Genomic DNA, 72,089 nt, shown 5'->3' on the forward strand with positions numbered 1-72,089 from the left:
GAGGGAGGCTGTCCCTCTTCCGTCACAGGTGGGGGTTCAGCAAATGGGCACAGAGCATCGTGTCCAAAGGGCTAGGTTGGAGTTGGATCAAAGGTCCAACTCCAGCCAAATCATTCCTTCAACTACCATCAAAGGAATTGGCAGATTATGCAGAGGAGCTCCTTCAGAAAGGAGTTGTGTCGAAAGTCAAGCATCTAAAGTTTCAAGGGCGCTTGTTTAGCGTGCCAAAGAAAGGCTCATTAAAAAGAAGAATAATCTTAGACTTGTCCCAGCTAAACTTATTCATTCGTTGCGACAAGTTCAAAATGCTGACCATCTCACAGGTAGGGACCTTGCTTCCCCGTGGGGCCGTCACCACCTCTATCGATCTTACAGACAAATACTATCATATCCCAATCGCGAGACACTTTCGCCCGTATTAAGGCTTCAAGCTAGGAGCCCAAGCGTTCTCATTCAAGGTGATGCCCTTCGGGTTAAATGTGGCCCCCAGGGTATTCACAAAAATAGCAGAAGTGGTAGTTCAACAACTGAGATCACAAGGGATAATGGTAGTAGCGTACCTCGACGATTGGCTGATTTGGGCTTCAACCGTCGAGGAATGCCTAAAAGCCACAGACAAAGTAATCAAACTTCTGGAACATCTGGGGTTCCAAATAATCAAAACGAAATCCAGACTCACTCCGGAGACTCGTTTTCAGTGGCTAGGCATCCAATGGGACTTATCCTCCCACAATCTGTCAATTCCAATGGTCAAAAGGAACGAAATAGCCAAATCAATGAGAATTCCTCAAATGCAAACGAACGTCAAGGAGAAACCAGGAAAGGATCCAGGGTTCTCTTCAATTTGCTTCAGTAACGGACGTTCTTCTGAAAGCAAGGCTGAAAGATATAAATCGAGTTTGGCGCTCAAGAGGAAATGTCAAATCTCGAGACAAGTTGTCAGTAATCCCGCAAATCCTTCGCAACCAACTTCGTCCATGGGCGGAGGTAAAGAATCTGTCCAAGTCAGTTCCTCTTCAATATCCTCCTCCGGCGTTAACTATCCACACAGACGCCTCACTAACCGGTTGGGGAGGATACTCTCAGTTCAAAAAAGTTCAAGGAACATGGTCACCTCAGTTCCGCCAGCTCCACATCAATGTTTTGGAGGCCATGACAGTATTTCTCACTCTGAAGAGGCTCCTTCCACCAAAGAATTCCCATATAAAACTGGTGTTGGACAGCGCAGTAGTAGTACACTGCATCAACAGGGGAGGATCCAAATCAAAACATGTGAACCATGTCATGATAGCCATTTTTTCTCTAGCAAGCAAGCACAAATGGCATCTATCCTCCACCCATTTGGCGGGAGTAAGGAACGTGATAGCAGACGCTCTGTCTCGGTCAGTCCCACTAGAATCGGAGTGGTCCCTGGACAACAAGTCGTTCCAGTGGATACGCCGGAGTGTCCCAGGTCTCCAAGTAGATCTTTTCGCCTCACAAGCGAACCACAAGCTCCCTTGCTATGTGGCCCCCAACCTGGACCCTCTGGCTTATGCCACGGACGCCATGTCCATAGATTGGAATCAGTGGAGGAAGATATACGTCTTTCCTCCAGTGAATCTCCTATTGAAAGTTCTGAACAAACTCAGGACTTTCAAGGGACAAGTAGCTCTAGTAGCTCCGAACTGGCCGAAGAGCAACTGGTACCCTCTGCTACTGGAATTGGGTCTTCGACCTCGACGGATTCCCAATCCCAAACTATCTCAGTCAGTACAAATGAGGACTGTGTTCGCTTCCTCAGGAATTCTCAAAACCCTAACTTTATGGACTTCATGAAGTTTGCAGCTGATAAAGATGCAGGTATTGATCCCCAGAATATCCTTTTCCTGGAATCAGACAAAAGGGAATCAACTTTGAGACAGTATGATGCTGCTGTTAAGAAGTTAGCATCTTTCCTGAAGGAGACAAACACCACAACCATGACAATAAATTCGGCTATATCCTTTTTCAGATCCTTATTTGAAAAAGGTTTAGCAGCTAGCACTATTACCACTAATAAATCAGCTTTAAAGAAAATCTTTCAGTTGGGCTTTCAAATAGACTTGACAGAATCTTACTTTTCGTCTATTTCCAAAGCTTGTGCTAGACTTAGACCTTCTGAAAGGCCTACTTCAATCTCATGGTTCTTAAATGACATCCTCAAACTGGCTTCAGATACTGACAACTCTTTCATAATGCTTCTAAGAAAGACACTGTTCTTACCGAGCTTGGCCTCAGGGGCCAGAATTTCAGAACTGTCGGCTCTATCCAGAGATGTGGGACACGTTGACTTTCTCCCTTCAGGAGAAGTTTTGCTTTCCCCAGATAGGAGCTTTTTAGCTAAAAATGAGGATCCTTTAGCAAGGTGGGCCCCTTGGAAGGTCATCCCACTTCCCCAAGATCCTTCTCTTTGTCCAGTAATGACCTTACGAGCCTTTCTGTCTAGGACAACCTCTAGATCCTCAGGTCCCCTCTTTATGAGAGAACAAGGGGGCACTTTATCAGTTAAAGGAATCAGGCAGCAGATCCTTTACTTCATTAAACAAGCTAATCCTGACTCATTGCCCCAAAAGCTCATGATATCAGGCAGTAGCCACATCTATTAATTATTTTCAATATATGAATTTCGATGATCTTAAGAAATATACTGGATGGAAATCGCCGACAGTTTTCAAGCGTCACTATCTTAAGTCCTTGGAATCCTTAAAATTTTCAGCAGTGGCAGCGGGAAACATAGCCTGACTCTGCACAGTAGTTGTAGTTGAAGATCCAGGTCTCCTTTCTACCTACCTCAGCTAACATGTCTCGTACCCTACCGTTAAGCTCCATGTTTCACTAGCCTTAGCTGTTATGATTGTGCCAAGTGGAATGTCCCTTATTTTTATGCTAGGGACACCCACACCAGTTTGTATATTATGCCAAGTGGAATGTCCCTTATTTTTATGCTAGGGGCATCCACACCAATTTGTATATTATGAAATATCATCAGATGTTGCTCCTCTTATTTTTATGCTAGGGGAGCACATCATTACTGTTTACCATATTTTGTATATTGACCTCTGGTTAGTGAGTCCTTTTGTTTTATTATATCACTCACTATTTTTGAATATATTATCATTGTTGGCTTGTATTAATATTAAGTTTAGCCTAAGTCTCTTTATATCTGTAAGTAAATTGTTTGTATAGAAAATTAATGCCATTATACCCTTAATTTTATTCTTTTGGTTTTATTGAGACCTCTCTTATTTTTCTTCTTGTGCTGTTTCTCTGGTACTATTTCACAAGGCGACACGAACTGAGCCCAGAAAAGGGATTTTGACAAAGTAAAAATCTATTTCTGGGCGATGGGTTCGTGTCGCCCTGTGAAATCCCCCCCTGTGTCCCGCCCTGCAGCCCAAGATTGGCATCTAACAAGAAGGATACCACTAGAGGCGCTGCGGTCCCGCTTGGCATGGGTAGTAGTAGTAGTAGCGGCCGTCACCGCCTATGGGTCGGCTCTCGCAGGTGGGGATTCTGATGTGGAAGTGTTCTAAATGGCAATGGGTTCGTGGTAGTGGTCTCACTCGCCCCTGTTACCATACCGACACTCTTTTTTATTTTGAGTGAGCGAGTCAGTTATACTGACATCCTCTTGATTTTATTTTTTTCTCTGGTATGTGTTAGATCATTTACCTTAGAAATAATGAACTTAAGGATTATTTCACAGGGCGACACGAACCCATCGGCCAGAAATAGATTTTTCCTTCGTCAAAATCCTTTAATTCTCTGACCTACTAGAGGATACAAATCCCAATATGGTAGTAGGCATCTTGTGGGTTCTGGGGACCTGACCCCAGACTTTGCAAGTTGTCGCAGCTTTCTCATTCCCAGCCACCCCAACATGAGAAGGCACCCAACAGAACTTTATTTCTTTCCCTTTTCTTTTTAGTAAAAGCAGCCATTCCAATATATTTAAAATCAGAGGGTTTAAAGGGTTAAAAGATTTCAGCGACTGAAGAACACTTCTTGAGTCACAATATATAATAAAATTACTTTCATTCCGAATTAAAACTTCCTTTAAAATGTCATATAATTCTGCTGTAAAAATCGATGCAACTGATGATAGCCTGCTGCTTCCCTCTACATCAGGGAAGGCTACACCAAAGCCGACGCCAGCAACTGACTTTGAGCCATCCGTGAAAACTGCAGTGGAGTTATCATGTTGCAAAGTTCTAAAAATATTGACCGCATGGCCTCACTGGACAATTCTGTCTTGGTAAAATTAAAATATCTACAAAATTTTACCTCTGGAAAGTTCCAGGGGGGACTAACTGAGTATTTTGCTGGTAAAATCTCGATTCTTGGCATATTTAATTCACGGACAATAGAATTTACTCTAAAAGCGAATGGATGAGGTTGCTTGGGGTAACTTTCATAAAACTGCCAATGCCTTTCATTTCTCATACAAATGCTGGTTAAAGACTTAGGTAGCCTCTGGAATCTATACCAGTTTCCGAAACAGCAGACGCTTATAATGAAGATCCAATGGCACCTCATCAGCATCTACAAGCATGCTCTCGGTGGGAAAGGATTTAAATGCTCCAGTACACAACCGTATTCCTCCATGATGAATTGAGTTGAGCATTTTAAGGCTATTTGGCTTTGCAGAAGTGTACACCTCACACCCATAACTTCATTTTGAAAAGACCAAGGCTTTATATAATCTCAACATCTGAGTTTGGTCTGCACCCCACAAAGTGTGAGACGACTTTCAGCAAATTCATTGCTTTCAAGCATTTTGCTTTAATATATTTCAGATGTGGAATCCAGGTCAGCTTGCTATAAAAAATCAAGCCAAGAAACCTAGTTTCACCAACACATGGAATTCTCTGCCTATGAATGAATAGATCTGGATCAGGGTGGATTCCCTTATACGACAAAAGTGCATAGTTATAGTTTTACTGGCTGAAAATCTAAACCATTAACCTCAGCCCACTTTACTATATTATCAATGCAGAGCTGAAGGTGGCGTTCAGCCACTGCCATCCTTGATGCTGCAAAGGAAATCGATAGGTCATCAACAAAAAGGGTATATGTTATATTTGGGGGAATTATTTTAGAAACCCCAATGATTACCCAGGCGAACAAGGTTACACTTAAAACACTTCCTTGTGGTACTCCTTCTTGATTGAACACATTTGACATTGTTGCTCCAACCTGAACCTGAAATATCCTATTTTTTTAAAAAGCCTTAATAAAGAGGGGCAAATTACCTCTCAGGTTGCATTCATAAAGGACCCTCAAAATGCCATATCTCCATATTGTATCATAAGCCTTCTCTAGGTCAAAGAAAACAGTGATGTGATACTGCTTGTTGGCAAAAGCTTCACATATTGAAGATTCCATTCGTACCAATACATCTGTTGTGGAGTGCATACTCCGAAAACCACACTGACAGGCGACAGATATTTACCTCTTTCCAAGTACCACATCAATCATGTGTTCACCATTTTTCCCATAATCTTACACAAACAAGATGTTAATGCGATAGGATGATAATTTTCTGTCTTGAATGGATCTTTTCCAGGTTTCACAAATGGCAGTAATTGTAACTTCTCCGAAAGCTTGGGGAAGATATGTTCTCGGTAAATTCGTTATAATTGAGGCTTAAATATGAAAAAGTCGGTATTTTGTTCATGGAGTATGCTTAATCATTTTTTTTTTTTGAAATATGTTTATCTTGTCCAGTCCAGGAGCTGATTCATTACATTTATTCAAGACTGATTCAAATTCTCTAATAGTAAAAGGAGATTGTATTGCTCATGTCTTAAGGTAATTAAAATCAATTTCGACCTGTTCCATTATCCGTCTTTGAGCTGAATAGGGTCTATCATCATTTTTCTTCGTAACATTAGCAAAAATGATTAGCAAAACTCATTTGCCATTAACTGGGAGTCTGCTACCTCGCAACCATTTATCTTGATAACTGGAGGTTGACAAGGAGTGAACTTGCCTGCTATTTTTCTAACTCTCTTCCAAACTAGAGTCAGAGGAGTTTTCGAATTCGTGAAGAGATGAATATCGTCCAAGATTCTTTTCGTGCTTTTTTGAGTTCCATGCGAAAATGAGCTCTCATTTTTCTAAATTCTACACGATAATACTCACATTTTTGTCTGTGGTACCTGGTGAAGGCAGATCTCATAGTTCCTTACAGACCTTACAGACCTTACATCTTGTTCGGGTTGCCCCAGGTCCCTCAGTGTGAGGCACCTCTAATGTCTACCAGAGAGTTGCTAGTACATCTTCCGGTATATTTTGCATCTTCCAATCTTGGATGGTCTGGGATGCAGTTTAGATATTTGTCGAGCTTATTCTTAAACACATCTACGCTCACTCCTGATATATTCCTCAGATGAGCTGGCAACGCATTGAATAGACGTTGCATTATCGATGCTGGTGCGTAGTGGATTAATGTCCTGTGTGCTTTCCTTATTTTCCTGGTATAGGTTTTGGGCACTATTAATCTACCTCTGCTTGCTCTTTCTGATATTTTTAGTTCCATGATATTTTCTGCTATTCCTTCTATCTGTTTCCATGCCTGAATTATCATGTAGCGTTCTCTTCTCCTTTCTAGACTATATAATTTTAAGAATTGTAGTCTTTCCCAGTAGTCTAGGTCCTTAACTTCTTCTATTCTAGCTGTAAAGGACTTTGTACACTCTCTATTTGTGCAATATCCTTTTGATAGTGTGGGTACCATATCATATTGCAATATTCAAGTGGACTACGAACATATGTTTATAAAGCATAATCATGTGTTCAGCTTTTCTTGTTTTGAAGTGCCGTAACAACATTCCCATTTTTGCTTTACATTTTGCCAACAGAGTTGCTATTTGATCATTGCATAACATGTTCCTATTCATCATCACACCAAGGTCTTTAACTGCTTCCTTATTTGTGATGGTCTCATTATTAGGTCCCTTATATGCATATAGCTTTCTTTCTCTGTCTCCATAATTTATTGATTCAAATTTATCAGAGTTAAATACCATCCTATTTACCTCTGCCCAATCATATACTTTGTTAAGGTCTCTTTGTAGAGCGTTCCTATCTTCATCACAAGTAATTTCTCTACTTATTCTTGTGTCATCTGCGAAACTACTCACTACCGAATCTTTAACATTATTGTCTATGTCTTCAATCATAATAACAAACAGTATTGCAGCTAACACCGTACCTTGCGGCACACCGGATATTACCTTGGCTTCATCCGATTTCTCGTCGTTTGCAATAACTATCTGTTTTCTGTTGTGTAAAAATTCTTTTAACCATTTTCCTACTTTATCCACGATATTGTGTTTTCTAATTTTCTTCGCTAATATATTATGGTCTACTTTATCAAAAGCTTTTGCAAAGTCTAAATAAACCACATCTGTTTCATTTCCGCTTTTCATATTTTGAATATGTTCTCACGGTGGACTAACAGTTGGGTTTGTGTACTTTTTCCGGGTACGAAACCATGTTGTCCTTTATTAAACAAATTATTTTTTATTAAATGTTTCATAATATTTTTCTTCATTACCCTTTCATACACTTTCATAATATGTGATGTTAGACTCACAGGCCTATAATTACTTGCCTCTAGTCTTGATCCACTTTTGAAAGTAGGGGTAATATATGCTAATTTGTGCTCATCATATATCTTGCCTGTATCTACACTTTGTCTTAATAATATTGCAAGTGGCTTTGCGATAGAATGAACTACTTTCTTTAACAAAATAGCAGGAATTCCATCTGGCCCTGCAGCAGCTCCATTTTTAATTTCATTAATAGCCTGCACAATATCGGCTTCATTAATATCTATGTCAGCTAAATATTCACTATTTTTCATCCCTTACTTCTATATCATTATCTTCATTATCTATTCTAGGGGTGAATTCTCTCTTATATCGTTCTGCCAGTATGTTGCAAATTTCCTTTTTCATTCGTTAATCTCCCTTCAATTCTCAGAGGGCCTATTTCTATTCTTCTTTTATTCATCTTCTTCGCATATGAGTATAATAGTTTGGGGTTTTGCTTGATATTTAATAGGGTTTTTTCTTCCAAGTCCCGTTTTTCATTTTCTTTTGATTGTATAATCTTTGTTCTGCATTTTCTATCTTACTTTTTAGTTCTATAACTTTCCATGCATTTTTTTCTTTTGCAAGACCTTTTTTCCACTTTCTGATTTTCTGGAACAAGATCCTTCTGTCTCTTGGTATGCATGAATGATGTTTACTTTTCTTCTTCGGTATATATTTTTCCACTATTTTCTTCTCCAATATATATAATATCTCCGTATTTACCCTTATGTCATCACTTACGAAAATGTTATCCCAATCTTTGTTTAATTCTTCATTAATTTCTGACCATTTTATATTTTTACTGTAGAAGTTGTATTTTCCATATCCTTCCCACTTTTTCATTTCTTGCTTATCTCTATTTCACTTGCTTTGGAATGAACTGTTAATTCTATGACATTATGGTCTGAAATACTCACATTATAAACTATTATTTCTTTAACATAATTCATCTCGTTCACAAATACTAGGTCTAAAGTATTTTCCTTTCTTGTTGGCAGGTGATTTATTTGTTGAATGTTGTATTCTAGTAGCATATCTAATAGCTTTTCAAATTGCCTCTTATCTTCTGCACTACTATTACTCTCTTTTTTATATGTATAAGTACAACCACAATCTCCTATTCGTTCTTTCCATTCTACGAAAGGAAAGTTGAAGTCACCAGATAGGAGAATAGTCCAGTCCTTGTGATTTCTACATATATCATCCAATTATTAAGTCAAACTCTTTAGTATTAGGGGGTCTATATATTACTATGTTCATCAATTTTTTAGATTCAAATTCTACGCTATTAGTTCACATTCTGAGTTACTATATTTCTCATATAGTTTTTTTTTCCCTTGTTTTTTGTCTTTCCCATATATTGCGGTTCCCCCTTGATTCCTATTTTTTCTATCTGATCTATAAGTTTGGAACCCTTTTATTTGATCATCATTCCCAGTCTCTTGGGAATACCAGGTTTCACTTATATTCATTATATCTATTTTCTTTTCATTTTGGGTTAGTTCTTCTAAGTACTCTATTTTTCTTTTTGAGTTACTCGTAACTAAACCCTGCGCATTCATCACTATGATGGTTTGCGTGTTTTCTCCTTCATTTAATACTGGTAGTAATAAGGATTTTCCCATGTCTCTTTCCTGTTCTGGTATGTTGTTCTTTTTTTCATTTCCAGAAATTCTGACATTAAAAAATCCAACTTTTCCATAATATTTGATCTTCCTTCATCATAATTATTAATTTTGTGTCTGAATCTGCAATTTTCTCCGTTTCTGCAATATCCTCTTGCATAATAAATACAGTTATTATCTCTTGAGTAGAATTTCGGAGCTGATGCTTTGAAATTTTTTGCCGACACCTCTGCATATCTCATTGGTGGTTTGCTTTTCTCTTTTACCTGATATTCTTGATTTCTCTCTTTATTTGTTCTTTCTTTCTTATTTTGGATTTTATTACTTGGTTGGTTATTTATTTGATTATGATTCATGGCTACAGGGTGCATATATTTGCATTTTTTGTCGAACTTACATCCTTTTCCTTCTTTTAGGTTTTTTTACATATTTTTGGATGCAGATCTCTGCAATCATCCCATATCATCTAAGTATGCACATTTACCATATATTTCATAGTTTTGACATATCTTAGGATGTTTGTAGTAACATCTTTCTCCAAATCTGCAATTCCCTCTTTTCAAAAGGTTGCAGATTTTGTCTTTCTTGTCTATTTTTTCCTCTTTCCCGTCATTGTATAGATCTGGGTAGAGCCTCTTCGGGATTTGCTTTTCTGTTGTCATATCGTAATTTATTTCTTCGTAGGTATGCTGCTTTATTGCCTCATATGTAGTATCAATGAGTATCTCTGCATCCATACTTTTATCTTGTTCTTTGTTTTCCTTATTTTTTTCTGTCATTTCATTTTTGTTTACTTCTCTTCCGTTTTCCTCTTCTTCTTTTCTTCTTCTTCTTCTCTTCCGCTTCTTCTTCATCCTCAACTATTTGTACATTCAATCTTGATTTAATAACATTGTCTATCCATGATAGACATGTTGAACAAAAAATTCTTGTATCTTTTCTCAAATCTTGTATTACCTCAGCACACTGTGGATGGGTCGGAATGTTGCATGCAGCACATTTTCTGATTAGGTTTTGTGGATTGACTATGCTATACCAAACCTTACACAGTTTGCATGCTTTTGGCATTCTTTTTCCTAATGCATCAATATTAGGATATTCACAAGATTCACCTTATTCATTTTCTTTGTCGGAATATGTTGGTTTATGTATATTTTCTTTATGAGTCTCTTGACCACTTGGATTTTATTTGGAACTTCTTCAATTATTTTCAAGATGTTTTCATTAGATTTGTTCCAGTTTGAAGGATTATATCCTTCTAATATATCTATGAATGTTTTTGTATCTTTTTGGTTAGGACTGTTGCTGATTTCATAGATGAGAAATGCCAGTTCCCTTCCTGCTACCTCATCGTATTGCGAATTTGCTAAACACGCCAAATTACGCCACCTCTTCCCGCAGTTGGAACTTACTGCCATCTTGATCTGATTTATAGTATTACACTGATAAACTAACTTAGAAGACGCTTTATCCTAACTATTTCACACTAATCTTATCACCGATAGTTCACGAACACTTCTAGATATTTCTCAAATTCTAGTCGTATGTTAAACTTGTGATATCTGTTGATTATTGTGACTTCACGCGGGTACGTCTCACCAAGCAAGATGGCTACTACGAGAGAGTTTCCTGGCATTTACGTGTCTACCAGGGAACTTGTCGGCAGACAAATTTGCCCTTAGTCGTAGGTATAGATTGAATACCAGCTGAGAACATTATTGTATTTAAAAAGTCAAGAGCATCATCTACACAGGGAAAGTCATCAGCAGAGTCATCTATTGAGCTGTGCTCCTGGAATGTTGACCAATCAGCTTTACCAATGTTCCATTTGGGTAGCCTTGAAGATGGAGGACTTGATGCTACACTCACCACTATCGGAAAATGGTCACTGGTAAATATGATATTGTTATGATACAATAAAGTTTCATACATACTTACCTGGCAGATATATACATAGCTAAGACTCCGTCGTCCCCGACAGAAATTCAAATTTCGCGGCACATGCTGCAGGTAGGTCAGGTGATCTACCGTCCTGCCCTGGGTGGCAGGATAGGAACCATTCCCGTTTTCTATTCATATTTTTTCTCTTCCACCTGTCTCCGCGGGGAGGCTGGGTGGGCCATTAATCGTATATATCTGCCAGGTAAGTATGTATGAAACTTTATTGTATTATAAAAATATCATTTTCATACAATCAACTTACCTGTCAGATATATACATAGCTGATTGACACCCTTTGGTGGAGGGTAAGAGACAGCTAACATGGAATAGACAGGTAAACAACATATGTTGTAGGTATAAATAAACCTTGGTTCCTATCTGATAGGTGGTAGACTTCGTGGCTGTTGCCCAGTAGTCTGCATCACCTCAAGACTTTAGCGAGATATGTGATCTATGGCTAAGAGATCTTGTGGGTCTGCCGATGGGATATGAACCGCTTACTCGGCAGAGCCTGAAAGGACTTTGTCAATGGGTACTGGACCACTTCTATGACAATACACCTTATGAAGGAGCGCAACACCGATCCCGATCACCTGATCCTAACAGAGGGTTCGCGCTCAAATTGGAAAGAGTTATCCACACACTCCTTTCAAAAACCCCAATAATTTCACTAAGTTAAAAAACTTTAACTCAAAGTTAAGGATCAGTGTCGGCTCCTTATCCCAGTAACGTATCCGCAGAAACGTATAAACCAAAAGAGAAGGATCTCTCGTAGGTTAACTTGACATCCTTTGTGTAATGAGAAGTCAACACAGAGTTGCCTCTACCGTACAACACAGCTAATATGTCTTATATGACATATTGTTATGTAAAGAACAAGAATTTGCAAAAGCGCGCACTTCCTGCGCTTTTAATTCTCAGCTGTTTGAAGGAATCAAGTCACTTATGAAGTGCTTAGGAGATCTCCATGTTTCAAAGAAGACCAGGGCTTTCTTGAAATGGATCTCTCCCGACTGAAGCCTGAAGCCTGGCAGGAACCTCGCGCCTGGCTGGTGCTTCGCTCTTGGTTGGCGCCTAGCGCTTGTCTGGTACCTTTCGCTTGACTGGCGCCTCGCATCTGGTTGACGCCTCGCGTCTTAGCTGGAGATTCGCGCCTAGAGCCTGGCTTGCGCCTGGCTGGCTGCTCGCGCCTGGCTGGCGTCTCGCGCCAGGTTGGCGCTTTGTGCCTGCCTGGCGCCTCGCGCCTTGCGCCTGCCTGGAGCTTCGCACTTGGCTGCGTCTCGCGCGGTTTGGAGTGGCGCCTTGCGCCTGCCTGGAGCTTCACGGCTGGCTGGTACCTAGCGCCTGCCTGGCGCCTCGCTCCTGCCTGGCGCCTCGCGCCTGGTTGCTCCTCCCCACTTGCCGGAGCTTCGAGCTTGGTAGAGTCTCGAGGATGTCTGGCAATGTCCACATCGGGACCACTCTTATCTGTCCTATATGTTCGCATCTAGCGCATCTGTGTCAGGTTGTAGGCCCGGTCTTTCTCCTCATCAGACAATGACGTGTTCTTGTCTTGGGGCTGTCTGCAGGTTTCTTCTTCCTTACTGACTGTGTCAGAAGGTCTTGAGTCGCCTTCTCAGTTAATGAACGAGAAATGTCCTTCACTAACTGAGAAGGGAACAAAAAGTCAGACAAAGGCGAGTACAGAAGCGCTGCCCTCTGAGCGTGGGAGACCGCTTTGGTTAAAAAGACACTATATACTGTCCTCTTTTTAAGAAGACCTGCTCCAAACAAAGAGGAGATCTCAACCGAGCCATCCTGAACCGCTTTGTCTATACAAGACAAAATACACAGAAGGACTTCTGGTTCGAGTCCTTCAGAATCATGGGCTTTCTTGGACATCACCCCAAGGGACCAATCTAAGAAGTTGAAAACTTCCAATACATGAAAGAGTCCCTTGAGGAGATGGTCCAGTTCTGAAATGCCCCAAGTTATACGAGTATAGTTCAAACCTTGTCTACGTGAAGCGTCAACTAAGGTCGAAAAGTCCGCTTCTGACGTAGACGGAAGAGAAATACCCATATTCTCTCCCTTCTGATATCAAATGCCTCTTTTACCAGCTAGTCTCGCTGGAGGCATGCAGAAGACGTTCTAACTAACTCCTTCTTCGACTTCATCCAAGAGTCTAAAGACTGAAGAGCCCTCTTCATCGAAATGGCGGGCTTCATTCTAAGAAAAAGACGAAGATTTCTTCGTCTTTGCACTCGAGAAAAGAGAGCGCGGAGAAGGAGGAGCGGCAGGAGTCAAGTCGTCTCCATACTCCTCTAGAAGCAAGGCTGTCAAAACATTATAGTTCGACTGTCCTTCTCTTCCTTGATACTCCTCCTCCGAGTTTACTTCTAACTCGGGGTCTAGATGAGTCTCCGCTGCTAATTCAGTACGTCTTTCTCTGGAGGAGACAAACTCCTAATAGGAGAGGGGCTAAGGGAATGATATTCCTTCCTCTTCCCCGCTTTAATAGTCCTGGAAGGCGCCAACAGCCCAGGCTTCTCTCCATAAATGGATGACGCTTCCCGCTTGGATGACGCTTCTAGTCCGCCAAGCGTCCTGGCTGACGCCTCCCGTTTGTGTGGCTGCTGACGTCTGGATGACGCCTCGCGCCTGGAAGACGCTTCGCTCTCAAAAGGCGTCCTAACTGGCGCCAAAATTTTGGTTGGAGCCTCGCGTCTAAAAGCAGCTTTAAATGACGATTCATGTCTTTGACGACGTCTCACGTCTCTCTGGCGTTACGTGTCTTCCGTAAGATTCTCCCTACCTATCTCGCTCTCGCAAACCGAAGCCTCTGCGATATGTTTGGGAAGCTTCACGTCTGCATGACGCCACTCGCTTCGCAGGGGCCGGGAGAGAGGACGAGACTTCTTGATTGGAAGCGCAACGTCCTTCCTACGAGGCGCTAACACTCCCACCAAAGAGGCCAGTTGCTCTTGTACTGGCAAGATAATCTTCCTTGAAGCTTTTCCCACGTCATCTTCAATCGGGGGAGAAGTAGGAAAAGGAAGCAGTCTATAGGAAGCCTGTTCGTCTTCTACCTTACTGAGAGATCTATGAAGAAGACTTTCCGCAGGTTCTCACAACTCTTTCCAATAAATGTTAAACATGTTAACAGTTATTATCGTTGATCGAGAAGGATCTCTTTGTTAACACGAATAGGAGCGAAAAAGATTCTCGATGCTCTATGCGATATGAGAGAGTCGTGGAAATGGCCTAAGTGATTAAATGGGTAACGAAATCAGGAACGAATCTTGCCGTTACCGAGCTTGGTGTCCGAGAGGCTACTGGACTCTTAGGTTAATAACTCGCTAAAACGAGAAAATCTTGGATGGTGCTCTTGGCTCACTGCGCCAGGCTGGCGCTTCTGGCGCAAATTTTGCGCCAGGCTGGCGCTTCTGGAGCATTGCGCCAGGTTGGTACTTCTGGCGCGTTGCGCCAGACTGGCGCTTTCTTCTAATTCTTTTTATGTTATGTGCCAGAACACCTGTGCCTTTATGGTACCCGACATCCTTTCACATGTTAATTCCGTTCTTAGTAGGAAAAAGCTTTATATACGTAGTATAGTCCATTCAGGGAAACAAGTTCTGCCCCAAAGAGAATGTTTCCCATCCGACTCATCCATCTTCTGAGCAGGTACTCTAATAAGCTATGCTTTCGTAAGCCTGAGAGCATTACATAATATAATGTTCTGCTGCGATAGAATCCTTTAATAATGTTACCTACGGTAAACAGCATTGAAAGGTTGTACTATCTCTCTTATTGAAAGCTTCTTAGCAAAAGGCATACAATATTTATTTATGTTAGCTTAACTATCCCTCAATCCTAGGTTAAGACCGCGATTGTAGGGGAGAGATACGGATAGTTATTCCATCCCGCAGGAGAGAGAGAGATACGCCCGACCGCTCATGACTGACACCTACATGGTACTGACAGTAACTGGCGTAGGCGTACTGCGTTGGTCTCAGGCTCTCAGCGAAAGCAGTCCCCGCTTACTCTTCCAGAGTTGCCAGCTACTCCAATTAATAAAGGAATTTTATAAAATTATTATCGAACTTCAGGAAGTTCTTATTAATAAGCATATTTAAGCGAAACAAGACTTCGATAAATCTAGAAGCTAAGTAGGTGTTGTCTTAAACAATCCCTTTAAGCGTAGTCCTTCCTAGGAAAGACGTAGAAGGATACTGGTAATTGAGTTGCACAGAAAAGAAGTAACTACGGTATGTGTTTATGATTTGACCGTATCGTATTCTCATACAGCAGAAACTCTACTACCTTCTACTATCTTCGTTCTTTTCGTTAATAGAACGATAGAAAGAGTATACGTATATATATCCTTAAGGAACAAAGTTAATCAAGGAACTCTTTAAATCTTTGTGATTTCTTCATAAATCGCGGAAGAGACAGAATTCCTGTTCATCACTAGGGTTTACGGAAGGAAGTAGATATTTTCTATCCGCCATCATACCCAAACGTCGATGAGATCTTATTAAGAAAAAACTCCCAAAGCTCTTGCCTCCTCAAAACGAGGGAAGAGCATGGATGAAGGAGAGAGTCCGCATTGAGAGGAACTGCCTAACAAAGGAGTCTTCTGAATAATGAAAAGGGGCTTCTCTTAGTATCAGAATCCTTCTGACAAAAGCAACGGCCGCCTGTGCGACATCTTGCACTTTGCCAGGGGGGGGGAAAGTTGCTCAAGTTAAAAATTCAAAGAGGAGTCTCGCGACTGACCTCTCTCTCAAATGAAGATTTTTGGAATCTTCTGACGCCTGGCGTCTGGATCCTTGCGCCTAGCGCCTGGCGTCTGGATAGTTCCGCGCGCCTGGAATGTTCCGCCGCGTAGAAAGGAGACTCGCTCCTGGAACGTTCCGCTTGCGTGGAAGGTCCCGTGCGCCCTAATAGATCCGAGCGCCTCTAGTCTTGTTATACGAGCCTCTTGCCAGAAAACGTTCAATGGAAGCATCCTTCTGATTGCCACTCTACTATAAGGCTCCTTAGTTAAGCCGTCTGTTTTCTCTTTGAAGGCGCCTTGCGCCAAGAAAAAGTTCTGGAACGCGGCTCGCACTCTCTGTATGAACGAGGCTCGCGCTAGCTGTTTGGAACGCGGCTCGCGCTAGTCTGTTGGAACGCGGCTCGTTGCTGGCTGTTGGAACGTGGCTCGCGCTAGCTTGCTGGCTGGCTCTCAGCTGCTCAGTGAGTCGGTGTTCTCTTATTGAGAGAACGAGCCAGATCGTCCGAACTTCTAACATGTACATTCTTCGTCTTTTCGGATGTAAGATGAAGAAACGGAAGAACAGACGCACTTTTTAAAGGCTGCCTTTGCAATGGCTATCCCTGGCAGTCTGGGACGTTTTACAGATCCTGCCGAGGGAACGCCCGATCGGTGGGGATTCTCCATAACCTCCGTAAGGCTTTCGACTTTCCTTCTCCTCTGGGCTTGTGAGTTTGGAAGAGGTCTAGGCCTGAGAGCGAGACAGAGCCGATCGAACGCACCCTCTACTAATTAGGACGCCTTTCCAATGGCAAACTTGGCAGTCTGGGACGTTCTACAGATCCTGCCGAGGGGACGCCTGATCGGTGGGGATTCTCCATAACCTCCGTAAGGCTTTCGACTTTCCTTCTCCTCTGGGTATGTGAGCTTGGAAGAGGTCTAGGCCTGGGAGCGAAACAGAGCCGAACAGAACGCACCCTCCACTGCACTAACAGTAAAATCACTTCTTACCTTTCAATAGCTCGTATTTTGAGCTACATTCCTTTGTCTTCAAATTGCAATATGAATTTGAAGATTCTGTGAAGTAAGAAGGAGATGAGGATACCACACTACTAGTAATGTTAATGCTCTAACTGCTCGTTAGTACGAGAGCTATATAAACTTCTAAAGGAAGCGTAACTATTCTTTCCTTACATCCTCAAGAAGGAAGTTAGCTCAATCAATTCTAACATTTACTACACGTTATTATGAATAAATATTAAAATTTTCCTTCTTGCAAACTATGTGAGTGTCTACCGAAAAGTTCGGTAGTTACACGTAAACAATTCTTCGAAATTTTCGAAGCCAAAGTTATAAAAACAAATTAATATGCGTATGCCGAACCAAAGATCCAGTACTTCCCTGCAAAAGATAGCCCAGAAGATCGATGGCGATGAAATCCAAAAATCAAGTCAGGAGGAACTGCAAACATTGTTTACATTCCAAGCGACAGAAAAAATATGAATAGAAAACGGGAATGGTTCCTAATCCTGCCACCCAGGGCAGGACGGTAGATCACCTGACCTACCTGCAGCGTGTGCCGCGAAATTTGAATTTCTGTCGGGGACGACGGAGTCTTAGCTATGTATATATCTGACAGGTAAGTTGATTGTATGAAACTATCATTTATAGTTCTCCTTAATTAAAGTCAATAAGACAGTCATCACTACATATAGATAAATCAATTGCTGATAACGTCCCTGTTTGAACATGAAAATGCGTAGACTCCCCAGAGTTGAGGATCCCCTACATTTTCATCTTCTATGATGGAACCTAACCACCTTCCTCTTTGATTGGTGATGATGTCACCCCAAAGAGGACTTCTGCTATTCATATCTCCCTAAATAACAAAAGGGCGTGGTAACTGTTGAATAAGAGATTTAAATTCATTGATGGAGAAGGCTTCATTAGGTGGTAGATAAAGAGAGCATATTGTATATTTTCTTTGCAAATGGATCTGCACACCTATCACTTGCAGTGCTGATTGGATACTGATAGGATTTTGTGGGGTGTCATTTCGAACATATAAAGCGACACCACCATGGCTTCCAATATTCAAATATAGGTGGAGTGTAGGATGTATACTCTCGTGGGCTGGGGCACATATTATTACCAATCATTGTCGCCTGCAGAGCTATACAAACAGGAGACACTTCTGATATGAGCAGCCTTAATTCTTCCCATTTACCTCTTAATCCCTGACAGTTCCACTGTAGAAAATTAATGAATTTACTTCCCCTTATAAGAGCTTACAGCTTACTGACTTGCTCCTTATTTCCGGAAGGAGACCGATTATTTATGGCTGCCTTCCTTTTCAGAGGGTTATCGGTCTCAGGAACACCAGACAAAGCTGATGCTGCCTAAGGAGGGGTGTGAAGGTTGGACATTGGTGCATCCTACAGAGGATCAGAAGCACCATTTAAAGCTGGTACAGCCTCCAGTGAGGTGGAAGTGCCAGGTACCCCTGGCACAGCCTCCAGAGAGGCAGGAGTACCAGAAATCACTGGTTCTACTTCCATAGAAGCAAAAGTGCCAGAAACCACTGGCACTGCCTCCAAAGAGGCGGGAGTGCCAGAATCAACTGGCACTGCCTCCAAAGAGACAGGGTCACCAGGAATCACTGGCGCAGCCTCCGAAGCAGGAGTGCCAGGAGTCACTGGCGCAGCCTCCGAAGAGGCATGAGCGCCAGCAAGCACTGGCGCCGCCTCCAAAGAGGCACGAGTACAGGGCGTAACTGGTTTTTTATTAACATTATCTTTGGTGACATTGATATTTCTTCTTCGGTTGGCAGCAACACTGGAATAGGATATTCCTGGTCTAATGTACTGACTCAAAACACACTCTTTTGCCTCTCCAAATGTGATACGCTCGGTCACCCTTAATGTCTGAGTTTCTTTTTCCATGATGTATATATCACAATTAAGTGAAGATGATGGATGATTGTCTTCACAGTGCATACATCTGGCCTCCTTATTACATATGCCATGCTCTGGTTCACTGCATTTAACACAAGTAGCAGGCTTGCCTTGTAGTTTCTGTCTACAAGACCCCAACATATGTCCGAATTCTTGACAATAAAAATATCTCCTCGGTCTTGGGATATATTGTTTAACCTTGAAACGTAACCAGGCTGCTTTCACTATACTAGGCAATCGGGTGGAATTGAATGTAACAATTAAATTGGGAAGTGGGACTAGGACTCCATTTATCTTCTTCATTCTTTCAATTCTTATTACCCCTTGATCCCTTAATTCCTCTATGAGCCTTTCTTCAGAGTATGTTACAAGCTGGGGTGCATATATCATGCCTTTGGAGTAATTCCAAAAAGCATGCACTGCACACTCCACTTTAATTCCTCCAAGGTGAGATAATGATTTTAGCTTGTCACAATCAGAGTCTTCCAAATTAAAAGGCAAATATTTATCATACGAGTTTTCCGGGTCCTATTTCAGATACTAAATTTTTATTAAATTTCCCTTTACTCCGTACTGGAGCATAGGGTTTCAGTGTAATTACACTGGAAGGTTTTTTGGAGTTTTGCAGAGGAACGTTGTCAGGGGAGGTTCCAGCAGTCATTAACTGTGCCGATTCACCGCCATCAAAGGTCCAGGGGTACTTGAATCTTATTTCCTAATTTCATAAAGATTTGAGTTTTAAAAAAATAATAATAATACAAATAAATAAATAAATTAAATAATTTACCTGAAAACCTGAAAAAATATATCATCAGCTTTTCATGGATGTATTCTTCCACTAATGGCACAAGTGAAAACCTACTCCCAAATGTCTGTGTCCCTACCCTACCCCATAGGGGTTGGCACAACATGATTAGAGTGGCCCAAGTGTAAGCCAAATCCACTTGATAGGACTGAGAGTATTACCAGAATACAATCATCCCCACCCTAATCACATTATAGGCAAACCGGACAGAATGCCGAGTCCTATCCGCAAAACTAGACCCCCCTGGAATCCCAGGTCCAGCCCTGCAAAATAGTTCCCCCTGATATCACTCAGGTCCAAACATTATCGGGCAGTTGATGGTCCTGCCACGGTTCCCACTATTTAGCTTCAGATATAAAACCAAGTCCCAGCTGTGATATCTTTTCTGTTTACCAGGTCCAGTAAATTTAGGCAAAGGTGGAAAATTCCACATAATTAATTCGAAATGCTAGTAAAAAAAAAAATTACATGAAGGAGAAGGATGTAGTAAGAATGAAAAAATTGCTGAAAGAAGGAAAAGTTTTGACTAATTTAGTTGGATCAGCAGCTGGGCCCCAAAGGAACAGTGAGAAAGCAACCCCACCAGGCATCACGGCCCAGCTGCTGGTCCCTAAGCCCCCTACCCACGCCAAGGGGTCAGCATCTAGGGGGAACGGTTCCGAGAGGCACAAATGGATTCAGCATGAGCGTGATTGGATGAACAAAGAACAACTACATGAAAAGATAAGCGAGACTCCGAAGAGGACTCGCGAATCTTAAGGGGGCCGGCCGGAACCCCTATATATGGTGGTATAGGGCAAAAAATGCAAAGTCATGAAAAAATTCATGGAGCTTCATATGGCAATTGAGAATACGTATACGAAATATTTCGTCAAAATTCCTCTTACTTTCGTAGTTACAGGGTAATTAGTTAACGTAACTCAATAAGCCTAAAGTATTGATCCGTACAAGAAAATGCAATATTTCTTTTATCGTAAATTTTGATAATTATTGTCAAAGAAATTGGGAGAAATGGCATCTGTAGACATTCCCCGAGTCGAGAAGGAGACTTCAGGCTCACAGCTACCCAAGTCCAGTCATGATTTAGTGCGATCACAGACTTCAAGTAGTCTACACGTTCCATTTCACCTCTGTCATTCGCTTGCTTTCACGTATGTTTATGTATGTTTCGGCAAGAATTTCATCATGCCAATGAGGAAAAGACAAGGAAAACATCTCGCTAACATACAGACGAAGAAAAATTGCTCAAGTATTATTACAGAATATGATAATATACGCATAGTTAGTGAAGAGAGAGGGGAGGGTTGGTAGTAAGGGTTGCTCAGTAACCCCCCCGTCTTCCTGACAGCACACGTCACACTGTGCCCAAGGCTACGATCTTTGAGCAAAGAGATCTTCATTTATGATAAATAACAAAGTTTTGTTTTTTTAATACCCAAAATGGAATATGAAAATCATAATAATTATGATTTATTAAATTGTCTTTGTAAAAAGAGAGTACACCTTCGAGTTTCACCTCGACATTCTCTTGCATTTACGTTTGTTTATCTGTTTCGGGCAAGAATTTCATCATGCCAAAGAGGAAAATACAAGGAAAACATCTCGCTAACATACAGAAGAAGAAAATTCGCTGTAATAAGCCGAGTTAGTGAAGGGGAGAGAGGGGGTTACGTAGGAAGGAGTGCCCCATCTTGCCTCAAGCAGTGCCCCAGGCTGCGATATATGAGCAAAGGGATCATCATTTATGATAAAATTATGATAAATAAAATAGTTTTGGTTTATTAATACACAAAAAAGAAATATACATTCATAATAATCATTATTTATTAACATTGTCTTTATAGAAATACGAAGGAAAACTTTGAACGCCCGTATCTCAAAACTATACTTATTGACCTTCAAAATCTATCTTCTCACTTAGTTTTAAAGCTATAACATTGGAATTTGGTATATAACTCAGAAAGACATTATAGAACAATCAAATAGAGCCCTTTTTTCCAATTTTTGTTTTGTCTTTTTTATAATTTTTTTTTCTCCTGATTTATAGGGTTTATTTTTTTACCATATTGAAAAATTCATATCTAGCAAAAAAATGCCTTTTAGAAAAAAAAAACTCCATTCGATTGGAGGTCTACATCAGGTCTATATATGGTAGTAATCCCAGGTCTTAATATTAAATATCAAGGGAGGAGATAGAATTTGAAAAATGGTTATTTTCGGGATAAATCGCCCTGGCGTCACAAAACAAAAGGTCAGAGGCGAAAATCATATGCGGTTTGGAGATGTCCCAAGTCACCTTATTAAGTGGTATGAATATCAAAGTCCTGTCCTTAAAAAATGGCATTAGCCGGCCGGCCCCCTTAAGTAGAGGGGCAGCAAAGTTTCCCTTCCTGCATCTGATGGGTATGGATGGAACAGATGATGTAGACGAAGATGAAGACAACGATGAAGGGGATCTGAATCATCTCTTCTTATATTCCTTATCTGAATGGCCAAGCTTCTTCCTAAAAATACCTTCGACCTTATCAAAAATCACATGGATGAGGGCAAAAACTCACTGATGTTAAGACCACAGGTTTGTATGTTAGGTAAAAGACAAATTGTGATATTGATTTAAAATTTGTCATATTTCATAGATTTTCATAAATTATATGAAGAATGTTTAATGCATGTGCTTTACTAAATTCTTTTTGGTTGAGAAAAAGTCTTATTTTCTAAAAATTTCATTTTAATAACTAGTGTTGATAAGCTTCAGTTGCAAGGAAATATAATTTTATGTAAAAGAAATCATTTTTGCATCCTTGAACTTTTTATTCTTTTTAACAAAATGTCTTTCTGCTTTATCTATAACGGATCCAATTTTCTTGAATTGAGCTGTAATAATTCATCAGAAGTAAACTGAGTGACGAAGTCTTGTAAATAAGATGAAGCAAAACAAATATAAAATTTCATGCTCACTCAATACCACATCCAGGATTAGTTTCAGTATTACCTAATAAGACATTTACTTCAAGCACAGGCAAGAATGCTTGCAAAGAATCAGAGTACATTAATTTATTCTGCTTAGTGGATTTATTGTGTTATTCAAATGACAGACTACTACTATCAAATGCCCTCTGTAACAGCCAGTTTATAACTAAGTTTTGTTAATTTTGATTTCAGTTTAATGAGTCACCTTCAAAACACAGGATTATAATTATACAAGTTCCAGGATTTAATTTATATAAGTACATGATCTTTGTTATGATATAGACAAAGAAAAATGAGCGCCGGGTCTCACTCAGAATGATTGCTCAAGTAATTTTCCCAAAAGTAACATATTACTAACAAAACCAAATACCTGTACAAAAAAAAGCCATATATACTCCAGCTTCAATTGCAAATTATAGAATACTGTACTAGCAGAAACCAAGAACCTTCAGTATGAATTTCTGGTAATGTCCCTAATGCTGATTAATTCAACCTGACCTCATGTGATGGGCTAACTAAAAAAAACCACAATGCAGTAAAAGAAAGTACTACAAACTCCACCTGTGGATGCCACAGTAATGGAGGTGAACTCCATTTCCTCAAGAAATATGAAACAAAATTCACTGGCTGAGCGTCCTTGTCACAGTGCTGAGCATGTGTTCACATTTTACTTGAGTGGTGGATTACATAATATTTCAAGCGGTGTAAGTGGACAAACCTACGATGATTATTTGTGTCATGATCTGTTCTGGTCAGCTTTGAATTTGACTTATGTGTAACATTGTGTTGAAATAACTGATGTGTAAAATTTGTACATTATCTTGGCTGGTGATGGTGATAAAATATCTTTATATATTCATGTGAATGATTATTGAATGGTGATACAGGAATGTTCCTAACAAAATCTTGCACCTCATGTAGAAACTGTAAATCATTTTTACATATATACAATACTAAAATAGGTGCTAAATTACAAGATCATAAAAATCTACAACTTATAAAACAATAAACTTATGGAAAAATTTGGTTAAACAACTGACTCATATACACTTTCAAAATGAACTATAAACAACCTGAACACCATATTTAATGAACTGATGATGGAGGTTAAATAAAATATACTAATAATCCCAGCCACTTCCTTCACCTCTACCTCTACCCCTGACGGGGCCACCTCTACTTCTGTTGCGCTGGAAATCTCCCCTCCCCCTCCCCCTTTCCCCCCCTTTGATATCTCCTCTCCCACCTCTTCCACCTCTCTGATAATCTCCTTTGAAGCCTCTACCTCTTCCCCTCCAAGAGTTGGATGAACGACTCTCATAACCACTGTCCTCATTGTTTCCAACCACTGTTTTGATTACTCATTTTGTTATTGTTATTGTAGTTGTTATAATTTCCTTTCCTTCCCCAAGAGTAATTATATCTTGATTCCAGTCTCCACCCCTGTCTCTCTCATCTTCATAATCCTCATCTTGGCCTCCTCTTGGATGCCACTGGTTTGGTCTGCTATCTCCTTCACCATCATCATATTTGTTGCTGAAGTCTTTAAAACCGCCTCTGCCTCTACCTCTGCCTCTGCCTCTGCCTCGGCCTCGTCCTTTCTCATCATAACTCATCCGCACTTCGTCATTGTTTATACCATTATCAGGATCACCCTGGTCATTGTAACCCCAGTCATTGTCATAGTTCTCCTCATATGATTCTTCATTATATCTTGGTCCTCCCATTCCAGGCCCGTGATCATTCCTGGAACCTCCGCCCCTTGCTTGCCAATTACCCCTTGGACCTCCTCGATTATAACCCCTGTCATTATGACCTCTGAAGTTTCCTCTTGGATGATTATTGAAATTCCGAGAGCCACCAGAATAGTTGTTGTTTCCAAAATTGGGTGGTGGCCCATCATGGTAATTACCTTGGTTTTGGAAGTTACCACTGTTGTTGTTAACATTGACATTCACATTGTTATTATTAGTCATATTATTATTGGTGTTCATGATATTCTGGGCACCAGTGAAAGTTTGGTTGTTTGTTTCAAAAGAATTTGGCCTCTTCTCAGGTACTGGGATCTTCCATACTGCAATGAACCATTAAAAGAATTATTTTATTATAAAAAAATATATAATGCAATGCAAATATTTACTTAAGTACATGTTGAACGAAATATTTTATTATAAAAATATGTAATGCAATTAAAATGCTTACTTACGTACATATAAAAATTGTAAGCAACAAAGATCTAACGATGAAAGAACAAGAGGTTTTGTAAACATACCTAGCATTAGGGTTAAGCAGCATGTGCTTTTCTTTAATAAGTTTCTTTGCAAATTCTGGATCCTTGGTAACCTCTGAAATAAATCTTCCTCTTCCATTGTTGTAAAGGCTTTCCATATAACATCACCTGATACAAATTCTGAAAATAAATATATAAAAAATAAATCTCATTTAAAAATTCAAGCCTTCCAACTGAAATCCACATAGAAAAATTGTGACTGAATTTAAATTTAAATATACAAAACAAATGCAAATTGAGTAAAAACAAATTGCCGTATAATTCCAATCTAATATGCAATGTTATGATAGCAAAATCAAAGGCAAACTCTAAAGAAACGATTTTACAATAAGTATATTCAGATACGTAGTACTTGAATAAGCAAGTATAGTGATTATTTCTTTACCAATGATAGTATAAGTTATCATTGACACTGGGTTAAAGTAATCAGGATTGTTCTAAAATTAGTTTTATATTAACCTGACACCAGAACAAGTCAGCGAAAATAAAATAATACAGTAGCAGAGCCAAGAGGAACCACCATTAAACATTTTTATTTTTTAATTTACAAAGCCACCTTAATATGTGTGTTCCACATATACATAGCACTTATACCCTCTGGCACTCCTGCCACTCAAGCAGGGAGGTCACTATATTTTCACTTGTGCCTGTGCTTTTAAGAAAGCAGGACACCTAAGAACCAGCAAATGGATCTATGAATATATATTCACTAGGCAGCCATCTCAAGGAGGCATATTTTTTGGGGAAAATTGCTATGGAAACCACTTATACCACAAAAAACAGGGATTTGTCATTTAAATTATTTAAACATTCAGAAAAGTATTAGCATGACTAAGAAAAATATCAAATAGAGTAATTGCTATCATCCAGAAGAGGAGTAAATGTTTCTTGAACCAAATATTAACAAATCAGGAAAGTGGAGATTTATATGATGACAATTCATTAAGGCAGAGCTCAACCTCTGAAGATCAAGAGTATGATCCACTAGATTCTCAAAAATGTCAGGCTACTGATTATCAAAACAGTTGGCTGTTATAAAGGCAATGTTGTATTTGTTCATATACGGAAACAAACCTGAGGTCTTAACATTAGGATAAATACTCAGCGCCAGCTGGAAACCGATTAAAGTTTAAATAATTGTGTATGCAAGGGACTACGTTATTGGCATCTGTGCTTGGTCACGAGACATGTGGAGCCACCCACATACCCCGCTTTAACTCGTGACCCTGTTAGTTATTTCCTTACCGCCTTTAAGAGAGGATGTGCTTTACCTCCGTCATTTTAAAGCCATTTTAGTTTGCCCCCTGTTTGTTTTGAATTTGTTGTTCATTTTGGAATTCCCGGGCATGTGAACATGAAGCCTTCTCATGCTTCGAAACTTCCTGGATATCACAAGAAGCAGATAAACGCCCAGATATTTCTTCGACGATTTCAACATCGAGGTACCCATCGTGTAGCAAGTCATAGGTGCAGAAACTCTTAAGGTACAGTTAATTCGTTGCCTGTGCTTTGGAATATCACATATTCATATGGATTGCCTGTAAATCCAAAGCTTGGATGTATCAGGATGTGCTTTGCGAAGTAATTATGACTAATTGTGCTCCGTTCCCTGCGGGGAGAGGTGGGCATTGCCATCTTGTTTTCGTTCCAGATACGTGGGCAGAGATGATGTAGGTGTGCGTTAGGCTTATCAGGACAACCAACCCAAGAAGGACAGTTGGTTGGCTATATAACGTCAAGCTGCCATCCAGGGTCTCACGGGATGGATGGATGTCCCCTTTTAATCCTGATGTGCACTGAATGGCGGTCGGATGAGTCGCCATCTGTAAAGAAGAAGATTGTGCAACATGGCAGCCTTTATGTCAGGTTGATATGCCTACGAGAATATCAACAATAGCCTTACACTTCTTGTAGAGTGCTGACTTCGTATTCGAGATGCTCAGTGACGTCATAAACATGGCGCCTGCCATGACGTCACTTCACAGCTGCGGCCTACACGGAGACATGCTTCCATTTTCACTTCGAGGTACAAGAGTACTTTACAACTATGCTTTTGGATTTGGAGATTTTTAACGCACATTGTTTTTGAGAGAAATTACAAGTGTTAGGAGATATAACATTCACATAATGGAAAAGACGCGTCTTTTCTCTGGATCCTTCCGCTTAGGCGTCTACAAGCTTAGGTGACTGGCTTTGACGCCAGTGCGTTCTCCTGCCAATTCTGGAAGAATAGGGACTTCGTAGCTGATCCTCCAGCCAAGAGGAGAAGTTTCTTCTCCATCTTTGAGCCAGGACTGTTACATCCCTATTATATGAAAGTACAAGAAGTAGTTGTAATTGTCAAACAAGTGAATGTTGGAATCTTAGTCTAGTGTGGCTGTGAAGAGTTGGAGAAGGCTAGAATCAGGGACTTCGTGACTGATCCTCGTGCCAAGAGGAGAAGGATAATTTCTTCATCTTCGAGCCAGGACTGTCACATCCTTTTAAGCAGAAATGCCACAACAGGTTGGGTCTCTTAATCTTGGCTGCACGAGTACCATCAACAGCCTCACACTTCCATCAAGTGTGATGACATTATAGCCAAAACCACTTTCAAAATGGCGGTAGTCATGACGTCACAGCCTACTGCTGCCAACCTCTATTTGTCTTCGGTGGCATCATTATATTACGCTTTCATTTCGGGAGCACACACTTATGGAGAAATATGAATTTTCTCGTAGGATAAGCGGCTGTGCTGCTGTGTGCTCCAGTTAAGTTTTGAATAAGAAAGCTTAGGCAGTACTTTATCTCAGTCAACTTTAGACGGTTGCCGTTTAGGTTGTCAACAGTCTAGTGGTAGCCTAGGTTGTGATAACCATGTCGGCTGTAGAGCTAGCTATAACAGCTGTAGAGCTGTAATGGCCGTAGATCCATGACGCCCTTGAGAGCTATGAAGGGCTTTGGAAGCATGACGACCATCAGGGCTATAATAGACATGAGTACTATGAAGCCCATGAGGAAATGAAGGTCATATGAATATGACGATCGTAAATGATGTGGTGGTCGTAAGGAATACAATGCCCAGAAGGATCAGGACGGTCGTAGGAGGCAACTGTGTAAACAGTGCTGGGTTTATGAATAGTTTCGTCAAGGGCGCAATGTTGCAAACTTAGACGGTCGTAGGTGGCAACTGTGTAAACAGTGACGGGCGTAGGAATCGTTCATAAGGGCGCAGTGTTGCCAATTTAGATGAACTTGACACATACGCCAATGCTATTACAAACTTTTTCCATGGACTCTAGGAGTGAGCTAACGTCTACTGTGGCTGAACACAGTACGTTAGAACTGGAGGAAGGAGAAAACCAAGAGTTTCTGGCTCCGTATGCGGAGGTGATTGATTTGATTCGTCAATTCAATAACCTTTCGGGGAGCACGGAGACACCTGCCAGTATGCTTCCTCTGGGGAGTGACATGGTGTTTGGATTGAAAAAGGATACGGAGATGTCGTATGAATTACCTTGTTCAAGTCATGTGGAAGTCTGTTTTGTTTACAACACATAAATGCACGGGTTGCTTGAAGGCTATGGAGTCCTCTTAGTAATCAAATACAGCTTGCATGGTGGGAATTAACCCTTAAACGCCTAAGGGGTATAATAAAAATTGTCTCCCGTATGCCTAGGGGGTCTCAGAGTGAGCACCAAAGCGGAAAAAATACTTTTTTCAAAAAATCACAGCGAGCTTAGTTTTCAAGATTAAGTGTTCATTTTTGGCTCCTTTTTTATCATTGCCTGAAGTTTAGTATGCAACCATCAGAAATGAAAAAAATATCATTATCATATATAAATAATGCGATATATGATAGCGCGAAAACAAAATTTCAAAATAATTGTATTCAAATCGTGCTGCGAGCAAAACGGTTGAAAGCAAAGAGTTAATAATTTTGGTATATAACACATTGTAAAACGATCAAAGCAACACAGAGAACATATTATCACAAAATGATGCATGAATTGTAACGTGCGGATGTAAAAAAAATGTTTTTTTCAAAATTCACCATAAATCTAAATATTTTTCTAGAGACTTCCAATTTGTTTCAAAATGAAGATAAATGATTGAATATTAATATACTGTAAGAGTTTCAGCTTACAATTGCAGTTTTTGACCATTTCGGATAAGTTAAAGTTGACCGAATGTCAAATTTTTTATATATGCAAATATTTCTAAAATGAGGAAAGTTACAACCTTCAATTATTTTTTTTTATTCTACATGAAATTGCGCACATTTTCATATATAAAACTCTATGAAAAGCCTAATATGAAACGGAGCAAATATTCCGAGAATGCGACGTACGCATTTCGGAGATTTGCGGAGGAGAATCAGCGCGGAGGGAAGGAAAGTTTTTTTTTAAATTCACCATAAATCTAAATATTGTGTAGAGACTTCAAATTTGTTTCAAATGAAGATAAATGACTGAATATTACTAGACAAAGAATTTTAGCTTACAATTGTTGCTTTTTTTCGACCATTTTTCGGTAGAGTCAAAGTTTGACCCAAAACGAAACGTGGTTTTTTTTTTCTATTTTATCGATTTATATGCAAATATTTCGAAAATTAGAAAAGCTATTAACTTCAATTATTTTTAGTTGTATTCTACATGAAATTGCGCACATTTTCATATATAAAACTTTATGTAACGGCTAATTTAAAATGGTGCAAACATTACAACAATTGCACGTATGATTTTTTCGGAAGAGTTACCGCGCGGACGTAAGGAAATTTTTTTTTTTTTCATAAATTCACGATAAATCAAAATATTGTGCTGGGGACTTCGAATTTGTTGTAAAATGAAGGTAAATGCTTGAATATTACTAGAATATAAGATTTTTAGCTTACAATTGCGTTTTTTGACCATTTCAGTTGAGTCAAAGTTGACCGAAGTTTGAAATTTTGGCAATTATCGTTATTTATTTGAAAATATTTCAAAACTGATAAAAGCTACAACCATGGGTTGTTTTTAGTTGTTTTGTGCATAAAATTGCGCACATTTCCATATATAAAGCTTTATGTAACGGCTAATTTAAAATGGTACAAACATTACGACAATCGCATGCATGATTTTTTCGGAAGAGTTACCACGCGGACTTAAGGAAAAAGTTTTTTTCATAAATTCACCATAAATCGAAATATTGTGCTAGTGCTAGAGACTTCCAATTTGTTGCAAAATGAAGGTAAATGATTGAATATTACTAGAATATAAGAGTTTTAGCTTACAATTGCGTTTTTCGACCATTTCGGTAGAGTCAAAGTGACCGAAGGTTGAAATTTGGCACTTATCGTTATTTATATGAAAATATTTCAAAAAATGATAAAAGCTACAAATCATGAGTATTTTTTTTGTTGTATTCTACATGAAAATGCGCACATTTTCATATCTAATACTCCATGTAACGGCTAATTCAAAATGGTGCAAAAATTATGTCGAAGTGACGAAATAATTTCTGAGATGTGTCACTGATACTTTTAGTGCGATAAGAAAGAAATTCTCGCCTGCGGAACGATTGTAAACAAAAACAACACCTTGATCCGTGAACTCCCAGCATCCCCTAAGGCGCGTGATTCAAAAGTTTTTGAATGGTAGGCCTATAAGTATTTTCCGCAAATTTTAAAAAAAAAACTATTTTATGTAGACGTAAATTACGTCCGGTAGGCACCCAAAAGACAATTTATCTCGACGTAAAATACGTCCAATAGGCGTTTAAGGGTTAACATACTTCGGGTTGACCCCAGAAAACTTCAAACCTTTACAGGTAAGAAGAATTCCCTTGTTTTATAGACCAAACGCTTTGCCTCTTACATAAGTAGGTTTTTAGCCTAACAAGTGGTTAAATTCGTAGCCTATTCCAGCCAGTCTGAGTCTACTGCTACTATCATAGTTAATCTGAGTAGTAGTTCTTAGATTAGGCTGTCCCAACTAACTAGTTTGGGCATGCATGTGCTGGCTCGGACTAGCTAATGGTTGTGGTTTAGTTTAGTTCCATTCTTCAAGAGTGAGGTGGGGTGAAGCGAAGTTGGGTACAATTCTTGGCTAGGTTACTCGAGATTAGCACCATGGTGGTTTCTGGCAATATAGGATTTCCTTTTGGAAGGTAGCATATTGAACATATGCCCATATATTGTAACAGATCACCGCATAGGGTGTTTCGTGGTTGGAAAGTAACACTACTTGTGAAAAAAAAAAATGAGCCATGTCCTGTTAACAGTTTAATTCCTTGGACTGGAGGATAATTAGGATGTGTCTGAATAGAATATATCATCATAGGATATTCCCCTGAGGTTTTCCTATGATATCGTCCGGATAATTGGAAAATTTAGTGTATCTTAGTTTTTACAGGAACACTGAGCAGATTAACCCTTAAACGTCGATTGGACGTATTATACGTCGACATAAATTGTCTGTTGGGTGCCGATTGGACGTATGGTACGTCGATATAAAAAGTTTTCTTAAAAATTCGCGGAAAAATACTTATAGGCCTACCAGGCGAAAACTTTTGAATCACACACCTTGGGGGATGCTGGGAGCTCACGGATCAAGGCGTTGTTTTGTTTACAATCGTTACCCAGGCGCGCAAATGCGAATTTCTTTCTTCTCGCACTAAAAACATGAGCGAAACATCTCGGTAATTATTTCGTCACTTTGACATAATTTTTGCACCATTTTATATTAGCCGTTACATGGAGTATTATATATGAAAAATGTGCGTAATGTCATGTAAAATACAACTAAAAACTAACCATGGTTGTAGCTTTCATCAGTTTTGAAATAATTTTATATAAATAACGATAAGTGCCAAAATTTCAACCTTCGGTCAACTTTGACTCTACCGAAATGGTCGAAAAAAACGCAATTGTCAGCTAAAACTCTAATATTTTAGTAATATTCAATCATTTACCTTCATTTTGCAACAAATTGGAAGTCTCTAGCACAATATCTCGATTTATGGTGAATTTTTGAAAAAAACTTTTTCTTTACATCGCGCGGTAACTTCCGAAAAAATCATAAATTTTTTTCGTCCGAATGTAGTAATGTTTTGCACCCCATTTTAAATCAGCCGTTACATAAAGATTTATATGTGGAAATGTGCACAATTTCATGCACAATATAACTAAAAACAACCCATGGTTGTAGCTTTTATCAGTTTTGAAATATTTTCATAAATAATGATGTGCCAAAATTTCAACCTTGGTCAACTTTGACTCTACTGAAATGGTCAAAAATGCAATTATAAGCTAAACAAAACTCTTATATTCTGGTAATATTCAATCATTTACCTTCATTTTGCAACAAATTGGAAGTCTCTAGCACAATATTTCGATTTATGGTGAATTTATGAAAAAAAAACACATTTTTCCTTACGTCCGCGCGATAACTCTCTTTAGCAAGGGGGAGAGGAATGATAACAAATCTACATGAGTGGATGAATTGGTTTGTTAGAAGAACAGATCTTGATCTTACTCAGACGCAATGAACTATGACATTGTGTAGAACCCAGAAGTCTGACTCTATGATATTCATATAGGTCTTAGATTCTGAAATACTGGTCAGTTGTTTCGTAGAATTCTGGTATTCAGAAAACTGAGTCCGTGAGATAATAGATAAGTGAGTACCTAAAAACTCAACCTTCTGGGATTAAACAGGGTGAGACATGTCCAGATTCATTGCATTCGTGGAAGGCAAAGAGAACTCTATTCAAGCAACAAACCATGTAGGCCACAGGGATTTGTTACTACTACTCTCTAGATTACAGCAAAATATGTAAAGGAGTAACCACCATCCAGTAAAGCATTAAGCATTTGATCAGGTTAACAAAGGCACATTTAGACTTGAAAACTTTTGTTCAATAGTCATTAAGAGTACAAAATTACTCCCTCTAATACATATATTACTGTTAAAAAAAATTTACATTTCTTTGCTTAAACAAAAAGAAGATTGATATTTCACTTGAACTAAAAGATTAAACTGAAATAAAATAAATTTTCTTGCAAGAAATCTATCCTATTAATTCTGTCACACAAAGACATATATGCCCTATACAAAAATAGTTTGCACAAAGAGTCAAACCTTGAAAAACACATTATACTTACCAAGAGGAATAAGGAAACCAGAGTAAGAATGGAATTAGCCTTAATGTCTTCCAAAGGCACAGACCCTGGAGGCAACTCATCTCCTTCATCTGTAAAACATATAATCACCATCGATGTTTGCAGGTAGGCAAACCTAATTCATTGCTGTCAGTTATTACCCAGCTCGTCTGTAAGGAAAAAAAAAAAACACTAAACATTATCTTTTTTTCTAATCAGGTTGAGAGTACAAGAAAGATAAGTAAATATAGCAGTATGTATGATGTAGGTGATTTCAACACGATGCTGGTAAACCACCTCTGTAGGTATACATATTAAGTAGATAATACTGTAGTAGTTTTCTGGTCAGGATGCTCATTTACAATTGAAAGGTTAACAGTATGAATAGGAAAATGACCACTGTCTTATTTTTCTGTGGAGCTACACTGTTTGAAGAAATAGCAGGGCTTGCTAGACAAAAGAATATCTGGAATAATTTGGAAGGAGCCCTTGAATATATGGGCTCCTCAGTTGTCTATTAAAGAATGCCAATGCTCTTTCTTGGAGGGCCATTCAGGAGTTCCAGGGGTAGGCAGGGCAGGGCAAGTGGTGCTAGGGATAACTATGCTTTCTAACCTAGGCCTCTGAACAAGGTTCCGAAGGAAGTTGAACAACTGGGACAGTAGATATTGACACATCAACTTGGGCAATACTGAAAAAAAAGGTAACTGCAGTGGCATAAGGCGAAAGAAAAAAAATACCAGAGAAATCAGTGTACGAAGGATCCAGAACATTACGTAGGCCACAGCTGACACAAACGACTGATAATCCTGATAAGCTGAATGGGAAAGCAAAAAACCAAAGTGCTTGAAGTGTTAGCAGCAGACTGTCTGTTTTTAGAGAGAGAAAGGAAATAACAATGAAAGAATGTGCTGGAGATAGCATGAATTGATAATCCAAACATAGCAAGAGTGGAAAGAATAGAATTTGTGCCTCACTTAAGAGTATCGCCAACTCTCAGAAATGCAAGAGATCCCTCTGGTTCCAGTCTTAGTTAGCCAATCTACTGAGTATGAAACGAATAACTCTTGAAAGGCTCTAGTTTAGTCTTTGTTCAAATAACCTTGCATCCCTCAATTCCCAGAGAGGTGAAATAAGTTTTATTTGTAAGTCTCCAGTCCAGTGTAAATAACCCTGTGATCATGTAAAGGTCATTTTTTTTTTTTATTAAAGTAAGATTTATTCCTACACCAGATTACTTAAGCAGCCATTTTCCAAAACAGTTACTTACAATGTTATTGTCCTCTTCAATTTCCTCTTCCAAGCCACCAGCAGCATTCCATGCAGCTTGGAAAGTCTTTGGGATAGGCTTGGCATATGGAGTCTTTTTTGTAAATCTGAAAAAATGGAAAGAATTACAACTGAATTTTGTAAATGAATATTTTGGGATATGCAATACATAGCAACACAAAATAAATGCTCCCCAATGCTCTAATATAAATTAAGTAATTATAATGCTTCACTGCATGTTTTTTCATACATTTTAAGACTGTTCAATTGTTGAAAATATTTCTTAGGTGCAAAAATTAAATTTTCTTAAATATTTTACTTCAAGAATTTACTGTTCATAAGGAAAAATCCCCCGGCAAGAAATAACAATTTTGATAAGGTATTTACTGGGAGAAGGGTAGGTTTGGGACAGAAAATCTGTAAAGCTACTGTACACACAAGGAAATCTACATACAGTTAAAACTGTACTCAAAAATTAACAAGTAACAACAAAAAGTTGAAAGTTGTTGCTCAACTAAGCTGTATCAGCTCAGAAATCCTGTAGTGACTTATTTTAAATGTTTACTGTACCACACAAAATCTTCAAAATTTTTGTTAAAAACTTTCATAATGTAAGATACTATCAAAATTTTGCCTTTGTTGAGACTATAGACTTCATAAACTTTCATGCTGCATTTCCTAGAAAACCTATACTAATTAATCACAAGTGTCCCAAAATATCAAGAGCAATGTTTTTAGTTTTCTTTTATCAACAGAGCCATAAAATTTACCCTTACCTGTCAAAGCCAGTGTTCTCAAAGTCTAGACCAGGTATCGTTTCTGGTGCATTAGAATCAGCTTCCTCAACTTTGTCGTCAGGGCCCATGCCAGGAATAGCACCTTGTGTTTCAATATTGGAGGTAACTGGAATATCATCTGCAAAGAACAGCAAACGATAAACAGATCACAACTTTGATCAGGAAGTAGATTAAAATTATGGATATTTTAGTAAACAAACACCAAAAAACTTAATAGCCATAAGCAACACCAAGCAATGGATGACACCTCTCTTCATTTCTGTAGTATTTTTATTTTTTGTAACTGTTAAGGTTAAAAATTGAGTAATGTTTAGTACATAAATAAATTTTTGTGTGTATTAAACTCCACCGATATCCATGGAGTCATCAGCTAACCCTGCTGGAAGAGTATTCAAGTTGTATTTGTCTCTCATCTTGTCCCCAGGTCGATTTCTCGTCCAAAACTTTGACGTATGGTCATTGGACCCTGAACACAGAATGTGACCAAGAGGATGCCAAGCTAAGTCCCATATAATACCATCATGAGCAGATTCAATGGCACCTACTTCCTTGTCATTTCTGTAAGAATAAACAGGGAGAGGTACTAGAAATTACCAACTTCATGGAATGATAGCTGTCTTTATTTATATAACAACACTAAATTCAAAACTAGAAAATATGGAGAAAATTACCTGTATGAATTCCTGGAAATTAATAGAAATTTGGACATAAAGCAACAGCTCTAATACTGCCTAATACTTGGTGACAATGTTTAGCCTTGAAGGTATTGTCTGGGGTACAACCATGACCTAAAAATTGCACTAATTTATTTCCCCCGATACAAACCACTACTTTAATACAGCATATCTACTTTAAGATACTCAGAAGGCAGACTGATTAAAAAGTTTATAATCTTACTCTTCCAGTTACTGAAAGATATCTCCCTACCACATTTTCAGTTTAAAAGAATTGTTATTGAATAAAAATGCATCTTACACTTAATCACAGAAAATCGGACACCTTTAACATATCAATGCTTTAGTTCTACACAAAATAGTATCTGCATAATTTTATGACCAAATTGTTGCTTTACTAGAACCAAATAATATATCTACTATTCTGTCAGAAAGTGACTCATATGGATGTGAACAATTAGGAATGAAGACTTTTGTACCTAAGTCGTATAAACTTAGTTGGGGATGTAGGATCACCCAAAGTTTAGGCAGTGAGTTAATCACCAACAGCCTTAGTAATCTGTCCTTAAAAGTGGAAGATAGGTCAAAATTGGTAGGTTGGAAGTTAAGATTCATACATAGTAATGGCTGAAATGATAAGGAAAAATTGCAGTGAAGCAGAAAAAAAAAGTAGGGAAACAATCACAGGGTCAAGAAAAATAAATTGCATCTCAAAGGTGGAAGGAGGAGAAAGGGAACTGTTCACTGATAAGCCAAACATCGAGATGTTAAGTTTGTATGTATATGTGATATATATCTTCTTCCTTACCATATCCCTACATTAAGGGATAGGTTGCCTGCTAGCCTTCTCCACTGCCTTCTATCAAAGGTATCATCCTCCACCAAACCTCTTTTCTCCATATCTTTTTTCACTTTATCTCTATCTCATTCTCTGTCTCCCTCTCAATCTTCTTCTTCTAACAGGTTCCTCCCAAACCCTCTTCACTCCCTCCTCATCATCCATCCTCAACATATGCCCAAACCATCTCAATCATGACTCTCTTATCCCACCTCATGTAATCTTTACTAAGACTGCCCCCCTTCTTATTTCAACACTTTCCAATCTCGCAAGCAGTGATATTCCCATAATCCACCTCAGCATTCTTATCTCTGCTCTCTCAAGCTTTACTTCCTCTTTTCTTCTTAGAGTCCAGTTTTCAGATCCATATATTTACACTGGTCTTATCACTGAACTATGTATAGATCTTGACTTTAGCTTGATTGGCATATTCTTATCACATACTACTCCAGCTAAGCTACCTCTCTCCACTTTCCCCACGCAGCTTTTATCCTACTGTCAACTTCGGCCTCACATGTGAAGTATATGAAATATGTCAAGTAACAAAAAAAGTGGAAAACAACAGACTTATAATTTTGACTTATACTACCAATTTATTTTTGTGTACTTTGCATTCTACATATGCAACTTCATGTAACTTGTAAAACTTGATTTTTCAGAGGTACCTTTGTCAATGATGTAAATGTCTTCAGTGAAAAGGAAGTAAAGAGGATAATTTCAGTCTATGTATATAATTACCACACTAATAAGACTGATTTTCAAGAATAGTAGTGGTATGAACATTTCAACCTATATCCTATTACTAGCTTAATTCATGGTGGAGCTTCATTAATGGAAGCATTGATAATTGCATTTTCATCTACAAACAAAATTTTTTAAATGCATCAACATGTATGGGTTCTGCAACTCGGTTTTTAATACCCCGACTGGAAATGTGCGATGGCATCATTAACAAATGAAGAAAATTGTTTAAATTTTCTGCAGCTCACAGTACTATAGGGTGACCATTTTAGACATTTTAAAATCTTACTAATATCAGGTGTTATAACTACAAAAAAAAGGGATTTTGACGAAGGAAAAAATCTATTTCTGGGTGATTGGCTCGTGTCGCCCTATGAAAGTAATCCTTAATATCATCTTTCTAGGTAAAATATCCTAAAATTACCAGAGAAAAAACAAAATTAAGAAAAAAGTCAGTAAGACTGACTCGCTCACTCTTAAAAAGAAGTGTCGGTATGAAATAGGGGCGAGTGTGGAACACTACCACGAGACAAACACCAATTAGAACTTCCTATCAGAATCCCCCTAAGAGAGAGCCGATACCAACGGGCGATGCAGCCTCTACTACCTACTACTAGAGGACGCCACGGACAGCAGCGCCCCTAGCGGTCATCCTTAATTAACATATAATTACATCTTGTCCTGCAAGGGGGGGAAAGCAAACCATAAAAAGGGGATGGGTTTCATAGGGCGACACGAGCCAATCACCCAGAAATAGATTTTTCCTTCGTCAAAATCCCTTTTCTGGGCTCAGCTCGTGTCGGCCTATGAAAGAGTACCAGAGAAACAGACAAGATGGGAAAAGGAAAAAAAAAAAAAAATGAAAAACATGTTAAAATGATGGATATAATATAAGTAAATCAAATACAGCATACAAAATAAGTACTTAAACTAACTATGGTAAACAATAACAGAATGTTAGTAAACTTAAAGTACTTAAATGGTAGTAACAATGACATAATATGCATGTAAAACAAAGAAATAGTTTGAATTTACTTATTTAGAATATATAGGTACAATTATATACATACATGTGTCCTACCCTAGCATAAAAATAAGGGTAGGTACACTCAAATCCATCATTAATACAAATAAAACAAGTAATTCAAATATATACAAACACATTGTGACTGAAGTTATCACAAGTTTAAATGGAAAATTTATACAAACATATTGTGGCCCTAACCTAGCATAAAAAAATAAGGTTGGGACCACTGGAGTACATATCAGTACCAATGTGGTGTCCCTAGCAAAAAAATAAGGGACAAACCACTATAACCACACAACGGCAAGGCTATGATGATGAGTAGCCTGGTGATAGGTTGAGGCATGTTGGTTGAAGTAGGTAGAAAGGAGACCTGGATCAATACTACAACTACTAAGCAGTATCAGGGGAAACTATGTTTCCCGCTGCTACTGCTGAAAACTTTAAAGATTCCAAGGACTTTAAATAATGCCGTTTAAAGACTGTCGGGGATTTCCATCCAGTATACTTCCTAAGATCCTCAAAGTTCATATGTTGGAAATAGTTAATAGAGGTGGCTACTCCCCTGAATATCATGTGCTTTTGGGTGAATGACTCAGGGTTGGCTTGTTTAATGAAGTAAAGGATTTGTTGTCTAATACCTTTAACTGACAAAGTACCACCTTTTTCTCTCATGAAGAGAGCACCCGAGGATCTAGAAGAAGTACGAGATAGAAAGGCTCTAAGGGTTGATACTGGCAGAGAGAAGGATCCTGTGGAAGTGGGATAACCTTCCAAGGAGCCCACCTTGCAAGAGGATCTTCATTTTGGCTAAAAAGCTACGATCCGGAGCAAGTAGAACTTCTCCTGATGGGAGGAATTCCACATGACCCGCATCTCTGGATAGAGCCGACAGTTCTGAAATTCTTGCTCTGAGGCTAGGCTTAATAAGAATAGAGTCTTCCTCAGGAGCATTATGAATGTACAAGATGAGTTGTCAGTATCTGAAGCTAGTTTGAGAACATCATTCAAGAACCATGAAACTGTAGTAGGCCTCTGAGAAGGTCTAAGTCTAGCACAGGCTTTAGGGATAGATGTGAAATAAGATTCAGTTAAATCTATCTGAAAACCTACTTGAAAGATTTTCTTCAAAGCCGACTTGTGAGTGGTAATCGTGCTAGCTGCTAAACCTTTTTCAAATAAAGATCTGAAAAAGGATATAGCCAAATTAACTGTCATGGTTGTAGTGTTCGATTCTCTCAAGAAAAATGCTAATTTCTTAACAGCTGAGTCATATTGTCTGATGGTTGACTCCCTCTTATCTGATTCCAGGAAGAGAATATTCTGTGGATCAATGTTAGCATCTTTATTAGCCGCAAACTTCATGAAGTCCATAAAGTTAGGGTCTGGAGAGTTCCTGAGGAAGCGAACACAGTCCTCATTTGTACTGATTGTGATAGTTTGGGATTGGGGATCCGTTGAGGTCGGAGACCCAATTCCAAGAGAAGTGGATACCAGTTGCTCTTGGCCAGTCCGGTGCAATCAGAGCTACTATCCCTTTGAAAGACCTTAGTTTGTCTAGGACTTTCAGGAGAAGATTCACTGGAGGAAAAACATAAATTCTCCTCCATTGATTCCAATCCAACGACAGGGCGTCCGTGGCATAAGCCAGAGGGTCCAGGTTGGGGGCCACATAGCAAAGAAGCTTGTGGTTCGCTTGTGAGGCGAAGAGGTCCACTTGGAGACCTGGGACTCTCCGGCCTACCCACTGGAATGACCCGACGTCCAGAGACCACTCTGATTCCAGAGGGACTGACCGGGACAGGGCGTCCGCTATCACATTTCTTACTCCTGCCAGGTGAGTGGCAGACAGATGCCATGTGGTTTGTTTTGCTAATGCAAAGATGGCTATCATGACATGGTTCACATGCTTGGATTTGGACCCTCCTCTGTTGATGCAATGAACTACTACTGCACTGTCCAAAACTAGCCTTAGATGAGACTTTTTCGGGGGAAGAAGTCTCTTTAGAGTAAGAAATACTGCCATTGCTTCCAACACGTTTATGTGGAGCTGGCGAAATTGAACTGACCAAGTCCCCTGAACCTGTTTGAACTGAGAGTATCCCCCCCAACCGGACAGGGATGCGTCCGTGTGAATGGTTAACATTGGGAGGGGATATTGAAGGGGTACTTTCTTGGCTAGGTTCTGTACTCTTGACCAAGGCCGTAGTTGGTTGCGGAGGATCTGTGGGAGGATCACTGACAACTTGTCTTCGATATTTGGAGTTTGCTTTTGACCGCCAAATTCGATTTATATCTTTTAACCTTACTTTGAGAAGGATATCTGTTACTGAAGCAAACTGAAGAGACCCTAGGATTCTCTCCTGGTTTCTTCTTGACGTTTGTTTGCACTGAGAAATTGCCTGACAGATTTTGCTATTTCCTTCCGTTTGGCTACTGGAATTGATAGATTGTGGGAGGACAAATCCCACTGGATTCCCCGCCACTGAAAACGAGATTACCGTTTGGAACAAGTCTGGATTTCGTTTTGTTTATCTGGAACCCCAGATGTTCCAGAAAGTGAACTACCTTTTTGGTAGCTTTGAGACATTCCTCGACTGTTGGTGCCCCAGATTAAACCAATCGTCGAGGTATGCCGCTACCATGATTCCCTGAGCTCTCAATTGTTGTACAACCACTTCTGCTATCTTTGTGAATACCCTGGGGGGCTACATTCAGACCGAAGGGCATCACTTTGAATGAGAATGTCTGATTTCCTAGCCTGAATCCTAGGAATGGGCGGAAGTGCCTGGCTATAGGGATATGATAGTATGCGTCTGTAAGATCGATGGAGCATGTGACGGCTCCACGCGGCAGTAAGGTCCTTACTTGCGAGAGGGTAAGCATCTTGAACTTGTCGCAGCGAATGAAAGAGTTTAGCTTTGACAAGTCTAAGATTACCCTTCTTTTTGTTGAGCCTTTCTTTGGAACGCTGAATAAGCGACCTTGAAATTTTAGATGCTTGACTCTCGCAATAGCTCCTTTCTGAAGGAGTTCTTCCGCGTAATCTATCAATTCCTTTGACGGTACCTGATGGAATGATTTGATTGGAGGAGGATCTTGGATCCAGCTCCAGCCTATCCTTTGGACACTATGCTCTGTGCCCAACTGCTGAACCCCCACCTGTGGCGGAAAGAGGAACAGCCTCCCTCCTACCTGGAGAGCCTCATTGCTGATGGGCGGGTTGGCCACCACGCCCTCCTCTGAACTGTTTACTCCTTGCGCCCCTTCCTGCGCCACGGATGACGAAAGTAACCTCTCGCCCTACCCCTCGATTGAGAGTAGCCTTGAACCTCATAAGCAGGGTTAAAGGCAGGCGAGATGGCATAGGAGGTCGAAGGCTGGGATTGTGGGGCACCAGGGAGGAAAGGCTGAGTTGTTTAGCTGTAGCAGGTTGTTCCTTACCTTGGTTGGGGTGACTGGGACCGCCTGCACAAACTGCTGCTGAGGTTGGAGTTTTTTGTATGGCTGGAAACCTCCTACCAGCCTTCTTTGGTTTCTTGCCAGCAGTAGGAACGGATTCCTGTTTCCTCTTAGAGGAAATGCCCCCACCTAGCTCTAAGGCTCTGGTTGAGTCTAGCAGCTTCGTGATGAACTTCGTTCACTGCTGACTCTGGGAAGAGATCCGCTCCCCACATGCTGGCAGTCAAGAGTCTATTAGGCTCGTGCCTGATAGTACACTCTTGAAGAACATGCTTCCGACAGTTCTTCCTGGCTTGGAAGAAGTCAAAAGCGTCTAGCAGAACCGTGTGAAATTGTGATTTCGCTAAGATCTTAAATAGCCGGTTCGTTCGCATAAGACAGCGCAGCCATTTCCGTGACTATGATAGAGTTAAGGGACCTGCCAAACCTAGTCCGCGCATCGAACTCTGCCTGGATTAGGGAGTCCGGCAGCCTAGGCAACTTCTCACCGAACGGTCATAGCGCAGTCCGGCTTGAGTTTACCCTGCGTGAAAGTAGCAGGCAGGTTTTCCCATAACTCTCGAAGGCGGGAAAGAGTGGAGAAGTGGACTCCGACTCTCTCAACTGCGGAAGGGGCTCATCCTTGAGGACTGCCTGAAGAGCCTTTCTCCACCATTTCGTGTGCAAACGGAAGAGAGACTCCTCTTCCGTGGCGAAAATAGTGAAGGGGCTCTTATAGGCCTGGAGTTTAGTATTCGTACAATCCCAGTCCTCAAGGCAGTGAACCCATTCCCGTTTGGGCGTGGTCTCTACTGTAGAGGACAGACTCCTTCGAGATCTTGTCCTCCCTTGTAAGAGCCGTTGGTGTCAGCCTAGCATACCCGATGAAAGGCTGTGACAGACCCGGAGGATAGAACTCGAAGTCCTCAATCCTTCGAGTGCCAAACTCCGGGATGGAAATCATCCCGTCCTTAAAGGGAGCGTTAGGCCGCTACTCTCCATGGATTCTCCATAGAGAAAGCTGGCAGAGAGTCGTAAGACGGGAGTTGGAGGATCCCGTGCTAGAAGCAGGGATACTGGGGGAGGAGCCTGTGGATAGCCCAGTCATCCGATCCTCAGTCTCTCTTACTCTATTCGAGAGTTCCTGGACGGTCTGTCCAGTTTTGAGACAGAGTGCTCGACAATTGTGGTGAACATCTGCTCAAAGCGGGTTCCCCAAGCTGAGATTTGAGAACCAACCATCACTCCTACCTGCTCCATCATTCCTGGTGAGACAGGAGAAGGAACGCAGGAGCTGGTGCTTTGGCTACCCCCTGGCCGGCAATAAGCCGGAGAGGGTGGCAACGGAGGCGGGAGAAGGCAACGACTCGGAGGTAGCGCGAGCTTTTCTCCTTCGAAGCCTTGCCTCTAGAGCTCTTCGACTGGGAAGAGCTTGGCTTAGCCTTCACCGCGTCGGCGTAAGAAGTCGATGACTTCCTAGCCGAAGAAGACGAAGACGACTTTCTAGAAGTCGACTTAGACAGAGTCTTCGGTTCTCTCTTTCTCCTTCTCCTTAGGGGTACAGAGAGAGCGGGAGTTCGGCTAGGGATCAGATCCCGGAAAAGCCTTGAAAGATTGCGGAAGAAGAGGGGACAGGAGAAGATCCAGGAGCGCCCAAAGGAAAGACCTTGGGCGCCCGACAAACCTACCTCAACCAACAAATCCTCACTCACTACCGCCATGGCGGCCGAGGTTTCAGTCCAGGCCGGCGACGTCCGGGACTGGCTCCTGGGCGGCTACGAGCCCCACGACTGCTGGAGATCTTGCTGGATGGCGGCTATTACGGCGGCGACGGACAAGGGTCGACTGTAGCCCGTCGACTTGCCCGCAGGGAAGATCTGGATGGCCAGCTTTTTATCCAGTATGTAGGGCTGGCCCTTGGCGGCGTTCTTTCCAAAGCCGCCTACCCACGCTTTCAGAGTGGCGAGGGCGACTTCCCTCACACCGCTAGCCTGAAAGAAAGGCTGAATTAGCTACCAATTGCGGACAGGGTTAACAAACTTACGAACTAAAAGTGTTAGTAAATTGATAAAAGTCTTATAATGGTCTTACCCCATCAACCAGCTGACCGACCAGGTCGTAGCAAATGGTGCAGGCCTCGGGATGCCAGACGATGGACTCGTTGAACAGGGTGGCACAAGGGGCGTGAGACCTGCACTCATCGTGTCCGCAGGGGTCATGCAGCGTCGCATTGCAAGCGAGGACCTGACAGTGGTAGCCTGTAAGTGGAAACGTACATGAGTACAGAGTAAACCACTTACAGCCTAACATATGCTCCGCTGGTGCCGGAGCGATAAAGTTAGATGAAACCAGAGCCCTGCTAAAATACGTGTGGTAACCATGTTGGAAGAAAGGCTATGGCTCCGCCAGTGGCGGAGGCACAAGAATCAACCAACTAGGAGTGGTGGTAAAGGAAACCACAACGTAAAATGGCGGGGATGGTTGATAACATAATAATAATATAAAACACAATTCATTGCAAAATATCTTAAATTAGGGTATATATCCTTAACATAGTACAGTAACAACATCAAAACCAACTTCTCTCCACCCGTCTACTAGAAGAGTGCGTAGGTAAGGGTAAGCTCCCTTCCGGTAGCGGGGGAGAGAGATATAAGGATATAGTAGGCAAGCAAACGACATCCATAGTACCCACCCTACCCGCTAGTGGAGCCAATAACCTATAACCAAAGGGGCCCCGGCTGCGACGGAAGGCTCCTTTCGTATCGTAAGGGAGGTGGCTGAGTAATGGGTATGGGGGGGAAGGAGGTCCCGGTGAAACACGGCGGGAGCGAGGAAAGGGGGAAGGGATGGCCTACTCCTCCCCACCTCACCAACTACCCGTATGGAGACCCGGTACCTCATAGTGGTCGCCCTAAACCCCCTGCTGGTGGAACCCCCCGGCACCTCCGGAATGAGAGAGAAGGCTATGAGGTGTTATGACAACCCAGGGGTCCCCCAGCTCCTCCCTACATCAGAGAGGGAGGGAAGGGGCAGGGTGAGGTGCTATGGAACACGTGACCACTAGTGGCCTAGGCCGCGATCACCACAACCGTGGTAGGGCCACGTGAACCAAGCTGTACCAATACATGGAACAAGCACCTAGGCTAGCCTAACACCCTAAATAATAATAAAATACATCGAAAGGTGGAAGAGACACTTTTAGGAAAAGAGAAAGAAGCCCAGGAGGAGGCAACTATTCCAAGAAACAGTAGCCTACTCGGAGCCAGCGATAGCCGATGTAGAGCAAGAGCCGGGATGCTGGGCCAGAATAAAATAATGATAGCCCTAAATACCAAGCTAAGAGAATGGTAAGAGGGCTAAACTAGCTAAAACTCGATGTAAAACAATGAACGTGAAAAATAAGCCCATAAGTATAAGAAGTCCAGTATGGAGGACCGGGAATTCTTACGAGGCAGCATGGCCGCCACGAGACAACCGGGGAACCGTATATGACCTATAAAAAGGAAAATACTGGTACCCGGAAGATAAAACTATGATAAAATATTACTTATGAGTTACTTAACTTAGCCGTGGCAATTGCTGAACGTTCCATCGTAGAAAACGAGATAAATCCAGAATAATAATAGCACGAGGGAAAACAGCGTCAAGATGCTGGCGCTAAAAAATTAAGGATGACCGCTAGGGGCGCTGCTGTCCGTGGCGTCCTCTAGTAGTAGTAGTAGAGGCTGCATCGCCCGTTGGTATCGGCTCTCTCTTAGGGGGATTCTGATAGGAAGTTCTAATTGGTGTTTGTCTCGTGGTAGTGTTCCACACTCGCCCCTATTTCATACCGACACTTCTTTTTAAGAGTGAGCGAGTCAGTCTTACTGACTTTTTCTTAATTTTGTTTTTTCTCTGGTAATTTTAGGATATTTTACCTAGAAAGATGATATTAAGGATTACTTTCATAGGCCGACACGAGCTGAGCCCAGAAATAGGTTTTGACTTGTATAAACACTAAAATTATTAGTACGTATTTGTAAAGTGCTTATTCTTTGATGTTTTGACTAGTGCTATTTTAAAATTAATTATCTAAGTAAATATTATGCAATACATTTGTGTCTGACTACAGTATGTAATGCCCAGCTTCCTGACGTCAAAAAGTACTTCTAATCTTTAAACAATACTCCCACCAATTCCTTATACTATAATTTTTAACATCATTTAATGACCATTGGCTTGTGCTTCTTACCCAACATGCCAAAAGAGGATTGATCCATCTGAACCACCACTTGCAAATAAGCCTCATGATGTGGGATGCCATGCTATGCAAGAAGCCTCCTTCTTGTGGACCTCTGAAGACCTGCAAGATATTTTTATTTTAGTCTACAATGCTCTAAAGCTATATTTAAAAAACCGACATGCCAACACAATTCTCTGAAAACAAGTTGAGAAAATGTTTATACCTCAAGGATACACACAATAAGGTTTTACTAAAGCCTAAATGGGAATTTATAATGGTAAAACAAGACAGAAAATTTATATCTCCTGCCAAGAGAGGCCTTTTCTGACCTTCAAAAGGCAGGTTATGGACCAGTGAGAGAGCAGGCTAATGACAAATCCATTAATAATAAGTCTACATGTATAAAAAACATATTCTGGTTTCAAATTTTTAAACCATTTTTTATGTTTTCATATATAGAGATATATGACAAAAATCTTATTTTTTCTTAAAAGGCAAACTGTTGCTGAGCCCACAGATATATTTGCCAGGCATTTGCTTGCCATTCACAGGCAGAACACGTGAGTCCCTCGACCAGTTTCTTCAAGCACTGAAAACTCCTTGCTAAGGACTGTCAATTCAAAGCTGTTGCTGCAGAGGAAGAGTGTGATAGCTATGTTCGGGATGCTTTCATAAATGGTCTGATCATGGTGCAAAATGCCAAAGCCTGTTAGAAAACATAACTTTGAACTTTAATAGTGCTTATGAACAGGCCCGCACTCCAGAAATGGCCCAGAAGAAGCATTCAGCCTCCTGCTTCAGCAGAACCTACCAATGCTGCTGTGTCAGCAGGGACTTGAGAGGAGGAATTGGGTGGAGTGAAAATAACTGATTCTGTTTCTGCTTCTGGTGCTCGATGTTTTTGTTTTTTTGTGGGGTACAAACCAACATCCCCGAAGTCAGTGTCCTGCTAGAGAAGCAGTGTGTTTGAAGTGTAAGAAACAGGCGAGCAGCTCTACTGTCCCTAAGCATTCTGCTGCGATGTTAGCTTCCATAGTAGGAGCTGCTCCCAAGTGTCTCGAAAAATCTGTGAGGCTTCTTAAGCTAAATGGGGGTTCTGTCAGTGCTGTTATTGATACTGGGTTCTGAAAACTTTGTGTTTCATAATGTAGCAGACCAAAGCACACTATGTCCAGATCATGGAAATGTTTCCTTGAAACATTTTAGGTCAGTGTAACGTGGATTTGGAGTTGCAGGGTGTTGAACTCAAGGTGTTACCAAGATTTTGTAGTGATGTGATATTAGGACATGACTTTCTAGGGAAACATTCTGCTCTGGAGATGGATTTTGGAGGAAAAAAGGCCGCCCTTGAAGATATGTTCACTCTGTTGTTAAGGTGTGATCTCCTTCCTTTTCAAGAACCTGATGTCAGAGAGCAGGACAAGTTGCTATTAAGTCAAGATCATATTCCTTGAGTGACTAGAAGTTTATTGAAGCTGAGACTGAGCATATGATGTCAAAGGGAATAATAAGGCCAGTAATTCTCCTTGGAGGCTCAAGTGCTGGTGACATCAGGCAAGAATCAGAAAAGGAGGATGGTTATAGACTATTCTTGAACTATAAACTGATTCACTGAGCTTGATGCTTATCCTTTGCCAAATATTGATGAGATGGTGGACAACATTGCACAGTACAGGGTGTTTAGTACATTAGATCTGAAAAGTGAATATCATAAGGTTGCCACACGAGAAGAGCAAGACCATAGACAGCCTTTGAAGCTGGGGGCAAACTTTATGAATTCAATCGTATTCCATTTGGAGTGAAAATGGAGTAGCAGCTTTTCAGCGAGTACTTGACGAAATTCCTAAGAGAGAAAAAGTAAGTGGTACATTTGCTTATGTAGACAATGTAACTGTGTGTGGAGAGACAGAAAAGGAGCATGACCAAAATTTGAGGAGATTCTTGAAGCTGGCTGAGAAATACAATCTGACTCTAAACCACAGCAAGTGTGACTTGAAAGTCAGAAGCATTAATTAACTGGGGTATTTAGTAACAGACGGAAAGATCAAACCTGACCCTTGAACGCTTGCAGCCATTATGGAACATTTCACTCCGAAGGATGTGGCTTCTCTTTGCAAGACAATGGGTTTATTTGCTCATACTCAAGATGGATACCCTCTCTCACAAGCTAAAGGTTTCCCTTTATCTACTGAAGCATTACAAGCTTTTGGTAACTTGAAGAAAGACATTGCTGGTGCGGGTGGTAATGGCCACAGATCCCTCATTATCCTTTCACAGTGGAAACGGATGCCTCTGATCAATGCTATAGCAATACTCTAACCCAGAAAAGTCACCCGGTGGCTTTCTTCTCTGCACTCTGACTCACAGTGAACAAGGACATTCTTCGGTGGAGAAAGAAGCCTATGCCATAGTGGAAGCCTGAGAAAGTGGAGACATTACTTGATTGGATTTCATTTCCAGCTCATCACTGACCAGCGCAGTGTAAGTTTATGTTTGATTCTAAATCAAACAGTAAAATAAAGATTAACAAAATAGCAAGATAGCACATGGAAATCTCATGTTTTCTCTATGATACTCTGTACCATCCAGGACCAGAAACATGCCAGATGATGCTCTCTCCCAACTCTGATGGTGCCACTACTCTACTACTGACAAGCTCAAAGAATTTCATGAAATCCTATGTCAACCCGGGATAACTCGTATGATACATTTTGTCCGATGTTGGAAACCTACCTTACTCTGCCATTCCAGCAATTGAACTTAGACTTCAAAGGCTCACTACCATCTCAATCTAGTTGCAAGTACTACTCACGATTGTGATGAATTTTCAAGGTTCTCTTTGCTTCCCTTGTACTGACAAGATTACAAGAACTGTTATCAGTTGTCTCGTGCAACTGTTTGCCAAGTTTAGTATGCCTGCATACATACTCATTGACCGAGGGTACTTCATGTCTGCAGAGCTGAAGGATTTTCTGATGAAGAAAGGTGTAGCTACCAGTTGTACCACACCTTATAATCCTCAAGGGAATGGACAAGTGGAAAAATTCAACAGCATATTTGGAAGACTAACATTAGCTCTCAGAACAAGAAACCTTAATGTCTCAGTGGGAAACTGTTCTGCCAGATGCACCCCATTCTGTCTGCTCATTATTGTGCACTTCCACAAAACTGTACCCTCATGAACATTTTTTTCCTGATAGTAGGAGGTCCACCACCAGCCAAACATTGCCTAGTTGGCTCTTGTCCAAGGAGGACCTGCTCTCCTGAAACAAATGCCATGTATGACACAGCAAGAATGACCCCTTGGTAGATGAGGTTGAAATTGGACAGGCAATTGATTGATTTATTGTCTCTATTAAAACTGGTTATTGACACCAAAGTAAATTTGAATAGAAAAAAAAAAAAGTTTAAAATAAATTTTATTAAAATAAAAAATATATGTATATGAGTATATTTGTTCAAATATATAAATTCCTACCTAGACATTCTATGTATATATGTATACAGTGGTCCCCCCATATTCGCGGGGGATGTGTACCAGACCCCCCCCCCCCGTGAATAGTTAGAACCCGCAATTGTTTGGAACCCCTATAAAAACGCTAAAAAACAGCCTATTTTGTTAGTTAAAACTCAAGAAAAACCACTAAAAATGTTCATACTTGTTTTTTTTAATAGTTTCATCACAAAAAGTGATTTTATGATGAAATTGATAAAAAAAACCCAGGAATTTGTGGTATTTCTCATAGACAAATACTGCGAATGCACGAATTTTTTTGCGATTACTGCGGGGAAACGTTCCTGAGAGAAATCGGTGAATGTGGGAGTCCACGAATCCGGAGAACGCGAACACGGGGGCCCACTGTATACTCGTGTAACACGCCATCTTGCATATCGTGACCCCCAAATTTTCACCCTTAAAAAATTATTTTATCATGTATCTCGCGTACCATTCGAGACAAATTTATGAGACCAAATAACAACAGGCTAACCTCCTTTTCCCCTCTCTTTAACTATTCCAATTTTTAGTTAGGCTGCCCCTTTTCCTCCATCTCTTTATCTACCCCATCTTCTAGTTAAGTTTAAAAATGTAAAACAAATGCTCAAAAAGTATCATTAGTAATGTTATACTGTGTAAATGCATACAGCCAGAAACAGCTGATTTGCTATGAACAACCTAATCCGGTAACAACAGCATTTTTGCTTGGATTTCACCATCGTACGATAGTAAAAAATTACTGTAGTTATTTTGTTACAAATGACGTTAAGGAGAATAGGACTGATATATTTTTACATTACTATATCCTTACTCACTATGGAGAAAAGATCAGCAAGGGCATATATGTACTGCTAAATTTTACCTGTAAGTTTTAGATGAAGCAGAGGAAAGGAATGTTGTTCTGCTAACGACTATTATCATGCATCGGTAACGTGGATGAAACGCAAACTTTGGTATAGCACCATCAAACTCGACCATAAACAAAATTTGAGAGAAATGTGTTTTAATCAAACTATTGGGTGTGAAAGAGCACATTTTACTGTTTTCACTCAATAAAAGATAAATACGTAAAGAGCAAAGTATTTGATGAAACCAAGTGAAAATATCGAACAGAATCTGTTGATTTTTGTTTATGCAGTAAACATGACCTCAGCACCATCTAATAACACAAAAATAACTAAATTTTGTTCACAAAGATAGTATTCAAGCAATATTTCAACTTGAAAATACTTTGTATAATGTAAAATAACCTTGTCCATATATATAGAATATCTTGAGATTTATTTGCGCAAACTAGAAGCAAGAAAGTCACTCTGATTTGAGTTCAATACAGCAAAAAACAAAACTAACCTCTAATTTGCCCTCAGCTGATTTCCACACCAAATCATTGATTGCTGTTTGTATTTTATAATACAAACCAAATAGAATATATATATTATATACTGTAATATTATTGGATACAGTGAAGTAAAGCATGACTTTTTAAAAGATCCATGGAAAAGATGCATATTCATTATGTTTGTACTTTAACATACAAAACTAATATGTGATTATTACATACTCTAATTTTATATCTCGTGTATGATGCGACCCCCTTAAAATTAGCTCCAAAATTAGGTCTTCAAAAGTCGTATGTAGAGGTGAACCCAGAGTATACTCGTGAAGCTTTCAGATGGAAGGGTGGCTACAGTTTCATTAAGACATCTGGCTCCTATGGCAAATGACAACCAAGAGAGTACAGAGGCTAGTCCTTGTTTTGTACCTCATTCACAGAATGCTAAAGGAAGTCTTGGAGGGGGATGTTCCCCAAGAGAGGGTACGCAAGATCTCCCATGTGGACTCAACACAGAATTACACCACTCCAGAATCAAATACAATACCTCTCCAGACAGCCTCACCTCCTACACTTTGAAGGTCAGAGAGAGTAAGGCAACCTCTTAAGAATGAGGTGAAATAACTAGTTCCTTTATATTTGTGGTCCTTATGAAGTTGGTTTATTTTTATCTTTGGGGTTCCTCCTTATTTGTTTTATGTTGTCTGTTTGTACTTTAATTGTTTAGTATTTTTCTTATTTTATATTTGTGTTTATTATGGTTATTATTTATGTTGGGAATCTGTAACTAAATGTTTGTATTTTGTTGTTGCAGTTTACTACTGCAGTGGAATTGTTTGTACAATAAAACCATAGTTCAGTCTATATCTGGTTTATATCATAACAGTAATATTCTGTATATGACTGTAAATCACATTTACTGTTCTTTCTCAGTGTGTATTCAAAATAATGAATAAATTGCTTAATTTTTTCTAATGATTACAAAAAGGAAAGACATTTTAAGTTCTTCAGCTTGCTTTAATTCATCATTCTGAGCATAGTCATGCAGTTTTGTTTTACATTTTCAGATACCAAAAAGAGTAAAATTATTTGGTTTTACAATCGCTCCCAAACTTAGCATTTATCTTGCAGAGCAACAGAAAATAATTATGTTTTAAACTCATACACAGTAAGCCAGAACAGTAAGTGTTTAACAACAGTTTGGCTCATGTTTATTATAAGTTGGTAGTTTTTGGTACTCTAAACAATTTCATCTACTTTTGGCTATCCATATAATGCCATGCAGTTGTGTCACTTCTTTCTTTTAAGAAATCTAATATAAGCTGTAGTGTCAAAATCAAGTAAGCTCAATACTACTGATGTCAAAACTGATTGCAAAACAGTTACATTGGTGTCAGGATTTTCAAAAATAAGGAGAGAAGAGAATGGTAAGGATGATGCGCAGAAGGCAGATTTGCTTATAGATATAGTACACCTGTGTTCTGCACTGATCACTTTAAATATGAAGTTTTTATGATAAAACAAAGTAATGTATACTTACTGGCAGTAATATATATAGCTATATGCTCTGTTCCACCTGGCAGAAATTTCAAAACTCGCGGCAATCGCTAGTAACCTATTAGTAGTTCAGGCAACCACCACCCCGTTACCAGGTAGGGCGCTAGCGCTAGGAACCCGTTTCCTCCAATTGGGCCAGATTTTCTCTGAAAGCCCTGTCCCCTTCTGAGGGAGGCGGGGTGGGTGGAATTAAATTTCTATAATAAACCTGCCAGTTAAGTATACAGTTAAACTTTGTTTTTATCAAATAAAAAACTTTGTCATTTTAATGTATGACACTTACCTGGCTGGTTATATATAGCTGTTGGACACATTGGAGGTGGGTCCCAGGACAGCAACATTCTTAGAGTATAAAATATTATTAAAATATATTAAAACTCCAGGTTCCTTACCTGCTAAGGTAGCTGACTTCATAGGTCCTGCCTCGAAGCCTGCTTAAACCTTAGTAGCTCTCAACAAGGAAGTGTCCTGTATGTTGAAGAAGCTAAGACTGGAACTGACAACTGGACGTGACCAATGTGTTGACAGATCCTTACAGCCCTCTAGCCACGGCATTCAAGCTAGTAACAGATCATTTACCTGAACTACACACACACCATCACCAGATAATACTAACACGACCGAGAAAAGTACCGCACCCTTTTCTCAGACGACCAAAAAACACAAACACCATCACCTAATAAAAACAAACTAGCTTACAAGAAGGTTATGGGGTAGTAAACTCCTTTGCCCAATACTGTACCCGAGGACACGTATGGACTAGCGTCTGACAATTATCGAAGGTTGTCTGAACGTCCCTAAGATAATGAGACGCAAATATTGAATTAGTCTCCAATATGTTGATTCAATAATTTCCTTGAGGGCTAAATTCTTTTTAAACGCTAATGAAGTCGCCACTGCCCTGACTTCATGAGCCTTCATCTTTTAAAATACCAAAGCTCTGCTCTTCACACAACATATGAGCCTCTTTAATTAACTCTCTCATGAAGAAGGCTTAGAGCGTTCTTCGTCATGGGTCTAGTGGGTCTTTAACTGAACACCACAGAGCATCAGACCTCCCTCTGATAACTCTTGTTCTTTCTATATAACATCTCAACGCTCACTGGGCAGAGAACTCTTTCTTGCTCGTTACCGACCAATTCAGCTAGACCCAAAACTTCAAAGGATCTTGGCCAAGGATTAGCTGGATCCATCATTCTTGGCCAAAAAAGAAACCATTCTTGGAATGTACACACTGCATTGCCGTGTCTCCATCCCACCTTCTTCGATATGGCCTGAAGCTCACTAACTCTTTTAGCGTTGCTAATGCTATAAAAGATAGTCTTCTTAGCAAGATCTCTCAGAGAGGATTCCTCTAACGGTTCGAATTTGCTAGAAGTTAAATACTTCAAGACCACATCCAGGTTCCACGCAGGTGGCCTGCCTTCTGATTGTTTTCTTCGTCCCAAACGACCTAATCAGATCTCTCAGATCTAAGTTATTCGAGATGTCTAGATCCTGTGTCTAAACACGAGGTTAGCATACTCTTATAACCTTTAATTGTCGAAACTGGACAAGTGTAAATCCTCCTCAAGTAAAGAAGGAAATCTGCGATTTTGGGTCACAGAGGTACTGGATGAAGACACTTTCCTGTTTTTTTACACCACTTCCGGAAATTGTCCCACTTCGACTGATACACCGTGATTGTGGAGTTCTTCTGGCTCTAGCCACTGCACTGGCCACCTCTCTAGAATACCCCTCGCTCTGACCAGACGTTCGATAGTCTGAACGCAGTCAGACCCAGAGCGAGGGTATTCTTGTGAAACCGAAACTGTCAAAGTGGGGTTGTTTGAGTAAATCTACTCTTAGAGGAAGCGTCCTTGGCGTATCTACCGTCCATTCCAGTACCTCTGTGAAACCAACTTTGGGAGGCCGGCCAAAACGGGGCTATTAAGGTCATCCTCGTCCTTTGCTCTCCCTGAACTTCTTCATCACTTTCCCCAGCACCTTGAACGGAGGAAAAGCGTACAGATCTAAGTTTGACCAATCCATCAGGAATGCATCTACCGCCACTGCTTCCTGGTCTGGAATCGGAGAGCAATATGTTGGTAATCTCTTGTTCTGGCTGTCGCAAACAGATCCACTACCGGACGGCCCCACAACTTCCACAGGCTCTGGCAAACCTCCATGTGCAACGTCCCACTCCGTCGAGAGAAGTTGCTCTCATCCTGCTCAACAGGTCCGCACCCACGTTCTTCTCTCCTTGTATAAACCTGGTGAGTATCACGACCTTTTCCTCTTCTGCCCAAAGCAGAATTTGTCTTTTGCCAGATTGTAAAGGGGAAAAGAATGAGTTCCCCCCTTGCCTTCCGAATATATGCCAGAGCCGTGGTGTTGTCCGAGTTGACCTGCACTGTCTTGTTTCGAATCAACTCTCTGAAGTGCTTCAAAGCCAAGAAAATTGCCAACAGTTCCTTCCTGTTTATGTGCTACTTTGTTTTCGTCCTTGTTCCAAAGTCCCGACACCTCTTGAGGGCCTAATGTCGCTCCCAACCCAGCGTCCGACGCGTCGGAAAACAAGACGAGGTCTGGGTTCTTCTCGCTGAAGCGACATCCCTCTGCTAACTGCCTGGAGTTAGCCACCACTTTAATTCCTCCTTTACTTCGGTCGGAATTAGAAACTGGAAGGAATCCGGTTGCGATTTTCTTGGCCATGAATCCTTCAGGAAAAACTGAAGAGGTTCTCATGTGCAGTCTTCCTAAAGAAATGAAACCTCTCTAGTGAAGAAGAGTGTGCCCAGTAGACTCATCCACTCTCTTGCAGAGCATCGGTCTTTCTTAGAAAATCCTGCCCACCTTCTGACTGCATTGGGCTTGCCTTTCGGGGGACGGAAAAGCCCGAAAAGTCACTGCCGATATCTGCAATCCCCAAATAAACTATCGTTGTTGTTGGGGCTCCAAATGGGACTTTCCCCATATTCACTACCAGACCTCGGTCTTTTGCTAAGTCCAATGTTTGACTTACGTCCTCCAGACATTGAATTCTCGACTGGGATCTTATCAACCAGTCGTCCAGATACAAAGACACTCTGATCCCTCTTAAATGTAGCCATCTCGCCACATTGGACATCATCCTCGTGAATACTTGAGGGGTGGCTGTGCAAAGGCCGAAGCATAGGGCCTTGACCTGAAAGGACCCTTGTCATGAATCACAAACCTTAGATACTTCCTGCTTCCTGGATGAATCGGAATATGAAAGTAGCGTCTTGTAAGTCCAGAGTCGCCATCCAGTCCCCTGGACGTACCGCTGCCAGTACTGAATCGTTCGTCTCCATAGTGAACTTGGTCTTTTCTACGAAAAGATTCAGTTGACTTACGTCCAGACTGGCTCCAACTCCCGAGACTTTGCAACCAGGAACAGACGGTTGTAAAATCCCGGAGATTCGTGATCCAGAACAGGTTCTATTGCTCCTTTCTCTAGCATGGAAGCTACTTGCTCCCACAGAGCCGCTTTCTTCTCTAAATCGTTTGTAATTTGCCCCGAGGGCTCTCGGAGATGTTGCGAGAGGGGGGTCTTGCACGAAAGGAATCTTGTATCCTTCCCGAGCTACGTTGACAGCCCAGGGATCTGCCTTCATTTGTTGCCAGACTTCCCAAAAAACCTTGAAGTCTGGCTCCCACTGTCGTCTGGAGGACCGAGTTCTCATTCTTTAGAGGGGTTCTTCGGCTCCTCTTTTCGCTGGTACTCTCTTACCCCTAAAGGCGGGTCGAGCGAATGTTCTTCCTCGAAAGGGCTGTTGCGACGGTCTAGTCTCCTTTGGCGTCTTCTTCACCAACTTGGTTGGTAAGAACTTCTTAACCGAAGAAGAAAGAAGATCTTGAGTGGCTTTCTGCAAAGGGATAGAGCTATATCCCTAATCACCTCTGAAGGAAAACAAAAGCTGTTCGAAAGGGGAGAGAACCAGTAACTCCGATTTCTGAGAGTTAGAAACTCCTTTTGAGGCGAACGAACACAAGAGCGATCTCTTCTTAAGCACTCCTCTGTGAATAACGAAGCCAGCTCATTCGTTCCGTCTAAGAGCCTTATCCATGCAGGACATAATGCTCTTAGCTGTTTCTAAGTCCTGCGAATCCTCTTCTCCTATGGAATTCGCTAGCGTCCCAAAGACCAATCCAAGAAATTAAAGACTTCGAAAGTCCTAAAAATCCCTTTAAATAGATGGTCAAATTCCGAGGACGTCCACCAGACCTTGGCCGACTGTAACGCCTGTCTGCGTGAGCTGTCCACTATACTGGAGAAGTCCCCCTGGGAGGAGGCAGGTACTCCCAGGCCTAGACTTTCTCCAGTAGCGTACCATACTCCTGATTTAGAACGCTAACTTAGCTGGAGGAAAAACAAAAGAGTATTTTCCCGCTTCTTTCTTGTCCTTCATCCAGTCATTCACCCGTTGAAGGGCCTTCTTTGCCGAAATTGACATCGTCATTTTCAGGAAGGAGGACTTCTTTGGAGTCCCTAGTCTTGGAAAACTGTGATAAGGGGGTGGGGATAACGGAGCTGTCGGTTTAAATTCCCCTCAAAAACAGCAATAAGACGTGAAGTCAGAAACCTTATAATCTGAAGAAGGTTCTGTATTCTTTTCTTCAATTACTTCCAACTCTTCTTCTGCTGAAGAAATATCTTGCAAGTCGTCGTCGTATTGACGCTTCGTTGACGGACTAGCGTCCTGCCGCCTGCGTTTCCTGCGGCTAGCGAGGCATCGGCGTCCTGCCGCCTCTCGATGTCTTGCCGCCTGCGTCCTGCGGCTACCGATGCGTCTGCGTCCTGCCGCCTCTCGATGTCCTGCCGCCTGCGTCCTGCGTCCATCGTAGACACGCCCTGCTTCCTGCCGCCTGCGTCCTGCGTCCACCATTGGTCCCGCGTCCTGACGTTTGCGTCCTGCTTCTTCCGACACTATTTTCCTCCTAGCGCCAGTGCGCCCTGCGTCCTCGGCGAACGCGTCCTTGTCTTCCCTTTCGAAGACTTAATGGGAAGGAAATCGTCCTTACGCCTCGAAGATGCTTGTTCAGGAGCATCCCAAGACTTCACCAACACTGCCAACTTGGACTGCATTTCCCGTAAGAAATGCTTCGTACCATCCTCCTGAATGGTAGAACGACGAAGGATGAGGATTACGAGCTGGACTGCGACCTAAAGGAGAGCGATCTTGTACTCTACCCCGACGGAGAAATACGAGGGGAGGATCCATAAGAAGATGGAGGCGATTCTCCCAAGGCAATACCATGCCGAGACGGACTATATCGCCAGTGCGATTTGCGTCCTCTCTAGTACGAAAAATCCTTTTCCTCTTGATCGGTACTGCTCCCCGTCTTCCGAGGATGACAACACCTCAGGACTACTCCAAGCCTCACTATCTTGCACCTGTCTCTCGAGAGCAGTTGATGTCCTGAACGTCCTCTTGAGTGGGCGAGACACCACTGCATACCGACGTTCTCGCTCGGAAGTCGAACCTTCCGAGGACGCACACTTCCCAGTTACGCCTTTTTCTGCGGCGAACTGCAACAGCCTGGGAACTTGCAACAGGACTGTTCGAAGGGACGCCTGACCGTGTCAAAACCTCTCTCGCCTCCCTTCGACTGTCGACATGCCTTCTCCCTTGGGGTCTGGCGGGAGCTTGACAGAGGTCTAGGTTCTAGGAGCACGAGAGAGACGATCAGACGCCCCCTCCATACACTTTCACTGACATCGAAAGCACTAACTTTGTCTGTAAGTCGCTGTATCTGGTCGCCCATGGACGCAAGGGCAGCGAACACTTTCACAATATTTGTATCGTTCGTCTCCTCCGATACAGCAGCGGGCGCAGGAGATACCTGGGGAGAAGGAACTACCAATTTCTACATTAGCAAGGAGCTGGAGAGGAAATACAATCACATTTTACTCGAAGAATTTGACTTTCTCACTACGAGAAACAGATCTCCTTACACGATCTTTCTCCAGTCTCTCAACGTATTTCATAAAGACCTTCCATTCCTTCTCTGATAAATTCTCACATTCAATGCATCTATTCTCCCAAGTACACACATTCTCCCTACATTTCTTACAAACGGTATGAGGGTCGACCGAAGCTTTCGGCACACAGTCTTACCTTACACCCCTCTTTACACACACTCTAAACATACTTCCAGAGTCAGACATCTTAAAGAACAATCCAAAGCGAATGCCAAGCTAACGTTTCCGAGTACAATACCAAAATCCAAGATCAGTCAGCAACGAGAATGAAAATTCTAGCAGGGAACCACCAACAATGTTGCGGTTCGGCTGGCAGAGAAAAATCTGGCCCAATTGGGAACGGTTCCTAGCGCTAGCGCCACGGTAACGGGGTGGTGGTTGCCTGAACTACTAATAGGTTACTAGCGATTGCCGCGAGTTTGAAATTTCTGCCAGGTGGAACAGAGAATATAGCTATATATATACCTGCCAGGTAAGTGTCATACATTAAACTAAGTTTTTAATATTTCAGAAATGGCATAATGATCCTTGCTTGTGTCTATGCCAGTGCAATGAGTTAAATATTTCTGTGAAATTCTGCCACATGTCTTTCCTTTGCTGTATCTTGTACAAACCTCCATTCATCTCCAGCCTCTCTTTCTATGATTTTCAATCAAGTACTACAGTCAAACCTCAGATTTTATATACCCTGGTTTTGTATGATTCAGTTTTCATTACTATTTTTCTGACAAAATTTTGACTCTGGTTACATATATTTCCTCGGAATCGTACACCTGGAAACACTCTTTCCTTGAGCCCGCCTTGTGACTAGCCTGTACTGAGTGCCCAACAAAGCATCCCATGTTCTCTTGTGACTCATTCTGCTTTTGTGTTTGTTGTTTTATGTGCTTTTTTTGTATTTGAGTGCAACTGCTAAATGAGCCATCATGGGATCAAAGAAAGTTTCAAGTGCTAGGCCTTCTGTAAAAAAGGTGAGAAACACTATAGAATTTAAGAAAGAACTTGTAGGAAAGTGCTGGAGGTGATAATTTGTGAAAAGGCAAGGGTGTTGCCTTTTGATCTCCATAAGAAAATGCCTATAACAAGTGCTGCTGTTGGTGAATTTAAGGCCAGCAGAGGCTGGTTGAAAAATTCAAAAAAGCAAACTGGCTATATAATGTGCCTACTTCAGTGATTAAGGACATGTTTGCAAATGGATTGATGTAAAAAAAATTTTGTGGACAATTATCATCTGTCTCTCCAACATGTTTAACGACAATGCCTTATTTAACTTTAGGCAAATTTTAAAGACACCAGGAAATAAATGTTTCTGGACAGTTTTGTTGTGTAACATGGGTCCAGTGACTCACAAGCTGGTCCTAGTGCCAGTGAAAAAAAAAAAGAAAAAAAAGAGGGAAATAATTCCAGGTGGGTGCCAGTCAAAAACAGAGAAGTAACCCCAGATAGTCCTTGATACCTGTCCTTTCTGGAAGGGGATTCCCCTTCCAAACGATAACCTCTCTCCTTCCTCTCCCCTCCTCGGTCTTCATAGGCTAGCCAAGAGTCTTCCATTAAAGGTAAGAGTTATGTTAAATGTTTTATTCATCAATTGGATTTACATTAGTATTCCTTATAGGCATTATTGTTTTGGATTTTGTACATTTCAGACTTCCTGAGATGTTCTGGAACAGACTATATATGAAAACCAAGGTTCCATTATATGTCTACATTTTCCAGCTCTTCTGGTGCCAACAAGAGCCCAACTGACATTCGCATACTATTCTCCATGAATTATGTGAAGGACTTGTCCAACGCCATTTCCACTTCAAGGACATTTCATGTTTTTTCTAACCTTTAATATAAATTAATACAAACTCAAAAGCACATACGCAATAGCATCAAAACTGCATGTTTTGTTTCTGTCCTTAATTTCACCAAAAAACTGACAGTTTTGCATTGGCCATACTAAGAATATGGCAACACTTGACAGGTTAAGAGTGACTTAGCTCAATTCTCCTCCATGTATGTCACTCACTTTTAAGAGTAGGCAATTCGTGTACCTAAAGATGAGTGACTATGATAAGAAAATCATGATTGGCTCTTGTGCATTGTGTCCTTTAGATTAGGTATCAATTAGGCCAACCCAATTCTACTGGTGGTTGACTACACAGCTGATTATTAGTTTGGGTGATTAAAAAGTAAGCACTTTAGGTCTGAGCAGCCCAGGCCCCACATAAATGAGATGCTTGGGTCCTTGGAAATGTGCTGATCATGCTCCTTCAAGCTATGCACCTGGACTTTTTAAGTAAGAGTGGCAGTTGTTTGGTTAGTTTACATTTCAAGATATTCTATATATATGGGACAAGGTTATTTTACATTATACAAAGTATTTTCAAGTTGAAATATTACTTGAATATGTATCATTTGTGAACAAAATTTAGTTATTTTGTGTTAGTAGATGGTGCTGAGGTCATGTTTACTGCATAAACAAAAATCAACAGATTCTGTTCAATATTTTTTCACTTGATTTCATCAAAATACTATGCTCTTACGTATTTATCTTTTATTGGAGTGAAAACAGTAAAATATGTTCTTTCACACCCAATAGTCTTTTGATTAAAATACATTTCTCTCAAATTTTGTTTACGGTCGAGTTTGATGGTGCTATACCAAAGTTTGCGTTTCATCCACGTTACCGATGCATGATAATAGTCGTTAGCAGATCAACATTCTTTCCTCAGCTTCATCTAAAACTTACGGGTTAAAGTTTAGCAGTATGTTATGCCCTTGCTGATCTTTTCTCCATAGTGAGTAAGGATATAGTAATGTAAAAATATATCAGTCCTATTCTCCTAACGTCATTTGTAAAATAACTACAGTAAGAGCCTTCTTGGTAAAAACTTTAAGGGATGCCTGGTTTGGACCTCAAGCTGCAGCCCAATCAAGAAAGACTAGAGACAAATGCATATGAGAGGTTTGGTTCCTCAGAAGATGAGCAACTCAACTACATTTGTTTAATAACAAAGCCACTACCTTGAGTGCCACTTTCATTTATTATTCTAAGGGAAATTTGGTGAAAAGAATTTAGTTTACTTATGAAGTTTCAAAGACATGAACACTAGAAGTCATTCTAAAACATACATACAGTACCTGGAACTCTGTGGAAAGATTTCTTATATCAAAAAGCTTCAACAAATGGTCTCTAGATGCAGAGCACAACCAATTACCATTTGCATTCCACTTGAGATCCATTACTGTGCTTTTGTGAGCATGTCTGAAAAAAAAGAAAAAATTTGTTTAAAAGGAATGTCAGCATTCAACAGAAAAGTTCAAACTCATCTGCACAAGTCTTGTAACAATTGGGTCATCGGTACTGATACCCGACCTGACAATCTATGTGACCTGACTGGTCAATTCCAGGTTTAAAATCATGAAATAAATGTAACCCAGTTTTCAAATGTAAACTATGCTGTCCTAAATAAAAAGAAGTTAATGCTCTAGAGGTAAAAAAATACAATACTAGTATAAAAAATTAATTGATACCTTACTTGTATAAGACAATTTTTGACAAAAAGTGTGGGATTTCTCTTAAAAAAAATCAGCTTGATTATTCTTATGCCTTTCCCTTTTAAAATGGGAAAGTTTATTTGCTCTCTTCAGCTCCCTCCTAATTACCTTGCAGAGAGAGAGAGAGAGAGAGAGAGAGAGAGAGAGAGAGAGAGAGAGATCGAGAAGGAGAGAGACGAGATGAGAGAGAGAGAGAGAGAGAGAGAGAGAGAGAATTTCCAGTTGGTTAAAAATATGTATTGGAAGTAAAAGTTAATTTCTTTTTTGTCCTAACCTGATTGGTAACTACATCACATAGTCATGATAGTCAACATATTCAAGTTTCCCCAAGTACAAACGACAAAAAAATACACTCATATTAACAAAAGGTTTATGGAAAAATACATAATCTCAGTATACCTGTATTAAAATACTTACAGTTTTGCCAGGGTGGCTGGCCTGATCTCGGGTCCCACAACTTAATGGGCTGTTGGTTGTCTTTACTACCCGATGCTAGAAGACTTTTCGATGGATGCCAGTCAACACATTTGACATCAGCTCCATGACCTGGGTGGAATAAAATGACAATTCCCTAAGACTGGCAAGAATGTGATAGAACTGTTACATACAGTGTAAAAAATCAATAACAAATTTAAAATATTAGATTTAATGCAGGATGATGGTTTGCACAATAAAACATTTTCACAATGAATTATTTATGCAATAAAACATTTTCACAAATTTAATGTCATGTTACAGACACCGCTGTCTCATTGAGCCTGATTCTGATTCCCATACGTCTAATCCCACTACAGTATCCAGGAAGAAGCTCCTCTTGAGAATAATGCATCTCTCACCAATATAGAAGGGGCAGACTTAGCATAAAGCAATAGGATGTCTTGACAGCGTAAAATATGTTTAACCAGTAGTAATTTCAAACAAAGTAGGAAATGCCCCAATAAATACAATAAAGAAGAGAAAAGAAGAAAACTATATTTTGGGTAGTATTTTTTGTAAAGAAATTAGTGTGTGCACGTGTCCTCTGCCTCAAATATACTGTACTGAGCACATACTGAGAAATGACTCGAGAGAAATTATAAAAATTTTTAAACTGTGTTAATTTTCACACCCAGTACAATAGGTTATTTGTTATAAAAATAGTAGTACTATATAGTAGTAAAAACTGACTACTACAATATGTTGAAAAATGATCCAACTGGGACTTACAGTGAGCACTGCTAGACTGGCCATTCCCAGCCTTCTAGTCTTCATTGGTCAAGAAGAAAAAAAATCTCTAGATTATGATTTCCCAGAAAAAATAACCAGAATTAATATGAAAATAAATGTCATCAAATAGAGATCTTTTTCTTGACTCTGTGTCAGTATCACTTGAATCTATATACTATGATATTTTGGACCACCTTTCAAATGAGAGTCAACATTTTTTATTTCACTTCTTTGGGAATGAAATTATTTACAGTTTATTCAATAATTATCTCCAACTGTGGAAATATATACGTATCTATTAAGAGACTGTATCCATCCAATTTATTTGTAGATTCTTTATTTCGCATAAAATGTTTATTATGCTGTACATAAATTTTATGGAAGCATTCCAAAAGTACGCATTTTTGTTTTAATTGCTGTATTGAATAAAAATGATATTGTTATTTTCTTACCAATAAAAGTTTTTGTACATACTTACCTGGCAGACATATACTTAGCTTACGTCTCTGACGTCACGACAGAATTCAAAACTCGCGGCTAACGCGACAAGGTAGGTCAGGTGATACTACCTTACCCGCCGCTGGGAGGCGGGTGTAAGAACCATCATACCTTTCTTGCCAGATTTTTCTCTCTTATACCTGTCTCCTGAGGGGAGGCTGGGCGGGCCATCAATCGTATATGTCTGCCAGGTAAGTATGTACAAAACTTTATTGTAAAATAACAAATATCATTTTGTACATGAAACTTTCCTGTCAGACATATACTTAGCTGATTGACACCCTTGGTGGAGGGTACAAGACAGAAAATAACAAAGAAAAGGTAAACAACACCTGTTGTAGGATAAAAATAATCCTTGGTTCTTACCTGTTTAGGCTGAAGACTTCATAGATACTGTCTATTAGTCTGCATAGCCATAAGAGCTACAGCGAGGGCGTGACCTACAGCTGAAAAGACTCTTTGGGTCTACTAACGGGACTTGATATCCGCTTACTTAGTAGAATCCAAGTCGGATCAATGTCAATGGGGGTTTCGCCCTCTTCTATGACAGAACCTGTCCACTACCAACGCAGGGAGCTTCAAACCAAATCCGATCACCTAACCAAACTAATGTTATTAGCATTACGAAACGAAAAACGATGCCTACCTGCATCATTTTTCATACAACCATATGAACTCAATTACCAAAAAAAAAAACAAGGGCAAAAACTACTAAGGATATGTTCCAGCTTCTGCCCCAGCACCGAACATCCACCGATACGTACGGGCCTAACGCGAAGCACTCGTCATACGTAATACTGACGTCTTTTAGGTAGTGGTTGGCGAATACTGAATTACATCTCCAGAATGTAGTTTTCATCAGATTCTGAAGAGACATGTTCTCTTAAAGGCCAAGGAAGTGGCAATTGCTCTTACTTCATGAGCCTTGACTTTAGGATCTTGAAATGTTCCTCATTACAAGCTTTATGCTTCTTTCACAACACTTCTAATGAAGAAAGACAGCGCATTTTTCGACAATGGTCTGCTGGGGTCCTTTACAGAGCACCATAGTCTATCCTCAATGCCCTTAAGGGTTTTCTTCTTCTGAAGGTAGTATTTTAAACTCCTAACAGGGCAAAGAGTTCTTTCAGGTTCTTCCCCTACTATGGCAGATAAACCACGAACCTCAAAATTCCTTGGCCACGGATTTGAGGGGTTCTCATTTTTTGCCAAAAACGAAGGAAGGAAGGAACAAACCACGGAATCTCCTTTGAAACCTACCCTTCCTTCTAGGGCATGAATCTCACTAACCCTTTTAGCTGATGCTAAAGCCATGAGAAAGAGAGCTTTCCTCGTGAGATCTTTGAAGGAGGCTAAATGTGGTGGTTCAAACCTAGCGGACCTCAGGAAACGAAGAACCACATCCAGATTCCAACTTGGACTTCGCTCGAGGTTTTCTTGGAAGATTCAAAAGATCTTAAGAGATCATGAAGATCTTTGTTATTCGAAGATCTAAATTCCTATGTCTGAATACCGCAGCCAGCATGCTTCGGTATCCTTTGATAGTAGATACTGCCAAACCGCATTTTTCTCTGAGGAAAACTAGGAAATCTGCTATCTGAGTCACAGAGGTACTGGAAGAGGAAAACTTCTGGTTCCTGCACCAACGGCGAAAGACGTCCCACTTCGACTGGTAGACGTTTAAGGGTCGAAGGTCTTCTAGCTGAGGCGATAGCCTTAGCAGCTTTTGTCGAAAACCCCTTCGCTCTGACAAGACTTTTGACAGTCGAAAGCCAGTCAGATTGAGAGCGGGGAGGTTTCTGTGATACCTGTCGAAGTGGGGTTGTTTGAGCAAATCTTGTCTTTGTGGAAGTGCTCTTGGAAAGTCCACCAACCATTCCAGTACCTCTGTGAACCAATCTTGGGCGGGCCAGAACGGAGCTACTAGCGTCATTCTTGTCCTCTCCGAGATAGCAAATTTCTTGAGGGTTTGTCCTAGTATTTTGAAGGGGGGAAAGGCGTAGACGTCTAGCCTGTCCAATCTAGGAGAAACGCATCCACTGATACTGCTCCTGGGTCTGAGATCGGGGCGGGAGCAGTAAAGTTCGATTCTTGCGTTCTTTGCTGTTGCAAAGAGATCGATGTGAGGTCTGCCCCATCTTCTCCACAGGTCTTGGCATACTTCTGAGTGGAGGGTCCACTCGGAAGGCAGGAGTTGATTCTTCCTGCTCAGGAGATCGGCCCTGACGTTCCTTTCTCCCTGTACGAAATCTGGTGAGAAGACTGATCTTCCTTGTTTGAGACCACAGCAGAAGATCCTTGCTGTTTCGTACAGGGAGCAAGGAGTGCGTCCCCCCCCTGTTTTTTGATTTTGTACGACCAAGGCTGTTGTGTTGTCCGAATTGACCTGCACTACTGCATTTCGGACGTGGGGTTTCGAAGGTAGGCTTTCAATGCCATCCAGACTGCCATCAACTCTTTCTTGTTGATGTGCCAGGACACCTGATCCCCCTTCCAGGTGCCTGACACTTCTCTTGTCCCGAGCGTCGCCCCCCAACCAATGCCTCCGATGCGTCGGAAAACAACACATGGCTGGGGTTCGGCATGTAGAGAGACATTCCTTTCACAAATCGAAGTGGGTTGTTCCACCACCGAAGGTCTCTCTTGATTTCCCTTGAGATCTTGAGGGAGAACTCCAGATCTAGGGAGAGACGCCTCCCAGTTCTGGTATAGGAAGAACTGTAGAGGCCTGAGATGCAACCTTCCTAGAGAAACGAATTGCTCCAGAGAGGAGAGTGTCCCCAGCAGACTATCCACTCCCTCGCTGTGCATGCATCTTTCTCTAGGAAGGTCGTTATTTTCTCGTAGCAACGAGCTATCCTCTCTGGCGACGGAAAAGCCCGAAAAGCCAGAGAAGCTATCCGAATCCCCAGATAGATCCTCTCTTGACTGGGGATTAATTGAGACTTCTGGAAGTTCACCAGAAGTCCCAGCGAACTTGCCAATGTAAGGGTCTTTTGAAGGTCCTCCAGACATCTTTCTTGAGACTCTGCTCTGATAGCCAGTCGTCGAGATAAAGCGACACCCTCACTCCCTCCAAATGTAGCCACTGCGCCACGTTTTTCATTAACCCCGTGAAAACTTGGGGTGCAGTTGATAGGCCGAAGCACAAGGCCTTGAATTGGAAGATGTTTCCTCCATCATGAATCGTAGATACTTCCGTGAAGAAGGATGGATCGGCACATGAAAGTAAGCGTCCTGAAGGTCTAGAGACCACCATCCAGTCCCCTGGACGAAGAGCCGCTAACACTGAGGAAGTTGTCTCCATGGCGAACTTCCTCTTTTCCACAAAGACGTTCAGGGCGCTTACATCCAACACCGGTCTCCATCCTCCTGAGTTCTTCGGCACTAGGAAAAGTCTGTTGTAAAAGCCCGCAGAGCGGGGATCTTTCACTAGTTCTATAGCCTCCTTCTCTAGCATGAGATCTACTGCTAGAGAAAGGCTTGATTCATGATGGGGTCCTTGTGTACTTGGCTACCAACTCCCTCGGAGTTGTCGTCAATGGTGGTCTTGACGAGAAGGGAATGAGGTATCCTTTGCTGACAATCGATAGGGACCAATTGTCTGCCCCTTTGTGGGCCCAGACGTCGGCAAATTTCAGTAGTCTGGCACCCACTGATGTCTGGAGTCCTTGACCGCTATTTCTTCCCTCTGACTGACTTAGAGAAGGTTTTACCTCTCTTAAAAGGTCTAGTCCCTCTGGTTGCAGAACCTCTGACCGCGGGTCCTCCTCGAAAGGGCTCCTGTCTCAGAGGAGTCTCTTTCTTGGTCTTGGGTTGGAAGACAGAGCGAGGTTTCCTGGTCGCCTGGGCTAACATGTCCTGAGTAGCCTTAGCTGAAAGGGCACTCGAGACATCTTGGATAATTTTCTTGGGGAACAGAAGCGGAGAGAGTTGAGCATACAAGAGCGAGGCCCTTTGCGCATGAGACACTGCCTTCGTGAGAAACGAACAGTAGACCGACCGTTTCTTAAGCACTCCAGCTCCAAACAGTGAGGAGACTTCACTCGATCCGTCTCTCACTGCTTTATCCATGCAAGTGAGTACACAGTTAAGATCTTCAGGAGACAGAGCATCGGGGTGGGGTCTTGGTCTTATTAGCCAGAACACCTAAAGACCAATCAAGGAAGTTGAAAACTTCCAGGACTCGGAACATTCCCTTCAGTAAGTGGTCAAGTTCGTTCATTCCCCACGTAGTCTTGGCGGACAAGAGGGCGGAACGACGAGCAGAATCCACTAATGAAGAGAAGTCCGAGTCCGCAGACGAAGGGAGAGCGAGGCCTAAAGGTTCTCCCAGATTCGTACCAGAATCCCAATCTGCCGGTCAGTTTAGACGGAGGGAAAGAAAAAAACCGTCTTCCCTTTCTCTTCCTTAGAAGGAGCCATTCCCCAAAACCTCTCAGCGCCTTCTTCATGGAAACAGTAGGTTCATCCTTACACAAGACGAAACCTTCGACGTCTTCGAAGTGGAGAATAACGAAAGAGGAGAAGGGGGAGCCACAGGAGAAAGGATATCTCCAAACTCTTGCAGGAGTAACTCTGTTAGTTTCTTATAGGAGGAAACTGAGGCGTCTTTTGGTCCTTCTTCTTCTGAGGGGTCCTGTTCCTCCTGAGCTGAAGAGCCCTCCTGATCCTTAGAGGCGCGACTATTCTTAAAGGAGTCTCTAGAGGAAGTTAGACGTATACGTCTTGGAGACAATGCTTCAGGCAAGTGTCTACTTGCAACATCCTTCTTGTCTGGAGGAGTGCGTTTCCCAGATTCTTGAAGCCTAATAGGAGTCAGGCGGCAGTCAGGTGCAGAGCGCCTGTTTGAAGAAGAACTTCTATCAGGCTCTTGGCGCCTATCCAAAGGAGAGCGGCTACCAGGCGAACGGCGCCTGCCATACGAAAAGCGCCTACCAGGCTCTTGGCGCCTGAAACCGAGGCGAGAGAATCTCTGGTGACGAGCGCCTACTAGGTGAGCGCCTACCAGGGGAGAAGCGCCTGCTAGGCTCTCGGCGCCTGACTCGAGGCGAGTAAAAGTCGGGAGAAGAGCGCCTGCCAGGCGAACGCGCCTAACAAGCTCTTGACGCCTGTCCAGCGAAGGGCGCCTGTCCAATTTAGGGTGCTTGTCAACCGGAGAGTGGATGCGAGACGAGGAGCGGCTACGAGGTGAGTAGTGCCTACTAGGCTCTTGGCGCCTGTCAAGGGTAGTGATCCTGTCTCGAGAAGAGCGTCTGTAGGGTGAGGATCTCCTACGCGCAGTTTGCTCCATTGTCCGAAGGAAGAAAAACTTGTCTGCGTCAGGCGAATGTCGCTTAGATGCAGATGCGATCTTGTCGAAGCAGAAAGCCTCCTGCGAGAATCCGAACGCACAGGTGAGCGCGCCGCTTCCGTCGAATAGCGAGAGTCAGGAGAGGGGAGCCTGGACTTCTTTACAGGAAGCGAGACGTCCTTCCTACGACGAGAAGACACGCAAAGAGAGCCAGCCAGAGCCGAAATCTGCGCCTGAAGGTTAGCCAACACCCTTGCAGGAGAATTCACAAACTCGTGAACAGGAGACGAGGCTCGATCTCCGCTCGGGGAAACGATACTCCTGAGATCTCTTACGCTTCTTCGCTTCCACCTCAGGCTCTTCCGAAAAAACTTCAGGGCTGGAAGGGCGGCGCAGGGAGCGTTTCCCCAGGCTCTCTTCGAAGGGCGCGAGGCTTCCGAAGAGCTCCATCCTCTTTTAGGAGAAGGCGAAGGCGACGACGAGAAGCACTGGCGCAAAATTTCTCTCTTGGAGCGATCCAAGGTAGCCTGGGAACGATCAACAGGAGCTACCGAGGGGACGCCTGACCGTTGGGGATGCTCCCTAACCTTCCTGCGGCTTTCGACTTTCCTCCTCCACTGGGACTGGGAGTCTGGAAGAGGTCTAGGCCTGGAAGCATTAGGGAGCCGATCAGACGCACCCTCCACTGCACTGGGTTCACTGCACAAATCACTATTGGAATCACTCTTACCTTCTAGTTGTTTGATTTTCCTCTCCATACTGCGAATGGTGGCTTTCATTGAGGCCACTTCCGAAGGCGCATCTTCGGCTTCGGTGCAGGGAGCAGGAGCTGAAACTGACAAAGGAGCTACTTCTAAAATAGGATTATCTACATCCAACTCGCTAATACGAGATCTACTACTGCTCCTGGAAGAAGCTTTCCTAACTTTATCTTTTCAAGCTTCCTCAAGTAGGAAGACAAAGACTTCCATTCATCCTCATTCAGCTTTTCACATTCATTACAAGGGTTATTAAGGTGCATTCATTCCTCTACACTTCAAACATACCGTGTGAGGGTCTACCGCAGCTTTCGGTAGCCTCACCTTACACTCAGTCATACAACAAACTCTAAACATAGCGGTTTTCTTAGTATCAACATCAGACATCATGAATCCAAGAAATCCAAAGAAAAATCCAAAGAAAAGTCCAAAACTGTCCACAAATCGCGAAAATGCCAGGCCAAAAGATCGGGTACTTTCACCAAAAGTCCGTAGAAACAATCCAGGGCGAAAACGAGAAAAGAATCCAACTGTCAAGAGGTACGACAACAGGTGTGGTCGACACCGACGACAGAAAAAAATCTGCAAGAAAGGTATGATGGTTACACCCGCCTCCCAGCGGCGGGTAAGGTAGATCACCTGACCTACCTGTCGCGTTAGCCGCGAGTTTTGAATTGCTGTCGTGACGTCAGAGACGTAAGCTAAGTATATGTCTGACAGGAAAGTTCATGTACAAAATTATTTTTACATTGTCACTTTTCCCTTGTACGCTACAAGACAACTCTCAATGCCACCTGAAACATTACATCAACCCAAAAAATTTATGACCTGAATCCCAGCATAGTAGCTTAACTTTGTCCATCCATGTAAACCTTAAGCATATATCAATTTACATTAACTTTTAGTGTACACCTAGTGGCAAAAACCCATTTTCATCACAGTGGTAAATCAAACTCAAACTGATCATCCAGCCTTAAGTATAATTCTGCCAAACAATAAACACTGTATGTATACTGTATACATATAGTGTAATTTTTTTACTTAATATACTAGTAGTACTGTATCTACTTTCTGCATGATTTCTATAAAATTACATTATGTATTTTAGTGAACAAGTTTTTCCCTCAACAGTTAAAGAAAATAAAACCAAACTCTCTTACCTCTAAGAATTTTTTCTTCATAACAACGGTAAAAGTCCCATATCCTAACGGTCCCATCATCAGAACCGGTGGCAAACTTCTGATCACTCGGGGAAAAACTGTGGAGAAATAGTTTTGGAAAATGATATACTAAATGAAGTTAAAGAAAATAACTTACACTAAATGAAGGTAAAGAAAATAACTAAAGTCTAGTTTTGTAAATTTATTAAATAAAAAATGATCAAATCAAGTCCTCAATGCAGTAAGAAAAAATATTTTTAAAATGACCATTAACGAAAAATCTTAAAATTGTACAAAAGATGTAAAATAAAAATACCAGATCAATACTTCCTTTTCTTTCACAGACCAAACCAATATCCTCAAGTTCCTTGTTACAAAAAAAAAATATGAAATGTGTTTCCAGTTACCATTCAGTGCAAAGACTACAATGATATAATTCAGCATGATGCTCAAAAGCAAATGTTACATAGAAGTACAAACAATTCTCAGTGACTAATGAAATATGCAGTGCCTTAAAATTAAATAAGGAATCCAACTCACATTTTTTTTTCTTTTCATTTTATTTACTCTGCTCAACGTTTATTAAAACAAAAATCCAAGAGAAAAACTGAAAATACTATAGAATAACCACATTTTTATTTTTCTTGATTACAATCAACTTCATCTGCTAACACAATCACTCACTGCATAACTAGTTAGCATTATTATTTTACATAGGCACACATTCACATAAATGCAGCCATAAAATTTCTAAGCAACCTCAAAATGAATAAGACCAATAAACACCTCACTACAATAATATATACTGATAAGACGAAGCTTCTTTTTAAAGGTTTGAACTGTCGACTTGTAAACTGCCAGACCAAAGCTATTTCAAAATAACACTGGAGAGAGTAACATACATGTACCAAAAATAGATATGACTAAGTTGTATGAGCTCCACGCAGCCCTTTGCCATTTTGGTGTCACTAAACATTTTCATTGTTAGTTAAGAGAAAACTTCCTTAACCTATTGAAGATATGAGATCTCTCTCTCTTGAGGAAAATTACAGAAAATATGTTCTGCTATATTTCTTTTTACTATCAGACATTAAAACTCTCTCCATGTGATAATAAAAGTGTGGAAAGTTGTCTATGAGTGGTCAACTGCAGTCACAGTTTTATAAATTAAAACTAACATTTA

At 41.0% G+C, this 72,089-nt stretch overlaps 1 pseudogene; it reads right to left on the reverse strand.

Moving 5' to 3' along the window:
- Nucleotides 1–24,016: 24,016 nt before the first annotated feature.
- On the reverse strand, nt 24,017–48,148 carry LOC135221575 (uncharacterized; annotated as a pseudogene).
- Between the last annotated feature and the right edge of the window lie 23,941 nt (nt 48,149–72,089).

Source organism: Macrobrachium nipponense, chromosome 2 (genome assembly GCF_015104395.2).
Source record: "Macrobrachium nipponense isolate FS-2020 chromosome 2, ASM1510439v2, whole genome shotgun sequence".
In the NCBI taxonomy this organism is placed as follows: Eukaryota; Metazoa; Arthropoda; class Malacostraca; order Decapoda; family Palaemonidae; genus Macrobrachium; species Macrobrachium nipponense.